The following is a 66951-nucleotide window of genomic DNA, read 5'->3' on the forward strand; positions in this document are numbered from 1 at the left end:
ATTTTTATGTCAGAAATTGTAAAAAAAATAGAATACACACATCATTCCAAGTTTCCCCCCCGCATCACTAGTAGCCAGGTGCGCTGTAATAACTCACTGGCACTGAAAAATAAAACAAAAATGATGAGTAACAAGGGAAAAGGAACATGGCAGCGGGCGACGGCTGCGGATGTAACGCACACGGATTGCGGCAGGAATCCTGCGCCGGCAGGCGTGTAACACACGCCAGGTCAGTCGCACTCGCACACAGCCTTGAGACGACGTGACGTGCTCGCGGTGACGTGGGTGACAAGGCAGCAGGGTGACAGGGCGACAGGGTGGTGTCAGGGTGACAGGGCGGCAGGGTGACAGGGTGACAGGGTGATGCGGGTGTCAGGGTGACAGGGCAACAGGGTGACGTGGGTGTCAGGGTGACAGGGCGACAGGGTGACAGGGCGGCAGGGTGACAGGGTGACAGGGTGACGCGGGTGTCAGGGTGACAGGGTGATGTGGGTGACAGGGCGGCAGGGTGACAGGGCAGCAGAGTGACGCGGGTGTCAGGGTGACAGGGTGACACGGGTCACAGGGCGGCAGGGTGACGCGGGTGTCAGGGTGACGCGGGTGTCAGGGTGACAGGGCGACAGGGTGACAGGGCGGCAGGGCGGCAGAGTGACAGGGCGACAGGGTGATGCGGGTTTCAGGGCAACAGGGTGGCAGGGCAACAGGGTGGCAGGGTGACAGGGCGACAGGGTGACAGGGCGACAGGGTGACAGGGCGGCAGGGTGACGCGGGTGTCAGGGTGACAGGGCGGCAGGGTGGCAGGGTGACAGGGTGACGCGGGTGTCAGGGTGACAGGGCGACAGGGCGGCAGGGTGACAGGGCGACAGGGTGACGCGGCTCCCCCGCCCCGCACGGCCCGCCCGCCGCCCCACGTGAGCGCGCGCGAGGGGCGGCCCCGCCGCCTCCGCCCCGCCCCGCTCCCGCTCCCGGCCCCGCTCCCGGCCCCGCGCGTCGCTCCGGCGACGAGGCAGAGCGGCCCGGCGGCGGTTGGCGGCGGTTGGCGGCGGGAGGCGGCGGGGCCGGCCCGGGATCGGCGGCGGCGGGTGAGGCGGGTGAGGCGGCCTCTCGGCTGGCAGCGTCCGTAGCGCCGCAGTGAGTGGGCGGCGGGGAAGGGGGCCGGGTCTCCAGCGAGGGCTGGTGCGGCGTCCTGGGTGGGTGTGCGTGGCCGCGTCCCGCCCGGCCGGGCCCGGCGGGAAGGGCCCAGCAGGAAGAAGGAGCGGCCGGGATAGGCGGCGGCGGCAGCGGCGGCGGGGGTGTCCGGCTGCCCCTGGCTGTCCCCCGGGGTGGTTTGGGGTGGGTGTTTCCTCGCGTGGGTGAGGAGCTGCCCGCTCTGTTGCGCGGGGCTGAGGAGCTCAGGCTCTGCGTGTGGAGACAGGGATTCCCGCCTGCTTCAGCTGCGGCAAGTCCAGGCCTGGGATAGCCTGGCGTCTTGGGAGTCAATGAGAGGAGGTGAGTTTTTATTTATGAGAACCAGGGTGAAACTTCCAGGCCAGGAGCGCTTCAGCTTCACAGCCTGAACAAGCCAGAGGAGACTTGTGCTCCCTCTTCCACCGTGAACGCCTGCGAAGGGAGGTACCTGCCCGCTGGCGGGAGATAACTGAATCGCATCCTGGGAAGCTGGACGTGGCGTGGAAACGGGCGTGTGTTGCAGCTTAGAGTGATGCAGGGACGTGGAAGTCTTTTGTTCCTTCTGGACACTGCTCAGGGCTGGAAGCTTGAAGGTCGGTCAGCAGCTCTCACTGAAACCAGCACCGTCCTGAAGCTGGCGGTGCTGCTCGTTTCACGGCGGGAAGGTGTTTCATGGGGGTGGGAAAAGGTGAACTTGCTGGCACAGGGCAGCAGTCTCCAGGCAGGTGACTGTTGGGAACGTCCTGGAACAGCTGTTGGTGTGGGTCGTTTTTAGTTTGAGGCCAAAGCTGCTTGGAAACAAAACGAGGGAAAATATTTCCAGCAAACTGGAGTTCCTGCTTTTTTATATGCTCTGTCCTGAATGGCTGATACAAATAAGTGAAGCAACATGCTAGATTTTTGAAGAGTCTTTAAAAAAAAAAATAATAAAAAAATAAGGCAGTATATTTGAAAGTACAAATATTTATTACCAATGTTATTAACTTCTGAGCAGTCACACTTCTAAGTACCTGCTGGTCTTCGATTAGAGTAATGGATTTGTGGCTAATCTCAAGCACTGGATCCATGTGTCATGGGACCTGATTACTGTCAGCTTAAGTAATAGGCAGTCTCTGCAAAGGTTTGTGCAACAGTTTGTTAGTTTGTGGCTGTTGCTTCTTTCTAATTTTAAAAATTTGTATCGGCATACATTCTGTACTGTGCCACATTAGCAGTTTTGATCATTGAGAGTAGATCTGTGAACAGTTTTGGTGATTTCAGCAGTTACTGTGAACAGGTTGGTGGAATTCGGTTGTGTATTGCTTATCTGAGAGGTCTCGGTCGGATCATATATCCTAGTTTGTATTTTAACTTGAGAGTAACCTGTTTGTCTTTAGCATACAAATGTAAAACTTTTGGTCATGCATAATACTTGTATGGTAGAAATGTAGATTATTTGCTGCTATTAATTACATTTTGAAATGTAATCCAGACATCTAAAATAATTTAAGGTTGTTGGGTATTTTGTCCTCTATTTGTCCCCTGCCTTAATCCTTCCTTAATCCTGCGTGAAGAGATTATAGGCAGTCTGTCATGAAGAGTATAAAACAAGCTGTTGTTTACAGTAGGATTTCTCTTTTCAGTTTGGTGGATGACTATTATGACAATTTTACATATTAGAGCTTTATATAATTGAGAAAATAATATTAAAAAAACCCTTTATGGTGGGAGGGGATTGTGTGAATCAGAAAAGCTAGGCTGAGCCCTTGCTTTTGCCCAGGTCAGTACTGAAGAGAAAACTGAACTGCAAATTAGAAAAAAATAGACACCACAGAGAAAAAATTGCACATCTGAGCTGGGTATGTGCAGTGCAAAGTACAAAGTGTGCAGAAGTCTGTTGTAGTGAAATGTGAATCTCTAGAGCACGTACATTCTAATTCACCATGCCCTGTAATTCCAGCAAGAGCAAAAGATGCCCCTGACCCTGGTGTCACACCAGGCTGATACGAGTACCTGGTAACCTCGTCTGTTGTAATGCTGGTGCTAGAGTCTGTTGGACTCTTGCAGGATCCAGTGCTGTACTCATTGGTCAGCAAACCTCTGTCACCCTCCAGCATTTCTTAATAACTTATGCTATAGAACTGCCATGAAATTGATTGTTTAGTTTTCCACAGAATGCTATAATTTTTTTAGATACTTCTGTCTCAAGGATGAATTATCTAAAAAGTTGAAGAAAAGCTTAGAGCCAAGTGTGATACCCACAGTCATTTTTTCACTGCATTTAGTTAGTTTTCAGTTGATAGTGTCTCATTATTAGAGTTCACTCATTTGCCTGCCAGTGATCAAGACAACCCTTTTGTGAGTTTCATCAGTGGAATGGCTTAGCATGCATCAGTGTGGTACTGAACTCATGCAGTATGTATGATGGTACATAAATATCGTTGGCAGGCAGTGTAGTTTTCACACCTGATTTTGTGCATTTCCATGAGCAATTTTGACACTTGCATTTGACTACCGAAGGAATGTGCTGACATTTCTGTATTTTGATCAAGTGTTTTCATACCCTAAAAATTACAGTATACAGCAGAAAAGGAATAAGACAATGAAATATATTACAGGACAGACAAAATGCACAATTACGTCTTAGATGTGTTACATTACATAGGATTTCTGAAAGGAAGAAACTATTTATGTGATATTGTTTCAAGTGCAGATGCCTAAATAGTAGAATTGCACAAAAACAATTTTTCAAGTAAGTGATTAATTTATACCCTGAAGACTACTTGGAAAACTGATAGGATTTAAAGATCAAAACTTGATCTGGGTCTCTTTATTGCAAAGACAGAGGTTTTTGTCTTCGTATTTTGGTTTACTTCATTAGAGAGCAAAAGGTTGAGCTTAAAGTGCAGGTCTTCCAGATTTCTAATGTATGTAACTCCAGTTTAGGCTAGGGCTGTCTTTGACAGATATTGCTGAATCCCCTCAGAAAACCAGGCCGGATATTTGTTGAAACAAAGAAACACAGGCACCCAAATCCTATTACGTTGCGCTTGGTTTCATGTTGTATGTGTATGTATACGTATACACAAAATGGGTATGTTTATCATTGCTGATGCTTTAGATGCTGATGCTTCTTTCTAAAATGTGTATTAGAATACTTTCAGAAAATTTTTGTTGTGAGTTTTTTTAATATATATATAAAACTAAAAAAATTATAACTTGCAAGATATGTATGTAGTATGTATCTTCATTTGGCGTAAAAGCTTGATCATCTGCTTATTACTGTCAACAGTCTTGTTGAAGAGATGGCATTATTCACGGTATTAAAGACATGCAGGCACTTTGGGGAATGAAGATAAACCTGAATTCTAAGAGAAACAATAGTCTTAAATAAATGAAAGTTCAATTTTAAACCCACTCGTTGTTTGAATTGTCTATGACTATTACTTTTATTAAATCTGGTTTTTATTTGTGTTATAAAATGCACTATTAATTGGCCACTTTATTTTACAGTAGTGATGGCTTTTTTGGGGAATGGATACAAATTCTTTATATTTTTCACTGCCAAACTGATGGTTGTCAGGTGCAAAGCTTATAAATTGAGATGTCCCCTAGGTCACTTGTTACTGGCATCTTGACAGGTGATAGAGAATTTCTTCCTGGTAACAGAAGCAACAGAGAGTAACAAGGTATACTTAAGGCTTCTCCAAGGAAGCAGATTACAAGTAATAACAGCTTAGAAACATGAGTGTATTGTCCAGGCAGGTGTTTCCTTTACACAGCAGGCTAGTCCACTCAAGAATGCTGTGTTCACACTCTCAAGAGGACAATTTGATTGTTGAATTTTGCCAGGCCTGTAAATCTCAAGCTGAAGCTTGTTACTGGCTGAATTTGGGCTCCTTAGTCTGTTTGGACAGCCTTACCAGCCTATAGCTAATTCTGGCTTAAGGAAAATGACTACAGAATTGCATGCTGAATTCTGCATCTTCTGTAGAGTTAGGCTGACTGTGGATGCCAGTTGATGTGAGCTTTATTTTGTATTTTTAAACAGCAGAGGCAAAAGCTAGAGGTGATGCTGGAGGTCAGTTAGCAGTCAATGTTTGTGTTTAAGCATTTGGGTTACAGTGAATAAGTGCTGCAGTGATTGGTTATTTTTTGTAGGCCTACATAAGTAAGTGGATGACTACTATGAGTTTGCATAAGTGCCTTGACATCAGTGATTAGGATTGTGTGTCGTGGGCAGCTGCTGCTAAGGTTAAAATCAGGATTTGTGCATGGGAGGTATAGGAACAGGCCTTCACGTGGAGTGTTGGTGACAGATAGTATTACATGTTAAAATGCTAGGGTTCAGATTTAAGTTTGAATTAGGATTCAAATTAAGGTTTACATAAATTCAAAGATGAAGAATCAATATTGTTTAATGTAAATTCTTTTCCAAATAACACTGCAGATCTAGTCTCCTATACCAATGCATGCCAGCTCTAGGCTTCTCTCTGCGGGCCTTCTAAAACTGAACAATAAACTTAACTTTTTAGCCCTTGCTGGGCATAATCCTACTGGTGGCTATAGAGAAAGAATTCTGTGAACTTCAGACTAAAATATCCAGGTATATTTGTAACAGCTCAGTTTATCTTGGGGAAGAATGCAGCACTTCTCTTGCTTCTTCACCTCCCTTCACCACTAACTTTAAGCATAGCAAGCCTGCTTGTTCTACCAATCCAAACCAGCATTTAGACTCTAGCTTTACCATAGCACCCTGTGCCAAATTTGGGTTCTTCTGTCTGTTTTCCCTGCCTTCAGTACAGATGAGGAAGCCGCTGCTGCCTGTAGATGAGGAATAAAGAGTTTCATCAGAGGACACCAGCCTTAAACTTCTCTGGTTCTAGGGAATTATGACAATAATCTCAACTCTCCAGTCCTGGTTTACTTGGAACTCTAATCCTAGACTAGACACCTTCTGTGGCTTGAAGGATTTAAGGGAACTAGCTATATTGAAGTGTTCTATTTAAAAAGCGCATGCAGATCAGAGGTAGTAGAGTCTCTTTCATAAATTACTGTAAAATTACGTATTTCCCTATTAATTTTCTTTCTTTTTTTTTTTTTAAGGATCTATGCAAGAATGGTCATGTACTTCTGTCTCTTAAACTTTATATCTGGATCTCAAAGCAGCTGTAATTTGGAGGAGACTAGTGAATATCCTGCTCCATTATGAGAAGACATAAACCAACATAAAACAGTCTGGAAGAAGATTTATCTAAGAAAAATCAAACAATCCTTTAATAAAACAGAAGACATTTAGCTTTTAATAAGGTTTTAGCTATCCAGGTCTTAAAAAAAAAAATAAAAATGAACCGTTACACAATCATGAAACAACTGGGTGATGGCACCTATGGCAGTGTGTTGATGGGGAAGAGCAATGAGTCAGGAGAACTTGTGGCTATCAAAAGGTATGTAACATCTAAATTCCGTAAAGGTATTTGCAAAAGCTTAAAAGATTTTAACATCTAACTTTATTATCATTTGCCATCTGTGTAGAATAGAAAAAAAAGGTCTCTTTTTAAGGAAATTAGCATAACAAATTTTAATTTTTTTTAATTAAGATTCTTAACAAGATGATTGTGGGTCAGACTTCAGTAACAGATCAACAGAGAGACACATTAGTTTGTATAAGTAACTGATTTATCTTAGCTTGTAAAACTGCATGCTGCATTTGTTCATTTCAAACATACTTCCTTCTAAAAAACATTTCAGGTTAATGCCAAAGGAAAAGCAAAACTGCATGTGCAGTTGATTATTAGCAAGTTAGTTATTTATATGAATTTTAAGAATACTCATCTTCATGTGTATTGATCAATGATTTGAAACACCTTGCTCTCCACCCCTCCCGCCCCCATTGAATTAATTAATTGAATTAATCTGAATTAATTTTCAGATGTTGCTGCAATTATAAATATTGGGCAATACCTCCCAAATCTTTTTAGATACTGTGTTAAGTTTCAGATATTGCTACAATGATAAATACCAGGTAACAATCTGGTCCGGTAAATAAAGGCTCTCTCCTTGGATCTAATAAAGTTGTGTTGTGTGTAATCATCAGCCTTGTTATACTTGTCTGAAAAGTTTATTACAAAACAACAGAAATTGTACTAGAGGAGTGGGGACGTTTCCCTTGTATTCCGACAGAATTGCAAGCAGGATGTAAAGCATAAGGGGAAATACCAGAAATTGTATGTTTTGGGTGTTGCTTTTTTCCCCTTCCATTTATAGATTTACTACAGAAAAATAATTATAATATAATTGACTAGCCTTTGTTTTAAGAATTTCTGAGAATTTCAGGTTTCTCCATATACTGCTATTACAGTACTAAAGTTAATAATATTAATTGAAGCTAAAAAAATCTGTAATTGATTGTTTTCATTATTTTTAGGGAAAAGGAACAATGTTTTGTGGGAAGTGTTTTTCATTCTCATTATTTCAGTATTTGGAATTCTTCTGTGTGATTTTTATGTTTGGGTTTTGAGAGGGGGCAGTTTTGCTTGAAGATATTTTAACTTAAAATCTTGGGTTTAAATCACTTCACTCTAGGTTCTACAACTTCACAGAAACACAGCAAATAACGACACTTACAACTATGTCCGAAGGTCTAAGCAACACCAAATATCCATGTTCTTATCAATGCAAGACTTACAATTAAATGTATCAAACTGTTATATATAACAATTCATTTAGAGATTATTGTATATGTGTATAAGTATTGCTTGAAAAAATGAAATCATTTTTCTTCGGTATTTAATACCTTGGAACAGGTTAATAAAAGTGACTGATCAAGTCAGATGGTTAATTAAAATGTCAAATAGTCAAAATACTTTGCAGATTTCAAAAATATAGTTTTCTTGTTTCCTAGAATGTGCAACTTAGGCACAAAAAGGTGCCTTTTCTGGTTTGAAATATCCATGTTTTTATGTGCAGTGACACTTGCTTTCCTTGTTCTTAAGAGCACAATTCAAACGATAAAAAGGGATTTTTTGTTCCTGATGTTTTTATAAATACCGTGGAGTATCACGGTCTCTCTGCCTAATTAGTCCTCTAAAAATATGCTTGCAGTGATTAATCAGCAAACACTTAAATTTCTAGCAATTCTATGACTTGAGTTTGTTTTTAATTATCTTGCTGATGGGTAATCTAGAATGTTAGAAATTGAGTTCAAAATACAGCTATTGCTACACTTAGAAAATAACATGTTTAGATTTTTGTTGTTTGAAAGGCATTCTGCAAAGTTCACTGAAAATATCTTGCACTTGTATTTCAGAATGAAAAGAAAGTTCTATTCATGGGATGAATGTATGAATTTGAGAGAAGTCAAGGTAAAGTGCTGGACATACCACCTTTAAAAATAAGAGTCTGGTTAGGTTTGCATGGAGGAGAAGGGCATCTACAATGTTGAAGGAAAAAGCCAAATTCAGTGAACTCTTTTAAATGGGGGTGATAGATTCTACAAGACCAAGAGTTGCTGGTACTCCCCTAGAGCTCCTGCTGCTGTGTGGAATATCACACTATTCTCAAGCAGTGGTCGTGTTTTATAGCTAAGCCTCTTTGTTTTTGAGAGAAGATAACAAAATTGATTTTGTGTCTGAGTGTGTTTCTGTGTTTTAAGATCCTGCTCTTTCATTTTACTGGCAGATTTCTAGATTTATATCCAGTCCCCAGATCTTGTATTGGGGGCATTTGTAGAAAGCACTAGGAGTTTTGGCAAGCCAAAGGATAGAGTAACACTTGAAAATCTGAGCATAAATTTCAAGTCATCCCATGGTTGATTTTCTGTATATACAAAACTTCTTAACACAGGAGTTGGGTATCTATAATTTAGATTTAACTTATTGGAGGTTGCACATAATCAGTATCTCCAAAAATAACACCTGCAAGAGAAGCCTTGTTCATGCGCATTTCATAACAAAAAAATTGCTGGGTTTTCTTACTCAGTTCTGTGAGCAAGAGCTGTACAGCTTCAGAACTGTCTTTTATTGTAAGGAATTAGGTTTTTGTGTTAATCCGCACCTCAGCTGTGATGTAATCCCTAGAAATAGAAGTTTTAAACTACTATTAATATCTTTGCTGCTTTTATTTTCAAATTAATTTTAAGTGCTATTTTGTTGTTCTTTGAAACAGAGATTCCAGGGTAAACAATAGACTATCAGATGGACACGTTTTGTAAATTCTGTGCTAGAAACTTTCACATGTTAAAAATTTATCTCTTGTAAGGAATCCAAGTCAAATTATCTGAAGCCATATTTTACTCTGTTGCAGTCTCTGAAGAAGCTAAATCATGCCAATGTAATAAAACTGAAAGAAGTCATACGAGAAAATGACCACCTCTATTTTGTATTTGAATACATGAAGGAAAATCTTTATCAATTAATGAAGGACAGGTACGTCTGTTTTACAGAACAAATGGTGTTCTATCATGCTTTATGGTTCTTTTTTTATTTTTTTTTATTTTATGCTATCTTCAAGAACACATTGGAATTTCTGTTTTAGGCTCTTCTTGCAGCCCCACTGATGTGAACAGGACTTGCTGCACCTCCTTGTCCGAGGGTAGAATTCTGCATTGCTCTGCATTACAATACACAATATTGTAATGCTTTTGGAAATAACAGTTTGTTCACCTGTTAACACCATAGTTTGCATGTCTTTGGTGTGTAGAGCCATGAGAGAAATTCCAAATACTTTTTTTTTTTTCTTTAGTAGCCTTCACTTAAATGTATGGATAAATATTTTATTGTGCTTTTGCTCATCGATTTGGCTTAAGGTGGGATGGTCATCTGCATGTACAAGACTTATATATGGACAAGCTGTGTAATGTTGCAGTCTTGGACAAACAGTACACAGCAAGGCTTGCAAGGTGGATTTCGGAGTAGGACCTGCCTTTTCAATAACGTTTTTCCTTCCTGAATTGTTTTGCCTCTGATGTGTGGTTCCTTCAGACATTGTCATGCACCTTTATCCCCTAACGTGCAAAGCTCTTAGGTTTGCATCCTGAGGTTGCCACTTGTGTTACTGGCACAGTGTTACCCTATAGCTGAGAAGTGTTGCTCTCAATCAGGGTTCCTCTAAGGGTACCACTGGGTAGCACACCTAACACAGTGCTACACTGTGCAGTCTCTTCCTTACAACATTACTGTGCATTCCATCACCAGATGGTCAAGTACACTATTGGCCAACCACCTTCTACAGAGAAGACAGGATCATGAACCTCTCTGCAGAGAAGTCCCTCTGCAGCACTTTGAGTGAAATTAAGGCCTGACAGCAAACAAGTTTTGAGATCAAAACTAGTTACCTCTGTCTTTGTACTCAAGACTTGACAGGTCTGTTTTCATCTGTTCATGATGTGTTGTGCAAAATTAAGAAATAAGTATGTTCTGAAAATACATTATTTTTTTTTAATTATAAGAAATTGTTAATCTGTTTCTTCACAGAAACAAGTTGTTCCCAGAGTCAGTCATCAGAAACATGATGTATCAGATATTACAAGGGCTAGCTTTTATCCATAAACACGGTAGGTTTCAGAGTTTAACTGCGTAGCACTTTTTTAGAAAATAAGATAATGCACAGTAATAATACACATAAAAATATCTAGCAAATGCTACTAATTGTTTCTAATAAAAATTATTCCTACTTGCTTCAAGTATGGGGTATTTTAAAATCTTGTTTTTTTATAAACAGATATTAATCTTTTTGTACTGTACTGTTCAGTACTTTTTTTATTTCAAGCTTGAGCACCAGCTGAATAACCAAACTAAAGAAGCCTGGATGCTGTGCTGTTCTGTGCATCTCTTCTTTCCTCAGAAAGATCTATTGAAAGAGAATGGATACAGATGGTAGTTTCTCCTGTCTTGAGATAATATAATTAATATGGTGCCCTATGTCCATAAAAAATTAAAATAACTTGTTCACTAAGAATTTCAGTTTCTTTGTCAAATACAATCTGGATTTAAATATTTAAAGACATGTGACTTTTCTAGCAATTATAAGCACAATCAAAAGAAGAGGTGCAGTGTGCTCACAAGAAGAAAGTTTCCCAACATTTACAGAACTTTTAACTCTCATGTTAAATATCTGTCTGCAAACTGCATTCTGAAATACTGGTATTAAGCTCCTTTGCATTTAAAAACTAATAATTTACTATCTTATTTTGTATTTTCATTCACATTAGTATTCTTAAAACTTTTCAAAGAGAATAAAAGAGCCTACAGGAAAGCAGGAGAGTGGGCACTTTTCACCAGGGTGTGTAGTGATAGAATGAGGGGTATTGGTTTCACACTGGAAGAGGGGAGATTTAGGTTAGACATTAGGAAGAAATTCTGTAACATGAGGGTGGTGAGACACTGGCACAGGTTGCCCAGGGAAGCTGTGGCTGCCCCATCCCGGGAAGTGTTCTATGCCAGGTTGGATGGGGTTTTGAGCAACCTGATCTAATGGGAGGTGTCCCTGCCCATGCAGGGGGGTTGAATCTAGGGGATCTTTAAGGTCTCTTCCAACCCAAACCATTCTATGATTCTATGGAAACATTAGCTGAAAGTTAAATAAGAAACTATGTTCCTAGTATTACCTGATTGGCTTTTATATACCCTGGCAAGGCCTGTTCATGAGTTCAAATAAATAATCAGTTCTGTTCAGTACTGTCAAATACCCAGAAATGTTTGGTTTATGTCTTTCTGATCAGGATCATATATGCTTTCTCATTATTAGCATCCTCTTTTCATTTCTCATTTCTACTTGAAAGACATGAGGATATGAGATATTCTTAAAAACTGCCATTTCTAAGTTATGGTATTAATTTTATTTATTTTTTTACCATAAGCATTTGGGGATGTCAGGTATGATTAAATTGAATATTTGCATTTCCCTTTAATTTCATCCAGTTTCTTACAGTGGTTGTCAGTTTCTGCATGCAGAAATCAAATGCTTTATTGTAGTAAGTGAATTTCAAAATGATTTATAACAAATTGTCTATACCAACTAAACAGCAGATTTTATTTTCTCAGCCACTTAACTGCTCTTCAGATATACAAGTGCTCAAGCCAACACTAAGCATCACAGAAACTATGTGGCTGCATTACTGTTATCATTCCTGGGCAAAGTGTTGGTATCTTTTAAATGTCAATGATAAACAAACTAGCTAAAAAACAGTCAAGGAATTTTACAAATGAAGTAAGGTTGTCAGATGCTCAGTTTTCCATTATATAAAGATGACAATACAGTTGAAGTTTTTGAAGAAGGTTTCATTCTGAAATTGGTTTGGTTTTTTGATACTGGTGCCAATTCATATTCCTTAGGGTGTTAATGACAGTTTACATTTGTTAATTTAAAAACACTTGCTGTAATAATTACTGGAGAGAAAATTTCTGTGTTTGTTGTGAGTGAGGGTTACTATTAATTTATTTTTAATTTAGAAAAAACAATGAAACAAGAAGTTATGTTCTTCTAACATAGCCCAAAGTCAATTTTGGATGACTTTATTAAGATGGCTGCTTAAGAAGTCATGACACAATTATTTGCCATTCTTTTCTGTCTGGTCTTCTATAGGATTTTTTCATAGAGATATGAAGCCTGAGAACCTTCTCTGTATTGGACCAGAACTTGTCAAAATAGCAGATTTTGGTTTGGCTAGAGAACTAAGATCTCAGCCACCATATACAGATTATGTTTCTACTAGGTGGTAAGTACATTAAGTTGATCCATGATCTTAAAGAGTTACCTTTCTCTGCTTAGCATTTTAATATATCTATGATTTCTTTCCATCCTCACAGGTACCGCGCTCCTGAAGTTTTGCTAAGATCGTCTGTTTATAGCTCACCTATTGATATGTGGGCAGTTGGCAGCATAATGGCTGAGCTGTACACACTAAGACCTCTTTTCCCAGGCACAAGTGAAGTAGATGAAATCTTCAAAATTTGCCAAGTGTTAGGGACTCCAAAGAAGGTAAGACTTTTTAAAAAATTCCTGCAACCATATTTTTTTTTAAAGTTAAATAAAATTATTATAAAGGTTATATCTCTGTGAGAACATACATATAAATTATTGTTTTGTATTTAAGTTTCCTGCAGGTTTGCGGTTTTCTCAACTGTGTTTCTTTTAAGCTTCCATTAAGGCATCTAATGCTAGTTTTTAGTTGTATTTTAGCATCTGTTGTGTATCATACCTCTATGAGTAGCCTTGCTGTCCTCTGATGAAAGCCAGACAAAATGGTTTAATTTAGTTTTTTAAAGCTATGCATATTGGAAAGAAAATCAGAAGTCTAGGATTTTACTTTGCCACAGCCAGTTTGCTTTCTTTCCTGAAAGTATTCTTCGAGGCTAGCACCCAGATTTTGAAGTTTATAGAAGATACCATAAATGAGAAAAACTATGCTTTTCGTATTTTCAAAGCATAAAGGAAACACCTCAAACACAGATCTCTCATAAAGTATTATTAGCAATAAATAAAATAAAATTGTGCAGTATTTTAGAGAGGAAGCAATTTTCAATTATTTTCTGGAAGGGCTAAATACTATTTAAAATTAAAAGGAATTAAAAGTTGTTTTAGCAAATGGATTCATGAACATGCAAGAAAAGAATAAGTTTATGTATTTTTTGGAGAATAAGAGATGGTCAATATCAGTACTTTATGGGTGAAATAACTGATTGAACACAGGGTAGGAGAGAAATGTATCTATTTTATTGGTATTCTGCTGATATAAAATAGAGCATAATTCCTGTCCAGTAAAAGAGTTGTTATCAATAGAGAAGTGAGGAACAGAAAGCTTAAAACAGAAATAAGTTAAGCAGGGAACATGAAAAGCTTTAAGTGGTAGGAAAACATCCAAGAGAACATACAGAGAAACAGGTGCAAATCCATGACAGAGCAGAGTAAAAGGTCAGAGGTGGAGAGTTACAGATGGTATGTTGTGGAAGTGAAAATTGAGTCTAGAGGACAAAGTGCAAATTCCTGTGATGTGTAAAACAGTGCTTGCTGTGGTAATTGTGTGTCAGAAATTATGTGTAATATGAGCAGTATTTTAAGACTCAAGTTTTCAAACACAGATGCTGAAGTTTCTTAAACAGCCTACAAGTCTAGGATAGTAAGAACATTTTGATATATATTAAGAATATCTGTGAAAGAAAGCAACATACTAACTTCTGGAACATTTTCAATCTATAGCATAAACAAGTTCTGGAAATGCAGGGAGATCAGAGAGATTTTCACTGCATGTAGTAGCAGAGCAGCCCTGAGCTGACTGCTCTGTTTTTTCCCTAACCTTACAAGTAATTGAACAGAAGCAAATAATGCCTGTTTACACACTGTCCTTCCCTGATGAGCAAGCTGATTGCTTTGGAAAGCAGGGAGCATCACCAGCTGAGTATTTCAGAGAAAACCGTAGCCTCTTCTAAGGACCCTAATGGTCCTTAAGACATTAAGGAGACACTCTTAAGTCAGCCCTCTAGGATCAGGAAGTTGTAATTAGTTCCTTTGTGTCCCTACCATCTGCTGGGCAGACTTGGGAATTTTATCTCCTTACAACAATGCTAAGGTATTCTTCAGGGAGATCACTGGGTAAGAAGATTGATCATAGAATCATAGAATCATAGAATCTTAGGGGTTGGAAGGGACCTCGAAAGATCATCTAGTCCAACCCCCCTGCCAGAGCAGGGTCACCTAGAGTACATCACACAGGAAGGCATCCAGGCGGGTTTTGAATGTCTCCAGCGAAGGAGACTCCACAACCTCTCTGGGCAGCCTGTTCCAGTGCTCTGTCAGTCTTACAGTAAAAAAATTTTTCCTGATATTCATCTTAAACCTCCTATGCTCCAACTTGTATCCATTACCCCTTGTCCTATCACTGGTCTTCACTGAAAAAAGCTTAACTCCATCGTCTTGACACTCACCCTTTACATATTTGTAAACATTGATGAGGTCCCCCCTCAGTCTCCTTTTCTCCAAACTAAAGAGACCCAGCTCCCTCAGCCTTTCCTCATAAGGGAGATGTTCCACTCCCTTAATCATCCTTGTGGCTCTGCGCTGGACTCTTTCAAGCACTTCCCTGTCCTTCTTGAACTGAGGGGCCCAGAACTGATGTATCACAGCAAATGATGCATTTGTTATTAGGGAAGTACTGTTCTGCATTCTGAAAAATATAAGCAGTTATTTTAATGGTCTAATAGTTTTGCAGATAGTTTTACAAATAGTGGGGTTTTCTCAGACATGTATTTTTCTTTATTCTGTTATCCTGCAATAAAGAATTACAGGAATTATGCCCAGAAGCTATCTTCATCCCTATTTGCCTTCCTTTGTTTAAGTCCATAATACCATACTGATGACGTCCATCAGTTTGGATTTTTTAAATAATGGCAGGGAGCTTTTTTATAAGTGGAGTTGCTTTATTTATTAAATCTTGCTTTCTTTATTTTATAAATAAAACCAGTAATAAACATAAAATTGCACCATTCATGTACTGGCAGTGATGGTGCACCTGTGGTATGCCAATGTAATGAAAAAGCTGATTTGAAAAGGAGAGATTAATGAGATACATTTTTCATTAGTTAAAGGTCAGCAATGGCAGTTTAATTCCATTTTTATTTTTTTTAATACATTGAAATGTTTTTGGGTTTTTTTTCACTTTTACTATTTTCACTCTATTCCTATACTTCACCAGTGCAACATGCAGCCCTTGCTATTTTGTTCTAAACTATTCCTTTATCACTACCTCTGGCAGACAGGATGTCATCAATTCAATAAAGGAGAGAGATGCAGCTGAAGAGGAAAGGGTCTATCTCCATTAATTTAAATGAACAAATTATTCTCTGAGGTGGAACAGGAAGTCGCTTGGAGTCTTGAGACATATTTTAACCAGCCTTAGTTTATAATTATATTTGAGTTCTTTGATTACCATAGACTGTGTTAACAGAGCCAAATCTTAAGACCAAATTCTATCAAACCAATCTGATTTACTCTTGTAGCACTGTAACAAGCTTTGTGGATAGAAGAAAAGCACTAATATCATACATTGTGTTCAGTAAGGTTTCTGATGCGGTCCCCATTCAAAATAAAGGTAGATTGAATACGACTCTTGAGTGATTCTGCATCTAATGAAATTTTAAAATTGTATTAAAGGGCTTTTGGTGGAATAGATTTTACTTCTTAAGTTGGTAGATAGCAGGCTGGGAAGAACTGAATATCTTACAAGATTAGAATTCAGAGTTTCTTATAAATAATAGCTTTAAATAAATCTTAAATAGTGTGTAGAGTGCTGTACTTAGGCAGGAATAATCAGCCACGTAAATTTCTGGGGATAACTATCCAGCTGACACATCCATGTAAGAGGATGGAGGAGCATATAGTGCATTATATGTCAACAGTATTTTGTTGCAACAAAGGCAAACACCATACCAGTGTGTAGAGAAGGAGAGTTGTTCACTGATGTGCGAACTAATCTTTCTGTTTCACTTGCTATATCATATCCAGTTTAAAGTTTTGCCTTTCAAGAGAAAAAAATCAGGAGTCCAGGGAAGAACAAGAAAAACTTACAAAGCCTAGGCCCAAAAATTCAATTGTTCAAGTTTCCTTAGCCTATACAAAGGAGGACTGGAAGAAAAGAGAAGAATTACCCCTTCCAGAAAAGGTGTATATAAAAGGCTATTCTAAAGAGAAGGAAATTGTCCTTCTTGGTATCCATGGATGATAGCACACTCAGCAATGGTCTTTTACTGTTGTAATAGAAACTTATATTTTTATAATACTGAGGAGAATTAAGATTTGGAATGGACTAACTAGAGCAGTTGTGTAGTGACAGAAACAGGAAACTTTTTGCAACTAATACCTGTCAGAAAGGAACAAGAGCATGGACTGGATGGTCTCTTGAGGTCCTTGATCCTATGGCTCTGTATTCAAACAATGTCAAGAAACGCAGGACTTCAGGCTTTACTTTTGGGAAGTTACACACTCAAAAAACCCTGCCTTTCCTCTGGCAGTCATACCTTTTTTCTGTTGCAATAGTGTCTAGTTACAATATAATAATTGAATATCTTAATGGTGGCATAGTGTATAGGCTGCATCATGGTCACACAACCATGGTGTGCTGGGTGGAAGGGCCTCATCTCTACTATTCTCATAATGAAGGTATGTTGAAGTCAGCTGTTTGAGCTCATTTCTGCCATAGCTGGGATATTCAATACTGATTCTGGTACTGTTGCACTCTCTTCTTCAGATAGAATATGTCCAAGTGTGGTATCCACAGTGATGTTTCCACCTTTACCCACAGGAGAGCTTGAGAAGGACTGTCATCAGAGACTGATGCTGTGTTCACTGGTGTTGTAATAATGGTAATGGAAAATAAAGCGGCTTGTTTTCCACTATATAGGAAGGAGCTACTCAGACCAAGCATGACTCAAGCTGCATAACATTAAATTTAATCTAATACTCAAAGACGTATTTTTTTCTTTTTTTGGTGCTCATTTTTCTTTCCTTTGAAACAGAGTGACTGGCCAGAAGGATACCACCTTGCTTCTGCTATGAATTTCCGTTTCCCACAGTGTGTCCCTATAAGCCTAAAAACTCTCATCCCAAATGCAAGCAATGAAGCAATACAGCTTATGAGTGATATGCTGAACTGGAATCCAAAGAAGAGACCTACAGCAAGTCAGGTCTGAGAAGCTGAATGATTAAGAATTAATTTTCTTTCACTGTTAAGAAATTGTAGATACAGAAACCAATTGCTTGTCTTAATACTGATGGCCAGAGAAACATCTCTTCATTTTGAACTCTTTGGTGGGAATGGGACTAAGTAGTGAGGAGAGAAAGTTCTAAACATGGCTCAGCAAACATCATAAACTCTTTAGTTACTTCTGCAGTTTTGTCTTCTGTATTGGCACATTCTGGAACTTTTTCTTTACAGGGTAGAGAAAAATCTGAGTTGCAAGTTTTCTGAATTGTAACTGTAAGTCACTTCTGCTGCCTTCTTTTCTCTCCCCCATCTGTACAAAGGGGGATATTGAAAATTAAGCTTTGCTTTTTGTGAAACTGCAGATGGAATGCAGAATGGAAGAGCTAAGGTTAATTTATAATCAGGTTAATTAAAAATTAATTTTAGAAAACATATTTCAGGTATCAAATATGGTTACATTCTACTGATTTTTCTTTTTTTAGTATTCATACCTAATGCAATCCTATTTAGAAAATATAAAAGGGGAATACAATTGGGAAAGAAAAAGGATGTATTGCAAGTTATCCTAGGTGATGTAATGTGATTCAGAAGTGGTTAAGCAGATGGTATGAAGTAGAACAACCATTTCTCTCCACTTTATAAAGCATACCTATTGTTAGTCACTGAGATCTAACTGTAGTCCAGTGCTATCTATCTCTACACTGAATACTGTGTGGTGCTTTAGGAAAGCAAATAAACAGCTTTTGCCCAAGTGAGTTGTCAAGGAAGTAGCTGCAGCAATTGTGTAATTCACAGCCAAAAGGGAGAGTTTAATGCAGGTACTTGGCAGTGAGTACAAAGGCAGCGATTTTCAAGTGCAGCTGAGGCAAGACATTGCTTTGAGAACCAAGTATGAGTAGGATCCAACCCAGAAGGAGTAGCAGAGTGTGTTGTTTTGACATAGGAGGAGCTGCGTTAGTAAGTGTGATGGTCATGTTGTCCATCTAGCAGTGGACATGAAAAGGTCAGAGAGAAAGAATGAAACTCACATCTGCCTGAAGATAGACATTGTAGTTTCCTAATAAACACCATGAAGGCACAGCAAGTCTGTACTTCAAATCAAAACAAAACCAGGGAAGGCTGGGGATAAGATAATGAAGGAGAAACTTTTCTCATTAACATCCTCCAATTGTAAGCCCCATACATTAATAATAAATGGCTATCATCACACTTTTGTTTTGGGTTTTTTTTTAAATAATAATTTTTAAAAAGCTGTCCATTGACTTGCCAAAACATAGCAGTGGAAACAAGTAATAAAGCATGTGGTAAAGGTAGTGGAGACTACTTGTTTTAAGATGGAAATGTTACTGCATGAGTATAGAATGGTTTTGAATGTAAAATGCACCTCAAAACACAGACTGCAAAACCTAGGAGGGAAAGAAAGAACATGAGTGCTGTAACATGAACAAGTGTATCCATCTTACTAAATTATATGGTGGAAAGAGTTTAAAATACAGAACTCACAGTGAACAGTACACACTGTTTACATATGTATCCATCTTGCATCTGTGCTGTAGAGCTTGCTCAAATGCTTTAGAAACTTGCTTAGATCCTTGATGAGGCTACCAAAGTCAACTTCAAGTAAAAATACTGTTTTATCTTCTTCTCCAGGCTTTGAAGCACCCTTACTTTCAAGTTGGCCAGATTTTAGGACCTCCTCCACAGTATCTGGAGAAGCAGACTCCTGTGAAACCAGTTCAGCCAACAGAGCCAAAGACAGCTTTACCTAAACTGGAAGCTGTATCTCAGCCAGAACCTCTGTCTTCACCTGACATACCTGACAAAACAGAGCCACAGCCCCTGTCAAAGGTTAACCACCAGCCTCTCCAGCAAATTCAGTTGCCACAGAATACAGCTAACCAGCAAGTACCAAAACAGCAGCAGCCACAGGCACCCTTTTTTCCAACAATCAATAAAAACTCATTGCCAGTAAGTTGTCTTCAATAAATACTTAGGTGGTTTTATTATAAGTTCTTACTACATTCAACCAAGTGATCCCTTGAAAGTGGTGATACTTTTTAATAGAGAAAATACAGATAGATTATTAGGAACTAATAAGGATATAATTGGTCTCTTACTGAAATTTTACAGCAAATCAGAATAATATATTGCTTGTAACAACAATGAATGTTCATTTATAATAGCCTTTACTGACATACTTATGCACTAATCTGGCTATGACAGCTATTTTTTATTGACCTTTGAGAAACAGTTCACAAAAATATTGTTTGTATACAACAGAAAAGTATAAAGGGATACCTTTGCTTGCCTGAACCAGGAAAATACCTGAGAAAATTCATTAAATTCCTAAGCATGTAAGAATTTAACCAATAAGACTTTTAGCAAGATTAATATTCAACTTTGATTTGCAATCTTCATTTTGCTGTCCGCTTGTACTCACTAAACTGCAATATAAAGTATATTAAAAATAACAGGCATTCAGAAAATACTGGAAAGCAAACTGGAGACAGATGAAAGGACAGTTTTAATCTTTCCTCTGGAAGAGAATGTTAAGGAAAGGCCTGACTAACTTATTTGATTTGCTGTATTTACTTTGGGCCTATAGATATTGGCACTCCTAAACCCTAAGCATGATTGCCATGAATGGTCTGCACCACTGTGCCCTATTTCTTGATGGTTCATCTTACCACTTTTGAGAGCATGAGTTCAGCGAGATACCCGTAGTAGAGGCTAAGCACTGAAGTGGGTCTGCAAACAGAAATTTAACTTCACTACTTCAGATAGATTTGAGCAATTCAAGGATGACAGTCCAAAAGAGCTACACTCAAAATACCTGCTGAGATTATTGGTATGTTTTGCGCTTAAAATCACTCTGAGACTAAGACCAAAATATGCACAACACACTGGGAAAAATTGTCTCAAAGTTCTTAAGCAGTTGTCAGGAAGGCAACTAGGTATAAAATACAAAATGTTAGTATTTACTTCAAGGTTTTTTTTTTTCCTATTTAAAATAGAATCAAGCAGCTAGTGGCCCTCAGAATGGTGCAGTAGGTCCTAAAAGCTGCAGAAGACGATGGGGACAGACTTTGGTAAAGGCTATGGATAGCTGGGATGACTTGGATGACACTGAATTTGGAATGTCATGTTCAAAGAAGCCAAGCATTGCACTGTTAAAAGAAAAGAAAACCAAAGAGTATCTTTTCAGGTAAGTCCTATAATTATAATTTTTTTATTATTTTATTTTTTTTAGTAAACATTGTCCAGTAGATTTATAGATTAATTAAGACAAATGTGCTAGTATTTAAGTCACCAAAATTCTGCAAGAATGCAGAGCTGTATGTGCAGACCAGCTTTGGGTGTGGTGTTGATATAGCTCCAGTAATATCCTAACTGAATCAAATTTGGTTTAAGGCACTGTATGGTTTAGGTGTTGGTCATGTTATTAAGAAACCAAGTGTTTTACTAAAATCACATATACGAACTTATTTTCCTTTGTTTGGTTAATTTGTTGTTGGTTAAGTTTGTTACTAAGTTCTGCCACAGTTTTCCACATTTGCTGTTACTCCATAGTGTTGGATACACTTTTTTCTTCAAAATGCCAGGTCAGACTCTCATGACATATTGAGATTTGGCTGTTACATTGTGGGAATAAATTCTAGTGATGAAAGCAGGGGAAGAGCTGAACACTGTACTCTTCAGGCTAGAGTCTGCTTGTAGTATTCTGACCTGGAATTGTTGGTCACATTATTTGAACATTTTGGTTTTTCAGTGTGCCAGAACCAAAAGCTTCATGCTGTATCCAGCCAGGAGGGGAAAATAAGGTTCTGATGAGAAATGATTCTGGAAGATCAAATACATCAGCAAAGCAGTACTATTTAAGACAATCAAGATATCTACCTGGTAAGGGTAAAAGTCCATACATACAGAAAATAAAAGCTGTGAACAATCTACGTTCAGTACAGTGAAACTTTACATTTTAAATGGATCATCTCGCTTTTCATAACCAGGCTACATTTTCAAGTTTTGGACTAAATGCCTTTCTTAAACATATCTTGTCACAATTGATGCAGAAGTTCCTGCCTATGTAAGTGTGGAAGGGAGCTCAGCACTGCTTGTATTCCATAAAAGTTCACAGGCCTTCTTCTGACCAGTAACATATAAAAAGTGTTTACAAGTGTTCAGCTGCTCACATTGGTAGGAATTCACACACTCACTTCCCTTCCCAAGACGGTCATCCTCTTTAAAAAATAAATAGATAGCTCAGTCTAAATCCGGGTGATTTTGTCAGGAAAATAACATGAAATTTTGTAATTGTTAGGGTTAAGAATGGGAAGAAGGAGAAAGAAAAGGGAATGTTTCCTCCAGTTAGTATTCTGAATGTATTCTGTTATCAAATTATTTCCTTGGTGTCTCACTTAGTATCTTTTCTTTATTACTATGATAGTTTGCACAATCACAGTAAGTGTATCATGACTTCTACTGAATCCACATAGCAGAATTTAGGTGGTTCACAGAGGAATTCTTGATTGGCAGGCAAGTTTCTTTGTTACAATGTATCACTAATTTCTCAGTAATTCATTAGGACAGTGATGTCTTTGAATATGAAATCACCTTTTAATCTGTTGAGTCTCTGGACATCCCATTAAACATTCAAGTCCAAAAGAAAAACATTACAAAACAAAACTTTTTAAAAGGGGGGAGAGGAAGCTTCCCTATCTAAAGGGTAACACAAATGAAAAGTTCATCTGTATTTCTTTTTTTAAGCATGCTTCTAATGTCTGTCTGATTTTAGCAGTTTTCAATGAGTAAGGCACAGATGTAAAAATAATTAATTCCAGCACTTTAAGAGAGTAATAGCTCCAAGGAGTGTATTTGTTATTTATCCATATTTCTTTAGTTCTGTTACAACTAGATTGGGGAGCTCCTTTCATGCTGTGTAATCCCATTAACTCCTGTAATGCTTGTAACATGTTGAAATAACAAGAACTGCTTTGTCCTACTTTTTAACTTATCCCTTGAAGAAACAATTTCCAACCTTGAGAACCCTAGTTTTTGATAGGTCTGTTTAATCTGTGTTAATTGTCTAAGAGTCAAAAATATCAATAATGAGATTATGATTTTATAGAAACCAAGTAACTGTACTAAAAAGGATTTTTAAAGTTCTCTTGAAATCATGAAGAGAATTATTCTCAAATCAGTGTATCAATTTTCATGATTTGGCTGAAAAATCTCATCTGATCAATGGACATTGTTCCCTTACATTAATGGTGTTTACAGTATACCATAAATAAGTCAGTATTGTATTACTGTTCCAGAAATCTCCATATTTGATTGGTTGAATTATTTTTGAAAATTGATAAACTTTTCCATAATTTTTTTTCTAAGGTGTAAACCCCAAGAGTGTCTCTCTAGTAGCAGTCAATAAAGAAGGATCCCATGGAACCTGGAACAACCAGTTGTTTTCTAAGCCGCTGGCACATGCTGGAGGAGGACTATCTTTCAGCAGAAATACTACAGGTAAAAGTGTAATTTAAAGTGGTCACAATATATCTCAGCATACTTTAAATAATTATAGTTAAGGCCATCTGGTTTAACTTCTGTTGTCAGGCTTAGCTTCTAGGCTAATATTTTTTTTCTTGTATTAACATCACACTCTTCATACGTAACTATGGTTTGTTTTCAGAGCATAAAGGAAGCATAGACCAGCCCCTTTTATAAAGCTTAGTCAAGATAAATGTTGTCCATAATCCTCTTAGACCACTATTTTACTGTGTTAATTTAAGCAAATAGTCTGACCTCATTGCTGCCTGGTCAGTGTGGAACACTATAAAACAGCAGTCTCACGTATGAAGACAAGGTGATAGGTAGTATGCTAAGGTGCTGAAAGTACTGCCTAATATTCTAAAGGTATCTACTAGCCTTGTCCTAAATACTTTGCTTTATGAAAAGTCCCCTTATTTTCAGCAAGAAACTAGCAATAAGGTGCCTTTTAGTACTACATTTTTTATTATCAGCATTTTGTAGAGTGAAGACTAAGAATAGTTAAATGGCTTTTCTGATATTTCACTGAGGAAAGCATCAGAGTTAAGACTAAAATCTTATCTCCTGACCACTAAGCCCTTTAAGTACACAGTCCCCTCGTCCTGTTATGGGAAGTTACCTTGTTAACAACTTTGCAGCCATTGTTCAACTAGTACGAGTCACTCCCAAATACTTTCATGCTATTAAAGCACCTAGCCTTCCATGCTTGTACAGAAGAACTTTAGAAGGTTTGTTTACATGCAGATGCTGTGCTCCTTTTTAACAGAACTTTAGTAGCTGTTCTGTAGTATCACCAAACCTGACTTTCCCTCTAGAAGTCAGGTGAGCTGTAAGTTGTTTATCTGAAGTCATGTGAAAGATTTTAGGAAATAGAAAAAAAACAGCACTTACCAGTATTCTTATGGAATAAAATAGACTTCTTTTAGCAATCATCTGAAATAGAGTATCTGGGTGCATCAGAATGAATATATTAATTAAACAGTCTTGCAAGGGAATTAAGCACAAAAAGGCAAAGAGCTTTTTGCAAAAGTATGTATAAATAAACTAGACATTCACCTACTGAATTGCACTGAAAATAAAATTAAGATGAATACTAATGCTAAAATCCTGCTTTTGTCTTACTGGCTTATTTTTGGCATCTACCAAAAGTTTAAATAAAAACAAACAATCAAAAAACCCCACAAACAAACAAAAAAACAAACATAAAACTGATTCTTTTGTATGATTCAAAATACTTGGTATTATTTCCATCAGTATCTTAAATTGCATGTTTCTTATGCTGGGGGGGCAATCAACATTTAAGACAGACAGACATCAAACCAGAATAGCTGGAGTTGATCATGGAAATACAACACATGTAAATTATGCATGTTTTCTTTTTTCATATTGACAGAGTTGAAAGTTGACACTCTGCTGATACTGTTTAAATAACTACGTTCAGTTTATTCAAGTGCTTTGTTTTTTTCCCTCATCCACAATGTTGCCCCAAGGTGAAATAAGAACAGATAGTTACAGAAGCTGTATTTATGAAGAATTGTAAGGTTACAATCAGTCAACTTTGCAGATACACCCGAGTGCCTAAGCTTATGTTTTATATATTTGTCTGACTGGGATGTGATTGCATTGTTATTACATCACATTTTCATTCCACTATTAGGAAGGACCTTATAAAGTAACTAGTTGGGAGTAACATTTCCTGCCTGAGAAAATGTAAGAATGACAGTTACAAAACTGTCAGAACTTTATTCTTCCTTGTTTTGTTTTCCCTCTTTTCTTTTACATCACCTAGCCAGGTTCTTCATGCACTTCTTCTAAAGTTCTGTCTTTCCATCTTTTTCTTCCTTTCATTTTCCTTGTCTACAGATGAGAACTTAATTATACCTATCGAAAAGCTATCATGCAAAGAAAGGTTGAATGAAAAATTAGAGGATCCAAAAGGTAACTTATAGCAATTATAGTCTGGGTCTCTGCACATTTCGTATTTATGTTTTAAAAATTCTTATTAAAATTGCACATATAAAGCAGATTTCAGATCTTGATATATTTAATTTTCAGTTGTAATCTCTTCTGTCAAACCTTTCTCTCTTCATTGTGACTTCTTCTGGGCTCTTGGCACTTATGGTGCTTTAAAAGACAGATTATTTTCTTTCTCTAATTATAATCCATAGCGTATCACTGCCCTGTTGCTGGATAATGGTGAGGAAGTGATCCTGAAGAAGCAGCATACACATCTCTCATGAAGAACTGCTTCTTCAGTAAAAGGAAAATTGGCTTCATCCTGGCTCAAACCAGGACAGTGGCACTTGGGACTTACACCATTGACTGCATTCTGATTCTCTATCCACAGAGCACTAGGAGGGTTTGTGTGAAAAGGAACATTTTCAGATAGCACTGTTGCCAGAGATTCAGGAGACAGAAAAACTGTCAAAGGAGATATTGCATGTTTTACTGCAACTACCATTGAAACAATGCTGAATATAAAATTGCTCATACTTGATAAAGTTCAAATTAAAATTACTGTGTATGGTGATGTAGTTCACAAAGTCAGTACTGAATATAGAACCACACCACTAGAGAAAAGCATTTCTCTCTGGACATTGTGCCAGCACAGCCTTAACAGTCGCAAGTGATGACACACAGTGGAGAAGGTAAGAAATTTTCTTGGGGCAGGGAGTCTAAGTATTGTAACAGATCCCTCTGTAACTGGACAATAATTTCAGTGCTAATTTTGTGTGTTCTCATGGTGCACTTGCACCATGTTTCTCAGCTTCCAGATGAGGATGGTTACATCAGCCTTCCTGAGGCAGCACTGCTTGAAAGAAAGATCTGGACCAAAACTAAGCACAGTAAAATTATAATTGGGGTTAAAAGAAAAGAAGGTAGTTGGATCTGACTTCTATAGCAGGCCTTTAACTGTAGAACCAGCAAAGTCAAATTCAAAGGGTTCACCACTTGCTACAAGAGAAGTTTGGTTCCATTATTTTAGATAGGCCAAAGAAGTTGAGCTCAAGAGACCCACTGAGCACTAGTTTTCAAATACTGAAGTTCTTAAACCAGCTTCCAGTAAAGCAAGTAGCTGTAAGTAAAAGGTAAGAGTGTACCTAACTCTGAAACTTAGTGTAAACCTTTATATGTGGTCTAGGGTTAAAGTACTAATGAAATGTTCATCCTGCCCTGTTGTCTTTTATTCCTGCTGAACTGCCTGTCAGATTTACTGGATATGCAACTTAGCAGGTCTGTTAGGTGCTGTACGTGGTCCAACAACTGTACAATGCCAAGAATTAATATATACTTTTTTTCAACAGACAAGCACAAGGGAGTTTTTAAAGAACAGTCATGCTTAGTACTCCTCTGATACTGCTAATGCATTTTAAAGTGACTATAAAAAGTAGGCAAAGCATCCTAAAACTCTCTAATGTCAACAGGAAATCCTGGCTTTGTAAGTGGTGCTGCTTACAACTCATCAGGAGTATATATCCCTTCCTTTCATAAAAAAGAAGCTGGATCAGCTGGACAACGGATACAGCTAGCTCCTCTTGGTGTACCTGTATCAGGTAAGAAGCATCCTTTTGCCATACATATCTGAGACAAAGATAAATGTTCATTTCCCATGCTTCCTGAAAGATTTATTAGCCCTTACTAAGGTTTTCTTCAGGTTTTGTAAATAAAACTCTTAGGCATATATTGCTGTTAACATAAATTAATTGAATTGAATGTTGGTGGCTAGAGGCAGTCCTGATAGCTACAGACACTATTATTATTTGTTAGGTAAAAGAGAAAACAAAGGTGTAAACCCTGTGTAACTGTAGGTTTGCACCATTTGCTAAACTACTGTTCATCAGTGGTAAAGGGCTAAGCAGAATTGTAAAAATATGTAGCTCCACAAGTCTACAGTAAATGGTCATGTAGACTGGACACAAATATAAACCCATGATTTATGCAGCTACTAGGAATTGGTACAGTCACCAACTAGTAAGCATGCAAAACAGAGAAATACAGTTTTTTTAAAAAGCCTTACCTTTGAGTGGATTTGGAGGAATTTTCTTAACAGTGAGGCTCATGTAGCTTGGGGCTGTCTTGTGTGGGCCTTTAATCAGTTTCATGTCACTTAATGCAATTGAATTATGTTGATCCATGCTTAACAGTGGCTTTAACAATTTCAAAAAAGGCAAAGACATTAATCAGGTGACTTAGTAAATTCACAGTAAATCATGTCACAGATGTGGTACAAGCAGTAAAGTATTTGCTGTCTTATGTACTGGCCCTATCTAGTTGGCCTGTGATTTCTGCAGTGGTCATGTAAGGAAGATTTTCACTGTGTCGTCTTCATCTCACTATATTGACTATGTAAGTCTGTGGACACAGAGATGACGCTGCTCTTGCACCCATGCAGTATCACCAGAGTGCTTTGTGTAGTGAACCTTTGAATGTTGGTATGTTACAGGAGGTAAAAGCCAAACAAGACAATGCAAATAACCAGTTCTTAAAGTCATGATACACTAAATCATGTAGGTGTACATTACATGAACAAGCACATTATAATATGCTCCCTTTGTCAGATAAAAACAACGTGAAATCTGTTCTGAATGTAAATGTCAACTTGGATCCTCTACAGTAGGGATGACATTCTGAGGACCTTCTTTGTTGGTAAATTTCTGAGAAGATAAACAGAAGTGCTGAGGATGCAGGAGAAACTGGTTTGTAAGTGAAGATTTAGAGCCATTATCCAAACCCAACAGCACACTTCTCTAGTTACTAAAGAGGAAATAGCAAGGCCCTAAACTAATCATGAATTTTTTAACTAAAGGGCCTATGGCAGACCAATCTGATATGGTCCTGTCTTCCTCTCTGGGTCTTTTGAGTTAGCTGTTCCTGTTAGGAACTTGCACGTGACTTCTGAGAAGGAGAGAGGGAGGGAAGGAAGGAAGGAGATGGCATGCATATATAAAACACACTTAGATGTATGCACATTCTGAGTCTGAGCTGTTCAGAAGCCCATCAGGGAAGGCTGGAGCTGTGCTTCATTATATTATCAACTCACCACTGCAACACAACAGCTAGAGTTTTGATTTGTCACAGTGTGTGGATCAAGAAGTGCACAGGAGGACAAAATGGACAATCTCTAGACTGCTGTGAATAGTGAAAACGAAAAGGAATTAGTTATGGTGATCCAGAGGGAACTAAATTCACTATTAATCTGTAATTAGAAATGGAAAATGTGTAGTGAAAGGCAGAAAGAGGTCAGTTGAGACTTCCGTGTCCTGGAGAAGAGCAAGAATCCTATTGCTTAAACCCCCCATATTTAGCCTAAACTCTGCAGACTTGAATGGAAAGAGAGATCAAGATGAAGAAAATGGCAGGTTTTATCTCCTATCTATCTGTCAGTATTTGAACATTAACATTTTTTGTGAGCCTTTGCTTTGTATTATCCAAACTGAAATAAGTTATGCTCTCAATTATATTTGCTCTCTTCATTTGTTAAGTTTTTTAATGCCATAATTTAAATAATTTAACGAAGTATAAAATACCAGTTCCTCTAAGGAAAATGTAATGCCAAGACCTGAGAAAAGTGACCTTCATTGCCAAGAGAGGGTAGGTTGTAATTGTACTTGCTGATGAAAGACAGGGAATGCCAGCCTACAATAAAAAGGAACAGTATTAGTTTTCAAAGAGGTGGAGACCTGATCCCCAGTTTTAGTTCTGTGACATAATTCCTCCTTTTTAAATGTCTTGATCCTCACCTGTTCCTTAATGGGTTCAATCCACTCTTTAAAAATAGCACCAAAACTAGGTGATTTTCCATAAGAAAAGGAATTATATGTAGATAGCCACCCCAAAAAATGAGGGTATTTTATTTAAAACGAAACAAAACCAAACAAAAACCCAACAAAACACCAAACAAAAAAAAAATCAGCATCAGTAATACCTAGTAAGACTAAACTACAAATGTAGGAACGGAAGGGGCATGACATACTTTAGGAATGCTAAGAAAACAATGGCAAGGCATAGCAGGAGTATAAATATTTCTTTTTATAGAAATCCTGATAGGATTTCTTCTTATATATGAGAGGTCCCAAATGACGGAGATTAAAGGCACAGGAAGATGGCAGAACTGGTGATGAACCAGGGCAGATCACACAGGAACGGGTCCAGACAGGTCTTGAAAGTCTCCAGAGGAGACTCCACAACCTCTCTGGGCAGCCTGGTCCAGTGCTCTGTCACCCTCACAGTAAGGAAGTTTTTCCTCATGTTGAGGTGGAACTTCCTGTGTTGTAGCTCGGTGCCATTTCCCCTTGTCCTATCTCAGGGCACCACTGAAAAGAGATTGGCCCCTTCTTCCTGACACCCACCCTTCAGATATTTATAGACACTAATAAGGTCCCCTCTCAGTCCTCTCTTCTCCAGACTAAACAGCCCCAGGTCTCTCAGCCTTTCCTCATAAGGCAGGTGCTCCAGTCCCTTAATCATCCTTGTAGCCTCTGTTGGACTCTCTGAAGTAAATCCCTGTCCCTCTTGAACTGGGGAGCCCAGAACTGGACACAATACTCCAGATGTGGCCTCTCTAGGGCAGAGTAGAGGGGGAGGAGAATCTCCCTCGACCTGCTGGCCACACTTTTCTTAATGCATGAAAAAAACCATGAGCAGTCAGCCCCTGCAGTGGGGCAATTACTTTGATTGCATGATGCCTGAGGAAAAGTGACTATCTGAAATGGCAGAAAGGGGAAATCTGAGTAGGAAGGCTGGCAATACAGTAGCCCACTACTCCCACTGCCTGAGGCCAGATGGAGGCTAATATAAAGGATAAATAAAACCCAAAGATCCTACAAAATTAGTAGAGAAATGAGAAACAGAGATAAAGAGGACTCACCACTAGGTACACCAGGAATTCTCAGCTAAGAGGGGAATAAAAGGCATAAAATCTCAAAAGGAACAAGAGGGTTGCCAGAAGCTGTCCTTCCATCTAGGCAGTCTGGGTTTTAAGTTTAGCAATGTTGTATGTTTTTTCAAATATTTGGCATAGAGGAAAGAACACTTTCAGTCTGTAGCAGTTTTGTAATAGGAGATTGTGAGTTGTAGACATACACATCAGCTTTTCCACTGAATTTCAGTTTTCTCAAGGGATTGTTGAAGAACAAGTATCCAGTAGATGAGAATTACTAGTAAGATACACAAACTATAGGAAACATTAACCTTATCTGAAAACAAGCATAACCAGCATATGAGAGACCAAAGCATCCTGCTGTGTTAGCATCCTTGAGTACCACAAGTCATCTTTAAGCTCTCAGTCTTTGATCTGTAAAAAAGTTAAATACCTTTTGAGTCATAATTAATTCTGAGTTCTTGTTCATTTCAGATTATTCCTGGAAAACCAAAGCTGCTCGTGCTCAGTTACCAGGTCCAACTTTCAATCCAGCAGCAAAAAACATGACTATTTTAACTCGCTCACCAACAAGTCAGCCAGTACATGGAAGAACAGACTGGGTGGCCAAATATGGAGGAAACAGATAGAAAATGCCATCCTGTATAGATATTATGTGAGCTGTGTTCAGTTCTCCTGCACTGGAAACCTGATATGCCTGTTTGCTCCAACTTTTCATAAGACTATGCAATAGTAAAGAAGAAAAAAAAGACCTTGTGTTCCATTACCCATGGAAGAAAAATATAATACAATGTAAACCACTGTAAGTAGGCTATAAAGTAGGATTTATTGAAGTATTGTATAACACATATTGCCAAAACTACTGAGAATTAGATTTCACTTGCTGTTTTTCTAGAGATGGATCTCCTGTCCTCATACTCTTGAAACAACTGTTACTCGCCCAATGCAACGTCCACTAGTGGCATAGACTTGCTTTGATGTACAAAAGCAGCTAGAAGCAGGGCTGAAGCAAAGCAAGCAGCACCAGGCTTTCAGGTATTAGCCTGGTTTCTTATCAGAAAGATGAGAGTGAAAGCACAGATCAGGCTTGGTGAAGAACACCAGGTTCATATCCAAGGCCTGCCAAACTCACTTGTACCTAAGAGTTACTTCGGGTCTGTAATGTGCAAATATTTGTAATAGCAGTGAAAACTTAACTCCCTGTAGTATGACTTAAGCAGTCCACTGATAAATACCACACAAGAAAACTTGGTCCATATATGGCCACAGAATGATACAGCAACATTGGAAAATAGCTAAACAAGTACTGAAAGCTAGACTTACCTCACCAAGCTGTGGTAAAGCCTAAAAATTAGATTCTATTCTTATAATTAACTTATGACCATTTTTGGTCAAAGATCTGTGGGTATCTGTCTTGTTAAGGGTGTGTCACAGTGATATTTTAAGGAGCCTGAATCACTGCAGTCTGTCAGTCATTTTAAGGGTGAACTGGCCAAAAAGGTGTAAGTTATCAGTAAACTCCTGTTTCTACATGTCTTTATTGGATGACCAGACTAAACTACAGAAGCTTAATGAGGTACATGAGAGAGGATATTGGGCTGTTCTTCAGAGATGCTGCTTTCTGGTTTAGATCTTTAAGGCCAACTTAGTTACCTGAAAACACATACAGACTTTAATAACGGAATACCTCAATGTTTATATGTTCATTCAGTACCTTCCCTGACATATATCTTAAGTTTGATAGTAATATCCCACAAAGGACCTTGCAGTGTACAATAAATTGTTTTTAGGATGTTGAGCTCAGCTAATTCTGTTAACAACTGCATTTAGAATAGATGCTTTAGACTTAGTAGTTACATTAAACATGCCTTTTTAAATTACAAAACTTGTATGTTCTTTAAAGATGTAAAGCTGTTAATGATTACTTTCAGTGTTGTAAAAAAAAATGTCTTTGTATAGCTTTTATAACTGCATATAAAAATGTAAATTCCTGTTGTCGACCTAGTGTGCCACAATGTATCGGTTACATTAACTTACTGGAAATCAATTTAATTTAAAATAGTTGTACCAAAAAGTCAAGTATTTTGTTATGAAAATTGCACCTAAAGCAAATACTACTTAAACACTTGAGGAGCTATGTAGGGTTAGGCATATCTAGTTAGTAATGCACTAGAGATTTTATTCAATTACCATTGGTCTAGGCTTAAGTATTTGTCATTTCCTTAGTACTAAAAGATGTCCCTACGCTATTTAAACAATCTTAATTTATCTGTATAATGTATCTGTAACTGGCTATGGCAATGAAGGACAACCTCAGACTTTTTGTAACAGGCATAAATGCACTAGTTTTATAATTAAAAAACAAGATAAATCAATCGCTCATCTCTAGTACAAGATGCCAGTGACTTAGTTAAAATCAGAGTCTGGTCAAGGAGTTAACTAATAATGTGTCCATAGCTCATATGTCCATAAGACACCAAGACCATAAAAGCAAGTAGGTGCTATTTATGGCTCTAAATACATCTGGAAGAAACATGCTTTCCTTACCATATGCCAATGAATACTGAAACCGATTTGATTTAACAGCCTTTACTTGTCCACAATCAAAGCATGCCAGGTGTTAAAAAATTATTCTTGTAAACAGCAGGAAAAAAAGAGTAGTAAGAGGCTGACAGGCTTCATACAGTCATTTTAGCTCTGATTCATTGATACACGTGGAACTGTTAGTGCAGAAATGTCATCTAATGCTTAAGAAAGTCAATATATGCTGGTCAAGTTCCAAGGCGGTAAAAAGTACATAAGGCTCCTGGTTTTTGCTCCTCCCTTTGTCTGGATTCCTCCTGAACATGAAAAGTGGTAACAAGAGTTCTACTAGCAGCTCTCAATTTCCATTCAAACTACTGCTTTCCAAAGCTCATGAAACTGCAGCAAGGCTTAACACTTTGGTCTGAGAGTTTAAAAGCTTATCAGCCCAATTCCCTGCTTTCTATTGTCTTTGCTCTATTAAAGGACAATTGCAGCCCAAATTTGAGAGCAGCATTATACAATTGGCAATTACAATTGTGGCTGTTCTCAGTTTATTGCAGGAGATGCATTTGTTTGCACCTTACATCCACAGAATATAACTGCTTCAAAGGCAATACAAAGAGGCAAATAATCCACACAGTAGCTTAAAGACACGTCTTCAACGCTAATGTCTGGCTTATTGACCTTTTCAAGCTAGAGCAAAGACATTCAGACACTTGCACACCAACAGTGGGTCCACAACCTCAGATTAGGCACTTAAACCAGTGATTAATAAACAAGCCATCTGTTGTCTTGCACACCCCTTGTTTCCCTGCAGGGAGATAAGAGGAAAAAGTAAATGCAGGTGAGCACCTGAAGTTGAACTCTGCAGGCTGATGAATAAGAGCTCTAGCAAGGTGCCCTGAGTACAGGTCCCCACCCTAAGTGCTCTCACTGCCTGTGCACAAGCCAGCTCTAACCCAAGTTGTGTGGCCTAGGACCAGGCTGCTGGCAACAGGGCTGAGAAGCAGGGGCTCATCACCCTTTCCTCTGCAGCTGCAGTGATAGAATCACTGATTCGTTTTGGTTGGAAGGGAGAGTGCAATATGTTACCTTCCTGCTAAGGTACTAATCTGACAAAGAACTCAGAGCAACTCCAGTCTTGGTAATCTAACAGATCAATCCCACTGCTTCCATCTCTCCTGGTATCAGCGACTCAAGGAAGGCTGAGGAAATCAAAGCTCAGGACCTGTGCAGAAAGGGACGTTAAGTTAGATCAGAAAAGGGATACATTAGCATCCATGTGTAGCTCCCAGGATTACTTCTGCATGGCGGGTTTATATTTAAAACTGTTTCAGGCATTAAGGGAATCACCTGAGGACAAAGATCAGCAGAGCCATTCAGTCTTCAAATAAAGTTTCATGGAGCACTTTTCAAACCTGAACTAGATTATTCCTCTCAGGAAAAGGAAAAAACCAGTATTTTCACGTAACACTTGTCTGTATATATGTTCTGTGTGCTTCTGTTCTCTACACTTCCTCCTAGTTAAAGGAATTTTTCTATTTACAAGTCACTAGATTCAGGGAAGGAAATAGAGATCGTTTTTGCAGTTCACATTCACAAATACATGCAGACACCCTGCAGGAAAGGCACCAAACAGTATCCATCCAGGTGAATGACTGAAGAAAAAAAACAAAACAGTTGCATAGCGTGCAAAAGTTCGTAGTAATAATTTGTTGGTTTATTTAGAATAACATTTTAACTCTCATGAAATGCAAGACAATGCTGCATTGTAGGCATAGCTAACAAAGCACATTTTTTATTTATGAATAATAATCTGTAAAAGTGAAACAAATGACATTCAGCTGGTCACCTTTGCTTAGAAGTAATTGCAAGCAACAGGTTTGCATTGTTTGCATTACAGCAGTACCGTGACAGCCTGCTCCATGATTGTGCTTTGTGGGATCAGGTTCTAATGCACACTGCTGGGAGAGCAAAGTCCCTGACTGACAAACCTCATGACTGGATAAACTGGCAGGGAAGTGGAAGGGGACTGGTAACATAATAAGCTTGTTAATTATGTTATTAGTTACCAGTGACAAATTGGCAACTCCTCTCCTATTATTTTAGAGATATAGATTATTTTAGAATGACAAGTCCAGGTGTACATTTAAGCTTCAATCATCCAATCGTCTGTATGCAAGTGCCAAGAGGTCTTTGCCTAAAGGAAGTTGCAGGACTAGAAGCTATACTAATTCTATGTTCCTATTTTATTGCTTCGCAGTGCAGAAAATGTTAAGACAAATATCACTTTGGAAGACGTTAACAAAGGCTCTCAACGTCGGTCCTCTAAAAGCACAATCCATATGCATTAGGGTATGAAAAATAGAATGCACAGATAGCAGTGCCTTTTCCACTTCTGTGTAGCACACTTATGCAGTTGCATTTTCAGGCTTCTCAATCACGTATCTTCAAGTGACTTATGGCTTAAGAGGCTTTTCCATCATCTGCAATCCAAGCCGTCCAACCATCAGTAAACTGTTGAACAGAGTACTTGTTATAAAAAAGAAAAGAGCAGAGGCAAAAATCTCATATAGAACAGGAGGGAAGAAAAAACATTGCCATGATTTCATTTAGCAGAACTCCAACAGAAGATTTAATTTTTCACAGAACTTAACACATAACATTTTAAAACAATATAATCCACAGATAAATTAAATAAAATGCTTATTCAAAAATACAAATAAGATCAAAAGTCAAGTAACTACCTGGCACCAGCAATTATCCCAGGCATTGCTTTTCTGGAGTTGTAAAATCTCATTCCCATAACAGCAGACAAGGTTCCAGATGCCACTGTCGAAAAGAAGCCCTGTCAGAACCATTGGAAATAGAAATACCAGCACAGCACTGCAAAGCTTCAACATTTAGCACTGCCAACCAAACAGGCCTATGTCTACAGACAGGAATGCCTGCCTCTCCACAAGGAAGCATATCCCATATCCAAACATTATACTTATTTTTGTTAAACATTAGAGTTGCTGCAAGCTTCTCAGCTTTGTCTAACCTCCTACATCCTCCATTCCTCTCAAAAGATCACTGACTCTCCTTCAGTTTCTCCTAATTTGCAGAACAATGATTATTTATTTGAATACAGATAGACTCAGAACTGCCAGAAAGCTGGGATGGTGATGTAGTTCACTATGTGGGAGGCAAATATTACAGTTCTCATTTCTCCGTGATGTTCTGAACTGGAAGGTGACACTGAATACTACATCTAGAAATAAAAGCACCCCCTTTGAAAATCTGAATTAGCAAACAACAGGCAATCTCAGAGATGACAACTGAAAGAGTCTCAAACATTTTAAGCATTACTTCAAATTATTTAATCTCTAAATCTGGGGAAAAATCTCATCTATATTCACACAGCAGTTACAGGGCCGTTGTTTCTTTGAAGAAGAAATGCAGTAGAGGTGTCGTATACCTTTCTCCAAAGCTTGAAGTTTGTTTGCATTAGACAGGGCAAAAGATATTCTGAAGAAACTGTGTCAAGGTTCTTTTTCTGGATTTCTACCCGTGATGTACTGTCACCAGCCTAATACTCAGCAGGAGCCAGAACTGCACATGGCAGCAGGGCTGAGGGGGAATGGATGAATGAAGAGTTGTACTAGACTGGGACACAACACTGCTTTCAGCAGGTCCACTTGAAAGCACCACATCAGAGGATATACAGAAGCTGCTCATCTTTCTGTCATGACACTGCCAAAAACCTCACGCTGAAGATGCACAGTCATTCCCACAGCATGCTGGAGTGGAAGACACAGTTCACAAGTGGAAACCTTGCTTCACATTGAGCTGTTTTACATTCGATTCCTTACTGACAAGGCAGTTTGGCCCTCTGCAGTATCTACCAGGGGCTTCATAAAGCCTTTCAGCACATTATATTATCAAGTCCTATTGGTTTTAAATAGTCCTGCATCACTACAATGCTAGAGTATCATAACAATAATAATACTACGACAGTTACAGAACTAGAAGAAACCTCAAAAGGTCATCTAGGCCGACCTAGTGACCAAAGGCAAGATCAACTCCTGACAGGTACTGGTCTAACCAGATAATAAAGTCCTGAAGTGATAGAAGTGCCTGAGGTTCACCTGATCTCATCCAGTGCTTCATAATACTTTTCACTGTCATTTTATCCTTCTCCTTCACCTGAAGGGTTTAAGCTAAGCCCTATTCCGGTCCCATCTACAACAAGCAGGGAGAACAGACTGTTCCCTCCTTTATTTTATAAACTTCAGACTTTCTTCCACAGTATGTGATGCATTAAAACACACACTGCTCTTTTTCTGAGACGCCCGTGCAAACCAATCAAGCCACATACTGCTTTTCACACTAGTGTCACTATTACTAAAATGCTGATTCCATGACCATCAGCTGAAAACGCTGCATCACAACCAAACATTTTTCACATGTCCTCCCACATGCCTCCATTACTTTAGCAGGGTATTCAATCTGGCAGAGGAGATGGCTATTTCTCACCCACTCTGGCTTTCAGAAGGACAACACAGGTCTTAGAACCAGGCACCCTGCTCCTACACAAACACCTCCTGGCTATGGGCAGGAGGCCCTGCCACCACTTACAACATTTTCCTTAAAAAAAGGGACAACAGATCAGCTGAAACATGCTAGAAAAAAAGGTTACTATACCCACTGCTACCAGGAATGCTTAGTAGGTGGGTGCCAAACAAACTTACCGAGGGAAAGCCACACATTCTTGGGATCTTTGGACTGCTGGTAAGCACCTAGTCCTGCTAAGCCACCAAAGAGAAGACCAGCAGCTAGAGAAGGGACGCTGCCTTCAATAAATCAAAAACAAAGCATTCAGTGAAAGAAGACGTATAAAGACGTGTGAGATGTACAAAACCTGCACAGCAAGTTCCCATTCACTACTAAAACCCAAAAATCACAGAAACCATCTAAAGCAAACAAAAGACACAGGAGTGGGAGATTTTTTTTATTTTTTTTTTTTCATTAGAAAGACAGAGAGCAGACCTCGGCCGAGCCCTCTTTCCACACAAGAAAAGTTTAGCCCACTTTGCCGGGGTCACAGAATCACAGAATCTTAGGGGTTGGAAGGGACCTCGAAAGATCACCCAGTCCAACCCCCCTGCCAGAGCAGGGTCACCCAGAGTACATCACACAGGAAGGCGTCCAGGGGGGTTTTGAACGTCTCCAGCGAAGGAAAACTCCACAACCTCTCTGGGCAGCCTGTCCCAGGGCTCTGTCACTCCGGCAGCGACCAGGACCCCTCAGCCGAGCAGCTCCCGGCGCCGGCAGCCGCAACACCCCCCCACACACACACACACCCTGCCTCCCAGGGCGGGATTCAACTGGAGGGTCGGCCCGGCCGACACAGCCCTCCTTCCTTCTCCCCCTCTCCCTCCCTCTCAAGAAGCTCGGACACCCGTCGCCGGGCCGGGCGGAGCGGAGCGGAAGGCTGCCTGCGGGCAGGACGGCTGTGTCACCCCCCCGGGGTGTCACCCCCACGGGGTGTCACCCCCCACGGTGTGTCACCCTCCCCCCGGGGTGTCACCCCCCGGACCAGCCGCCACCGCCACCCACCTGCCCTGGCGTAGCCCACCACGCCGCCCGCCGCCACCAGCGCCGCGTAGCCGAAGCCCAGCCAGTCGTACTCCATCTGCGGGCAGCGCAAGCCCCAGGCACCGCCGGGCACCGCCGGGCACCGCTTGGCCCCGCCGCGCCGACCTTGGGCCGCCCTCTCTGCCCCGGCACCGCCTTCTCCGGACGTCCCGCCCGCTCGTTCGCCGTGACGGGCAGCCGCGGGGAGAGGCGGGTCGGGCCGGCTGCTGCCCGGCCGGGGCTGGGAGCGGGGCCGGCTGCGGGGCTGGCGGGGGGCGTGGGCTGCGGGGCGCGGGCTGCGGGGCTGGCGGGGGGCGTGGGCTGCGGGGCGTGGGCAGCGAGGCGTGGGCTGCGGGGCGTGGGCTGCGGGGCGGCCCCGTCTTGCGGTTCTGTGCAGCAGAGACCACTCGCCGGCTGCCGACACGGGCAAAACAGGCTCGGCTGAGGGAGATGAATTCATGATTAGCTAATAACAGCGTAGGAAGGTGGTAAGTCAAACAACCAACCGACCCATCTCCTGCCCTTCTTTCCAAACATCACTCCCGACTTCCAGAGTGTTAGAAATGAATTGTAGTGTTGATTTTGCGTTCTAGTGTGAGAAATGGAGTGTTTGGTTTGGTTCACAGATATATATTCTAGTGTTAGGAATATATCGTTTGTTTGACCACATATATTTTAGTGTTAAGCATATAATAGTTTCTTTAAGTGAGATATCTACACATTCCAATGACACCTGGAGTGGTTTATGGGCCAAGAAACTGAGGGACTTGATTTGGCTCCATCTGGGGGATCTGAACATGGAGAAGGATTTATGGCCCAAGATAAGGCCGAACAAAGCTACTTCTATGTTGCTCCTCAGGGCAGGATGACACCAGTAGATTGTTAATTGGGAAGACAGCCAAGGGGGCAAGAAAGGTCAAAATTTTACCTTAAAAGGTAAAAAGTAAACTGCGAGAATGGAATGTGTAAACAGGGGCGGGAAATTTATAGGATAATTTGAAGCATCGGATAGGCTGTAAACCCTGGAGTACCCAGCCAGTGGGGAGACAGGGGAGGGAACTTTGCGTGGGGAATAGGGAATATAAACCGTTATTCACCCTGCTATAGGTGTGCCTGCTTGCTTAGGTCACCCAGTCTTGCAACAATGTAAATAAACTGTGCTTCCCTGAAGGATCTGCGTGGGCCTGTTCATTGGCGCGGCAGACGTTTCTCACAAGAGGATGGGCGGGGGGAGTTGCGATCTGTCTATCATGCCTCATCTCTTCTGCTCCTTCCCCCTCATGCTCTTCCCTTGCTCCAACCTGGGGTTGCTCTCTCAGGAGACAGTCCTTCACAAACTGCTGCAGCATGGGTCTTTCCCCGAAGCTGCCATTCTTCAGCAGCTGCTCCCCCGTGGGCCCCTTTCCACAGGTCCTGCCAGCAAACCTGCTCCAGTGTGGGCTCCTCTCCACGGGCTGCAGCCTCCTTCAGGCATCCACCCGCCACGGCATGGGGTCCTCCACGGGCTGTAGGTGGGTATCTGCTCCCCTGTGGACCTCCATGGGCTTCGTGGGGACAACCTGCTTTGCCGTGGTCTTTCTCCAGGGACTGCAGGGGAATCTGCTCCAGTGCCTGGAGAATTCCTCCCTGCCTTCTGCCCTGACCTGGATGCCTGCAGGGCTTTTCTCTCACATTTTCTCATACTTTTCTCACAGCTGCTGCTGCACAGTGTCTTTACCCTTTTTAAAACATGTTATCACGGAGGCACCACCAGGGTCACAGATGGGCTCAGCTTTGGCCAGTGGTGTGGCCATCTTAGAGACAGATGGAGCTGTCTCTGTCAGACATGGCCACAGCTCCTGCTGTCTTCTCACAGAGGCCACCACTGCAGCCCTAGCTACCACAACCTTGCCATGTAAGCCAAATACTGATGCCCAAAGAAAGCACCTGGATTCCCCTGAAGCTGCTGAGCACAATGTGCATGTGCTGGGCGACAGTGATGATGTGCTACAGGACACAATTCCTGGCAACACATGGAGAAGCCACCCTGACACTGCACTGAACGCAGTCACAGCTCGTAAGGGAGGGTGCAGCTCTCCTGGTCTAGGGCTGCAGAGGTGCCTGGGACCGACTGGCTGGAGAGCAGATTTGTGGGAGAGGCCTTGGGCATATCAGGGTGTGACAAGAAGTTGCCCATGAGGCAGCAACATGCCCGTGCTGCAAAAGAGATGGCACCCTGGGCTGCATTAGGCAGGGTGAAGGAGGTGATCCTTCCCCTCTGCTCTATGATGACACAGCTGGAGTCCTGGACCCAGTTCTAGGCCCACTGGTGAAAGGCAGATAAGACACACTGAAGCAGGTCCAGCAAAGGGCTGTGAAGATCATCAACAGCTTGGAGCATCTTTCATATAAGAAGTGGTTGAGAGAGCTGGGACTGGTTAGCCTGGAGGAGAGAAGGTTCAGAAGCATTTTATCAATGTGTATAAATGTGATGGAGGAGAACAAAAGACAGAATCCAGGTCTTCTCAGTGGTATCGACTGACAGGACAAGGGGTAGTGGACATAAGTGGAAATAGAGGAAATTCCATTTAAACTTAAGTAAAATAATTTTCACCGTGAAAATGGCCAAACACTGAAAGAGGCACTCAGGGAAGTTATGGAGCCTCCATGTGTGGAGATATTCAAAACCGAACTGGACACAACTGAGTAAATTGACCCTGCTTTGAGAAAGGCAGGTTGGACTCAGTGCCCTCCAGAGGTCCCTTCCAACCTCAGCTGGCCTGTGATTCCATGTGACTCAAGCTTCCTTATGTTGTTGCAAACTTCTCAGCTGATCTCTGCCTCCTTCCTTCCCAGCCACACTTCAAGAACTGAGCACTGAGGTTTGTGCTTGTGACAAGATCTTTCCTGTATTTTACAAAAAGGAAAGTATCATGAGGTTCACCTGATTCAAGAAGCAAATTACCTTCTGCCTGGCAGAGCTTGTTCATTAATGTGTACGCAAAAGTTGACTGATCTTGACAAGTTTCAGGGCCTGCCTGTAGAACAATACAAATGACCTATTGATCAGGCTTTCTGCTTTGTGGGGATTTTTTTCCCCAGCAGCACTGCTGATGGTAGCTGTCCTTGAGCCCAGATATATTTGCAAGGAGAAAAAAAAAAAAATAGAAGATCTGAAGCTTGCATGCTGCAAACTTCCAGATCAATTCCTTTACAAGGCAATGAGCTTACCTCTACGCTTGCTTCCATAACAAATTCTGAAGAAGAAGTGTGCAGGCTAGGCCTTTGTTCTGTTGTGTATGAATTGTTAAGAGACCGGCACAAACATATTTTGACCAAAAGAATGTTAATATGGTTGTCTGGCTTTCACTAAGCAAATAAAACAAACCAAAAAAGGGCCACCTATTGCGGTTTTATGAGCTGTATGGCAAACCAGCAGTTTGCCCCAGGTTATCTGGAACAGAAGGCTTACATTGAAGGAGTGATACCTACGAAAACAGTATCTATATCCTGGGGACCTTATCAGCTACCTGATTCACATTCTCAATTCTCTCATGTGCTGTGTTGTCCTTTTCCCGTCTTTGTTTTCCTTCTCCTACCTTCTCCCCACTTTTCTCCTGAGGTTTTCTGTGTCTTTTCAATTAACCTCTTGTTCCCAATGTTCCCTGGTCTGCCTTGCTCTGAGCTCCATATATCCTCTTAAGACATCCTCTATCTTAATAGTGGGTGCATGGCAAAGACTGAGACTATAGATTACATTTGCTGAAGCTTGCTGTCTTTTGTGGAGACAATGTGATTTGCATTTTTGTGCCAGTAGATGCACTGGAAATATTTGTGGTTTAGGTATGAAGGGTTTGCAGTGGAGCCTGAAGCATCCAGCCAATATAGTGCTAATGACTATCTGCAATGACTTGCTGATCAAAACCAGGCTGGCTCCTTTGTTTAAAGCAGGACCTTTGCTTTTGGTTTGACATACCCAATCACGTCTGGTAGTAAGGTTTAGCTTACTGGATGCCATTGTTTTGCCTTGAGTGCCTATTTCTGGACCTATTTCTAGTTCCTATTTCCAGCCTCTTCAGGTGCCCCTCCCAAAAATTACATTCACACAGCAGCCAGTTGTTTATCATTCCCACAAGTGAGCCTTCATGCTCACATAGCAAACCACCACCATGCCACATTGAAACTTCTGCTGGCAGCCACCAGCCATGAGCTGTCAAGATTTACTAGGCAGGTGTTGCACTCAAAAAAACAGCCACACAATGAAAACATATTCATTCACTTGCAGAAAATCATGACCTAGAGTAGCATTCATGAAAAAAAAAAAACCAAACATCCCTCTAAATCACAGCTGGACAGCAATCTGTGATTTATTTTATTTTATCTTATTTTATTTTTTACTTAAACAGGTAATATAACCTAGTCTTAAAATACCTATATTTGTTCAGGCTCAGAGTACAACATGCTTTAATATCCATTGTTTCAAACTGCCAAGCTTATTGCTTCTGCTGTTGGGTGATATTTTGCCATTTGCCCGTGGAGTCTGTACTATGATATATAATCCTGTTTGTTGTCTGTGCTACTTTAAATATTCACATAAAATGGTGATCGTGCCTTTATTTTCTTTGGGAAATTTCAACCTGGGGAATATTCAGCTTAATAAAGCAAAGGGGCAGCTGGTTCCAGACCTCTCAAGTTGGGCACCCTATAACTCCCTTGTTAAAAGAAGGACTCTCTGACATACTTCTCTCTTCAGCTGCCACCACAGCAGAAAATGAGCAAGGGTCCTACTCTTCTCACCTCCCCAAAAACCTGAACAGGATTTCCACCAAAGTTCTGCCCTGGAAATAAACTCTCGGTGCCTTTCTGCAGGGATCTGCATTATTATGTGTTGGCAGCTATAAATGCAAAATAAGCTGACTTAAGCAGATCCTGCCTGTTCAGACCCTTCCCTGGGGGTTACAAGTTGTGCTTCAGGATGTCTGAATATGATGTCTTGTCGTTTCTGAACTGCTGCAGGTTGCACTCAAGTTTTCTAAAAGATCCTGAAATTAGCACTGGTTTAATAAAGTTGATGAAAAAATCGGTGTTATTCAAGGGGTACTCTTTGACCCACCTTTGCTTGTTCAGAAGAGAGACAGGAGAGCTGCACCCACTCCCCTTAGACTCAGTCATCCCAATTTACACTGCCTCCGTGTTGCTAACCAGGCCACTCATCACTGCTGCTAAAATGCCATGTAAATACAACATCATAGCTAGAGGAAGAAGCATTCCTAATTTTGTTTCCTTGCTTTGTTTTTTAGGACATAATGACTGCAACCTGTCACTTTTACCTTCTGTTTGCCGTACAACTCTGTGGCACACCTAGTCTGCTGAGTTCTTGTGTGCTCTAAAGGGTTATGTAGACTGGGAAGGGAAAATCTGCTCAGGTATTTGGTGGCCTCCCTCTAGTGGCTGCTGTTGGGGAGTAAAACAGGGCTATGATGAAGTGAACCCCAAAGTTAAGTATGTGCATTAACCGTTATATTAAGATGAAAGGAAGGAGGTAAACTTGGGAAGAAGGTTCATGCCATATTAAAATAGAATTACTGAGTTATTGCCAAAGCTCAGTTCCTGCTCTTTCAGTGCTGAAAATATTTATCTTGCAGCCTCCTTCCCCTCTTATCCATCTCTCCCTCCATGTGCTTACATGTGATGATCAAACGACACTAGTGACTCAAAATCTGCATGTGGAGAGGTTTGTTGTTTTGGGTTTTTTCCCAGTTAGCTGGCCAAGTTAAGACAAATAAGTAAGCCCCCATTTTTCAGACATGGAGAAGGGCTCCTGTGGCTGAAAGCCTATCTGATTTTTCAAACCACACTCATTGATCTAGTAAAAGATGCTGTTGTCTCTTACAAACCCTGTCCCAACAGATGTTTAAAGAACAGGTAAGACCTGAGAAGTGCAGCATCTTTATTCAATTTTCAGTACTTTCCTATCTGTTCTCTGAAGCAAATATCAGCATCTTTGACAAAATGGTATTGGTATGTATAGCCAGCAGTTGTGTTCTGGCTTTCAAGATCTTGCTGACTGTGACTCGTCAGCTTTTTACTTAACAAATGTGCACACTTCTAATTTAGACATGAGAAGTGCCAGGGATGCATGACTGTTTATTTTCTGATATAAAAAGATAGTAATGATAATGTAGCAAGATAAAAGTTAGGGCTGGAAAACATCCCATTAAAAATGGAAAAAAAGCAAAGCTCCTCCAGCTGCAAGAGGAGCTTTGCCTTGGTGTCTCTTTGAATCTCTTGTGCTTTGGCCTGAGGATGTGAAGTGGAAGGTGAGATCTGCAGGCAGTGTGAGACAAGCTGAGCCAAGCTACATCTACAGAACATCCTAAAGAAACCTGTCTCATGAGTTTATGCTTCCAGCACAGCACAAATTAAAATTGCTGCTGCTATTCTCTTTAGTGCTTTTATTGATGTTGTAGCCTGGGGTTTTGCTAGCTAAAAATACCAGTTGGGTTCCACCTGAACCTCACTCTGGGACAAGGTTCTCTGCCGATGTCTCAGTTCCAGGCACTCCACAGTCAGGGGGTACGTTTTAAGCTCAAACTTATTTGCAAACATGCAGGTGGAGTTAAAAAGCCACTTGAGGTCACCTGTTCCATATACACAAATGCCTCTGACGTAATGGCCTGCCAAAAGAAAAATGAAAAAAGCAATGTCAGAATCAAGGATCTAAATAATTATTTTGGAGAATTTTTATCTGCAAGGCCACTATAAATAATGTCCTACACAACAAATATGCCAGAAGGCCTAACTCGGTGAGGATAACTATGAACAACAGGATGGAATGAAGAAAGTTACCTCAAAATAAATAACGAGCAAAATTGGGAGATAGCTCAGAAAATGTGTCATATTACTTGAGACTCTTTCTCAGACAAGGCTGAAACACAGCAAAGGGGAATTTCCTTCTGCCAGTGAAGAGAACCCTACACTTTGAGCCATACTAGATTTTCTCCTAACTAATTCTGGGTGGTATTGGTGCGATTGCACTTATTTCAACATAGCTACACTGATTTGAAACTGCTGTGATTGAAGCTGACTGAAGTTCTCAAAAATTTTCTCCTCACTGTGAACAACTATATTATGGATATGGCTACTATCATTCACATAGGGACTATGAAGATGACTCCTTTTTAATGTCTTCTCTCCAAAGAAGTGCGGTCTAAATTCTATCTCACGTTCTGGTTAGATCATGTATGGTTAGAGATTGTAGTAGTACAGGAGCAAGTTGCGTGTTTTTCACGTTATGAGCAAGAAGAAGAATTGGAGAAACATGTACACATTACCATGACAACCTCCGTGCCTCTCTTCCATATCAATCCACTTCACTGCTTTCAGGTCACCTTCCCATGATGCTTTGGGCATGGAGCCCGGAACACCTGCAATTAGGTAACAGAAAATTATAATGAATTCTTTCAATAGCTATGTGGTCAGGTTTATGCCCACTTTCTGGGACCTTTCTCCACAGAAACGGGATGAAATACTTAGAGATATGGATCAACAGTTGCTTGTCTGTGATACTTGTTGTCAAGTTTCATAATTGAAAGCAGCTGTCATGACATAAACAAGATGTCCGCCCAAGATAACGAAACATTTCACTTGAGAAAATCTCTCTTTTGCAATAGCCTCAGCATGATACTGCCTGCAGGTACAATCACTCATGTCACCTTCACAATCAGCACTGCCCTCCAAGGGATATTTGAGCACTGAGCCACTGACACCTAGTGTATGCCACCTTCACATCAATTTAGTAGTAAATATTTTCTGGTATTTGTCTTTTTTTAAAAAAAAACAGAACAAATTCAAGCATGCTGTAAGTGGATGGGGTTGTTGACACTCAGTTATAGCCTAAAACGTTATATAAAATAGATGTAACTCTAGGAAGATTTCAGGACCTATCTAGGAAATAAACTGGTAAGATGACCTGTCTTCATCAGTAAATTATCAAGTCTTGTTATAACCTGGCAAACATTAATTTTAAGTAGTTAAGGGGGAAAATGCTGAACACACAGTGTTTGGTATTTGCTGAAGAGTAAACAGGCAACATGTATGCAATGTGTAGGCAACTGCTGTGAGTCCAGGAAATATCATTATCTTCAGTGTAAGGCAGTAGCTATATCAGCCCATTGCCACGGGATGAAGTCTCTGCCTTTGAAAGCAAGAGCTGATCAGGTACAGCTGGGAAACCTCCTTGCCTGATTTGTACTGCAGTATCATATTCGATGCAGTGACAGAAGTTTATTAGTTATTTATCATAAAACTGTCTTCAGAATACAAAATAAGAAAAATAAACTTAAAAATACACCACCTAAACCCCAAATATATAAAATAATGAACACTTTTTATGAACTCATCACTTTCAGCAACTTTTATCTTTCTTATTGGATCAATGAGCTGCTGGAGAACAAAACAATGAGACTGACTGTGTAACTTGGAAAAGCCCCAGGTTCTGACCATCTTTTATCCTTTGCTGCCCAGCAAGCAGTGACTGCCGTGCTGTACCTGAGCTATCGAAAGGCAGAACAGGAAACACGGGGAGCCAACCTGCAACAAAATGCAGACATCATTTCTGCCTCCTCCTAAAGAAGCTGAAAGCAAAGGAAAAGACTTACTTGCTGAAAAGCAAAGAATAAATGCTTTTTAACAAATGCAGCAGAAGCGCCAGCACTGACTGGTGACAGTGGCCGGGGAGGAGAGGATTTGTATCAACCTGGCCTGTCATTTGTACTGACTCTGTATGAGATGAGAACAAAGCTTTTTAGAGCTTGTACAAGATGCATAATAGCTTAGAGTTATGGGACCTGTGCAAAGACAAGGAACATAAACCCTTCAGATATGATTTCAACTACAATAAAATAGACATTTTGATCTCCAGTTCTGGCCCCTCTCTTTCTGTAAGGTCAGTTAGCCCTCTTCCTGGTTTTCATAACTTCAAGTGTATATCAATATAAACTGTTTATTTTGCAGGTTAACTACAATCCTAAACACGGTGATTTGCCAGCAGTTCTGTAAAGCACAATTTCAGCTGGTGCCTGCAGCACCTGCAAGAAACCCTTGGTGTCAAAGCAGTAGCTGAGAGAGTGTCATTGTTCCAGCCTTGGCATTTTCTAAAAGTTAAAGACAAAAGTAAAGTGAGATTTTGTTACTTTCCACCCCCTTGCTGAGTGGCAACAAGTACAGTACCTCTACAGTTACTGTTATGCAACAGCTATTTTGCTTGTGAAGGACAAACCAGAACCTAAACACGCTATATAATGTCCTGGGGGTTTCATTTTCGGGTTCATTTCTATAATTTTATTTTTTTTGAGAAATTGGATGGGAAAAGAGTTAAACATCAGAGTTGTTTTTTTCTGTTTGCTTTCTGTGTTTTTAAGGACAGCTGTTCCTGGTAGGTAAGGATGGTTGTTTGCAAATACCAAGTCATGATTTTCATCCTGGGTGCAAAAAGACAGTGTGATCCAACAGCAGAACCACCATAGTCCCTTGCCATAAACAAAGATGCATGGCTGCTAAAGCCAGAACTTTATGACCTTATTTCCCCCCCTTGGTATATTGGCCCATTATCAAATAAAATAACAAGACAAGAAAGTGTGGTTTTGTCCTGGGGAAAATTCAGAAAATATTACTCTTCTGCAGAAAGCATTAAGCTAAGTATAACACTTTATAAAAGACAAAAAGAGCCAGTGATGGCAGGGGATAAGCACTGTCAATGGCCTGGGATGTGAATTACCATCCCAAATTCAAAATCTGTTCATAACAGATGGCAGTTAATGTAGTGTGTGGAAAGACTTGGAAAACGCTGACACAGTGGGAAAGCAGAAAGATGCCTGACAAAACAGGAACTACCCCAGGACATCCACAAAAGCACTGAAAGGCATTGCCTTCCAGGAATGCAAAACTACTGGCTTCTCATTACTCAGCATCTCCCAGATTGAGTAAAGTAGGCATTTTTGTAAGTTAATTAAAGACTGGAGGAAAGTGTAGCTCAGCATGGGGCGGGAAAATGAATTTACCATGTTTTCCTTTAAAAATCTGTTTGACCAACTGATTCAGATTTGGAAGCTGTTTTGGGTTCCTTTTTTATAAATACAGTTTCTCTGACAAGTGGTGCTGATGGTGAAAGTTAATATAAACTTTGGCATTAGTTCCTCACTCTACTTTTGTCCAGCTCTCATCACCCACTTCATCGAGGTTAGCAGTCTTTTGCCCCTGGAAACAAGGAGGGTGGAGGAACCATTTCATGGACAGCAGCACTGAGCACTGCTCTAGAAAGAAATTTGCTGCCACCAGGTCTTAGAAGCAGCCACAAACACAACAGCACTGCTCAGGTGCGAAGACAGCCACAAGCGTCTGGAAAGACAGGCCAGCCCCTCCAAGGCCTTCATTTCATGCCTTGCTTTGGCGGCAGAGTTTTGGAGGCAGGAAAAAGCAGCTCTGCTTCAGAGTCTGTACCTCATCAACAGGACAAAGGCAGCTCAACCTGCTTTTCTGCTAAACTCATCCTGTGTTTTTTTTGCCATTGCAATCCCAGAGAGAGCTGATCTGCATGTGTTGCCTCTAAGAAGCCACCCACTCCCTTTCCTCCTTGCGTGGCTATGAGCCACTGTGTTGACATTTTGTAACATAAACATAAACCAACATAGGGCTGGAACTCTTGCAGCACAAAAGACTGCCTGATTTGCCTTGACCTTCTAATTCCCATACCTGTAATCTCAGGATCAAACCAACACATCAGTTAAAACCTAGCTGCCAACAGGCAAGTCTTCACCAGTCCCCTGAAACACCCTGCGCTTCCTCATTAGCATCACCCTCTAGAGAAGAGGACAACTTCTTTACATCTGTGTGCCATCAACTGATCTAAGCTGGTGAACAGGAGAACGTACTTCAGTAATCTGTCCATAATGGTGTATACGTCACCCTTGGGAATATTATTCTGCAAGACCTGGTTGAAATCAGCCATAATTTTTACTGGACTGTGGGACCATGTGTTTATGTTTGGGAAACATGCAGGGCTTGAGGTATAACATGTACAGAATGATAGAATTAAAGAATCATTGAATGGTTTGGGTAGGAAGGGGCCTTTAAAGGTCATCTAGGCCAATCCCCTTGCAATGACCAGGAACACCTTTAACTAGATCAAGTTGCTCAGAGCCCTGTCCAACCTTACCTTGAATGTGCCCAGGGATGGGTCTTCTACCACCTTTCTGGGCAACCTGGGCCAGTGTTTCACCAGCCTCACTGTAATTTTTTTTCTTTATATCTATACAAAATCTGCTTTCTTTTAGTTTAAAATCATTACCCCTTGTCCTATTGCAACAGGCCATATAGGTGAGCAAGTGCATACTCTCTCTCCTATGAGTGAAGGCATGCAACCTGCTAGTGTGTGAGAGGGACCTGGATATTTACAAACCCCTTTGGTGGCTTGTGGAGAAGCAAGACAGTAGAAGGAAATACACATGGGACTAATTTAGACAGTATGGCCAAAGAGAGTGGAAGCCAGTTGGATGCCAAGCTGCATCCCTAAGTCTTCATGGGGTGGAGCAGCTGCTGCTAAGCAGGAAGGCATGCAGTTTTCCTGAACTCACCACACTGCAAAGCCCACCAGTCCTAGGGGCCTCCCTTACCAGTCACAGGTGCCGTTCCCACCAGAAGACAGTGGATAAATCTCTGGGACGTCAGCCTCTAGGTCAAGGAGGCTCAGTACACCTTCCTTGCTTGCCACTAGTGCTGCCAACATGGGCTGTCATCTGCCTGGGTGTTTCTCCATGTGAAACAACAGGACTGGTGGCAACACACTGGTGGGCACCGCAGAGAGCTGCAGTTGGCAACACCTCCAGAGAGAAGTGAGCCATGGTGGCTGCCACAAAGAGCTGGCACCACACAACAGCCTAGCAGTGCCAGCTACTGAGACCTCCTACTGATGCAGCAGGTGCCAAGGTGGTGTCCCTTATGTCCTCCCCAGACTCAGTGTCCAGCCTGGGATCCTGTTAAGCATCACCCAGAAGTACTCATCAGGACTGTAGATGTCCTCAGACCAATGGCATGCAGGTCCTTGAGCATGAATTCCACAAAGGGCCAAGTGACAGCCACATAGGCAGAGCCAAAGTGGTCAAGTTGTGGGGCTGGGGCATCTTGCCCTGAAGAGCCACTCAAAGGTTTTGAACTCCTTGTAGAGGGTCATTCCTACTGCAATAGGGAAAAATCAAGGAGTTAAGCTGTCAGTGTTGGGAGGATGAAGAGAAGCTGATCAGCAAATATGGGCAGAATGGAAATGGCTACCTCTTAACCCTGTACAGCAACAAAAATTTGGCTGAGAGCAGACAAGAATGATTTGTTCTGAAGTCCTGGTTTTATCTGTTTTCTTGTCTTGTGAGATAAGTTCTCCAACCTGTCTGTGGAAGGGAGGTGGCTGGTGAAGATATGAGGGAGTCCTCGGAACAAGACATTTTCTTTCAAGATGAGGTTGAAACAATGGAGAAAAAAAAAGCCCGCCAATCCTCTTTAAAAATGTACAAAGGCTCAATTTTGTATTTTTCCACCGTAAATTTTAATCTGGGGGGGCACGTGAATGTAAAAACATGGAAAAAGGGTGTGTGAAAGGGTGAGAGGTTGACTGAAATAAGCTCAATATTATCAAGTTTTAAGGAGATAAGGACAGCCGATGGGAGAGTCACTGCAGGAACTGCCAGTGCCCAACCCAGCACCCATTCAGGCATGGTTCTGCCAAGTTCCACCCCAGCTGCCCAGGTGGGTGCTGGTGTCAGGATTTCATGCATGACACAGCTTTAGGTGTGGTCAGGTGAATTTGCTTGTAGTGAAAGGAAGAGACAGGTTCAGGTGGCCTGACTGGAATTCCCCCTCTAACAAAAACTAGGGTAGTTGGCAGCTCAGCATCTGGGAATGCCAATGAAAAGTCTCTGTTCCCACAGCTGGACTGAAGTTGAGTTGGTTACATGCATGAGTTCTGACAGACATTACCTGATGCTAGAATTTAGAAAGAAAAAAATTATTCCTTAGATCACTCTAATCAGATTATGTTTTTCTAGGAGTTGTACTGTTTGAAGCCCATTACACCAATATCTGATAGTTGTGAAGATAAAGGAGAATCAAGCAAAGGAACACAAGTCCATTTATTAGCTATGGCCATTTCAAAAGACTTCTTGAAGACGTACTCTTCCTTATCCATCATCTCTAAGTAGTGTTGTAGTGAGAAGCAAACAACTGGTTGTGAAGCAAACTATTGCTCCTATTGAAAGCAGTACTTAAATTCCAGTGACTGTGGATAGCAGAGACCAAACCCCATTTTAAGTTATATCTTCTCTGATGAACTGCAATATCTGAATGATGGATAGAAGACAAGAGTAATTTTTCAGGAAAATCTGCCATAAAGAAAGTCTCTTTGTGATTGCTGCGACTGTGTTGCATCACTGTTCCTTCAGCAGGTTTTTTGACAGAAGATTTTGATGATGAGATTACGACAGCTTTGCAGGCATAAGACTCAGTAACAGTCACAGGAAAATCACTATTTTTAGTACCTTATTCTTACAGGAAGTTCTTGCTCAATCAGGAAGTCTCATTAAAATAACGAAGGACACGATCAAGAGATCAAGGATTAGTTATGTGAGTAATGCTGCAGACATAGGTACAAAGTACTTTTTTTTCTAGAACATGGCTTTTTCAACTAGTGTCACTGTCTGGAATCATATTAAAGAACTTCTGCCTTTCTCTCTGTCTTTTGAAGCATGTGCACTAAGTTAAGGAAAAGGAATAATTTTATCAGGCAGAACAGAACTGCAATGGAACAAATTAGTATGATGCTTTACAAGAGAAGGTCATTCCAAGAGCCTATCTACAAGTAACAGTGGGATGGAGAGGTACCAAAGTCGTTTTGCATTATTAAGTTGCTGTAGTAAGGAGTTCAGTGTAAACTACATTGTAAAAAAAAAAAAACAAACCACAGATCTGTTTGTTCAAGCAAGTAGCAGTGTAAAAACTAGGGGATTGGCTATCATGACAGATTCATGTGCTAGCAGTGCTACTCAAAATTTTCTGGTATTACTCTTGTATCTCACTCCCACATCCATGTGATGTGAATGAGATGTTCCTTGAGAGCCACCAGCTCTCATTTAGATATGAAACTACTGCTTCAGAAAAACTGCAGTGAAATTTTAACAGGGACAACTCCCATCTCTCTTGAGAGCATACTGGTTTGACTCACAGCATTACGCACCACGTGCCTGCCATTACCTGAGCCATATTGTGTGCCAACTGTCTTCCTTATTTTTTTATCTATAGTTTAGCTTCCAACTGAGGAGCTACCATCAGGATGATGCAGATATACTTCCAAAGTTTGGAGGTGATTTAAAATTCCATTTCCAAACACAGCTATCCATCATTTTCATTCCTTCCCAATCATTGACAAAATGAATACTTTAGTGACCTTTATCCTGCTTGGAGAGAGCTGAGGTGTGTCTGATTCTTTTACTTAGAAAGACACAATATGCAACTGTATAAAAAAATTTAAATTGTGGTTGGCACACAGCTGGGTGAATCCTTGGAAAAGCAAGCACAACCTGAATGTAGTGACATCTTCCATGGCTTCCCAATTTCCATGTTGGATTAGAAGCAACAGGAGATAAGAACTTTGCTCAAAGATAGCAGGTTGAGGTTGCTGATTTCTCCAGGTGCCTGTGGTCAATGGAAAGCTGCTGGAGGCCCTGTGGTTCTGTCATCTGCCCATTCAGACCAGAGTGGTATGGGTTTGCAGTATTGTACAGGACACTACGGGCTACCCCCTCTAGTTATCAACTCTCCCACGTTCACACTGATGCAAAAGTTTTTCAGCAGGCAGTGATAGCATGCTGTGTACCCCATGTCCCTTTTGGGCTGGCACAAGAGCAAAAGTTACACACTGCTCCTTTTATGGGACACAGGACCCCTGGGTGGTCCCTGTTCTTCTAGCTTCTTGCAGAAACCAGGAATAAAAGTGATTCTGCCCTGTTGATTTTCCTGCAAAACCCCAGTTTCCCTTACACCAACTGCCTGTCAAGCCCCATGCATGATGATCTCTGTGGAGGGATATGCATGACCAGAGTGCACCCCAGAGGTGGAAACATACTGTCCGTGGGTGATGAGGTGAATTTTGTGCAGGCCAAAATGAGAGCAGGAAAGAGAGGTGCTAATGTGGCTAATGACTGACATGGTTGTTAACCACCTTGTGCTCCATGTAAGGGCAAACTACCCCAAACTTGTTGCTGTTGCTCTCTGCAGCGACAGGCATCCAGTAATTGCTGAGCATGGCACCATGGCACCATCAGCGTTTGGGAGGGAGAAAAGAACCACAAGTTAGGGTCTTGTCATGAAAGCTTAGAAAGGCTGCTCTAGCACAGCAAGATGCATCTACAGCCTTGCACAGTTGCCAGGACATAACTGGACACTCAAACAGGTCAGGGAAGATTTCTGTAACACCCAGTTGTTGAATGCAAACTTTCTCTTTCAGCTGATAGCCTGAGGGGGTTGCTAAGGCTTTACAGCTCTTCTCGTGGGACTGGCAATACTCATTGCATCTCTGGAAAACTGAGACTGGTACCCCAGACAAATGGTCCTCAAGTGGCCTAGTGTGTCCCCACACTTCCTTGCCATATGCACATCTGAGTTGGAGAAGCAGGTACTGGGATGAGGTTATTGTTGCTGGGCTTAAGGTGAGGTGAAAAAAGCTGTGTCTGGATGTGAATTCTCTCACGCAGGGCTTTGTTGTATCCAGGAACAAGGATCTTGGATGAGTGCTACAATCTGCAATCTCCTACGCTTACCATCAGGGAAGGAAAGCACTAGGAAAGGGGTTGTTGAAAAACAGGTGAAGTTCAGCATGAGGAAAATGGCCAGAGATGGAGAGCAAGGAAAGTCTTATTGAGGAATAAGAAACATACAGCTAAGGAAAGACCAACCAAAACAGAATCCTGGTAGGAGACAGCAACTATGGAAGAGCAGATGTCACATTGCTATTTATGCAACATAAGCCCTTGACATTTCAGAGTCTTCTGTTGGTGCATACTTGCTGGTACGAGCTTTAGGACCACCACTGTGCTTGGCAGTGATGCAGACTTTCCCCTGATTATCCTCTTTAGCACTAGATGTGCTGCTAATGCACAGCTTCTGATTTGGCTCCACTGGAGAAGGAATCCAGCCCTCATGGACTAAGATCATTATCTAAATAAAACCAGCATGCAGCAGGGAGGCAACCAGTGGAGGGAAAGCATTTCAGAAGCACACTTCTGCTTCCAAATAAAATATTAATTGCGTAACCACAATCAGCAAAGAAAATGTGCTTGCACTAAGCCTGTGTTCAGAGTGCTGTGCTCTGAGTGTGCAACAATGCAGTGCCTTTTGGAGACACAATGGCTAGCTGCAGTTCCACGACCATTTCCCTCAGTGACAGTGCCACATGAAGCATACTCCTGAAGTTCTTACTCCTCTTGTTCATGGCTGTGCACAGTCCTCTCAGTTATGCTGATGCAGTTTCCATGGAGTTACACAGTGAATTCCAGGGGCACAGCATCCTGCTAGGATTAATCCTTCCTGAAAAACATCAGAACCCAAGTTCTCCTGCTGATAGCTGAGTTTCTTGTTGTGCCTAGACTGCTTGTAGTATTTGGCCAGCTTGGATATCGCAGTGCAGCACCCCACAGTGCCTTTCCAGTGTGCTCCAAGAAGAGTCACTCCAAAACTTCTCTGCTTCTTCATACAATTTCTTGAGTCCTGATTGCAGTTCACTTCTAAATCCAGCTGTAGCCATGGCCCCAGATGTAACAACCCCTGCCCCTAGCAATAGAGAGGTCCTTCACATCTGCTAGTGAACAGAGTGAAGGGAACCTCTAGGGCTGGCTTTTTTCAGAGGCCCTGTGGAGGGGGGGATGCTCTGCTGGCATCTGTTCATTAATGAATAGGTAAAGACCTAATTTGCTTTTCAGTGGTACAGCATCTCCATGCATATTGGTTCAATTCTGACATTAAAGACAGTGGCTATTGAAACACTGCTGTCCCTGCTGCAAGGCAGAAGCTGTTGCATGTACCCCGGTGAAGCCAGTCACCCTGATTACAGCTGCCACCCTAAGTAGCTGGACAAGGGAAGGATAAAAAGAGTAGAGAGGCAACACCTCAGGTGGATTTCCCAGGCTGCAGTAACGTTTCTACTGCCTTGTAACCGGGCAGAGATAACAGATGCCAACTTGCCAAAAGGCTGTCAAGGAGGACTTTGGGAAAGGCCTCACATAGTAACAGCAACATGATGAGCACTCTCATCTGGATGAAACAGGACCTTCTGGGCAGGCTTGAATTTGGGAGGAGTTCCCCAAAATGAAACCTGAACAAGAAACTTGGAAAACAGGTGCAGGAAAGTAAGAAAGAGACTTGCTTCGCAGTTGCACAAATGCATTCAATCACAGTTTTGAAAGAAGCAATGAGGTTTGTAATTAAAGTGATCTGGGAGCCTTTTTACATACCATTTGTCACTGGAGATTCATTCCCTGTTCCTGAAACACCCTGGCTGTTGATTTCCATAACCACCAAGCCCCTTCAGTCCTGCCAGCACAGCCATTTATAGGACTATGAAGTGACCCAGGGCCAGGACTGATTACAAATAAACTTTTTTACATTTTCCAGGCTGATGTTAACCCAGATAATTTAAGACAGAAGGATCATCCATGTAGATGAACCCAGTGCCAGCAGCAAAAATTTTAAAGTAGAAAATCAATGCTATTTTTACATGATATTGCAGTAAACTACCCATGGTACACAGATGACATTTGTTCTTCAGACTGTGGGCTAGCCCTTTTAACATATTTATTTTGGCTTTGAGGATGCACTCTTGAATGTTTCTGTGTACTTGCTTTTTGGTTGGAGGGTGTGCATGGTATAATCTTGAAGATTAAAGCAGACAAAGCTATGGCTTGTTTCGCTGTGATCACTGTGAGAGAACTTCCTATGGGTAACAGCTTTAGCACAAAGACCTGAGCTGTTTTAAACAGGCAAAGTCTGTAATAGTGATTTATCCCTTGGGACTTAGAAGTTTGTATTTCCATATCCTCATTTCCTAGAAATATGTCTTAAATGCAATAACAAAAATATGTTGAACTAGCAGTATTGCATTCCCTAAATATATTTCTTGTCTGTATTGGGATGAAAATTGTACAGAAGCTTGATACTGATAAAACACATGCAATACCTTTAAATATTTCTGCTCTTCCCTTCCAATCACAGAAGGTAAAAAAATGCCTGCATGCAAGTGGTGTTGTAGAAGGTGGTGTGAGCCAGCCACATGGCTCAACATCACTGAAAGGGGAAGGTCTGGCTACTGTTCCTCCTCTCCTTCCCATTTTTCTCTCCTTTTTGCTCATATCTTCATCTTCGCCCCTAGCTTTTCTTTGTGCTGACTTCAGTGCTGGCCAGATTCTTCATCAAGTCAATCCAGTTCACAGACTCAGAAAAAAAGTAGATTGTTTTTCATCAGAGATAGTGAATTGAACTTGCAAAACTCCTGGACAGGGCTGGTAGGCAGAAGGGAGTTGGAAGGGAAGAGCAGAAGGCAGGAGAAAGTGTCCTATTTTTGCAACAATGAGCTTTTAGAGCTCAGTCATCTTGTGCATCCTCACCCTTAGTAAAGAAGCAGGGCTGATGCAGAAGCAACAGCAGAAGCAACAGTGCAACTACACTCTGTTATTCTGCAGGTGAGCCAATTCTGGAAAAGCAGCTTGATCCAGTGCATTAGTCTGGGAGTCAGATGTTGGTGCTTCAGTCTGGCTTTGCCCACGGTCTGGTTTAAGACACTGGGAATATAATTTTGCCCTTTTCTGCCTGCATCTGTGAATGGCAAATAACAGTACTGATCTCCCTTGCAAAGCATGTTGGTGTCTCTGAATAAAAAGTGCTGCTATTACTTCTCCTGAGCTTTATATTCCCACTTGAGCCATATGCAAGTTACTAATGGAGCAGCATATGCATATGTCAATGTACACATCAGTGCGTACCCTGGGGGATTATTACCTGAGACTGCCTGTATCCGAAGTCAAGCATATGTTGTGACCCCATCTCATGAAAGTGGGGATAGGATTTTAGGTTGGGAGAGGATTCAGTAAGATTGACCTGAAGTACTTGGTAGGACGGACTATGGATGCACACCTCTCCCACAGTGACCAGAATCTGCTTTCTGCTCTACATGAGCAGAGAGGGGAAAGGTGGCCCAGTGGTTGCACTGCTGGCCTAGGATGTGGCCACAAACCTGCACTGTGGTGGTGCATCCTTCTTGTGTGACCTGAGGGAAGTGGTTTAAGGCCGGTCACTTCAAGCCTACATACTTTGCAAATGCTTTTCCTTAACCTCACCATGCTTTTCTTCCTTATCTGAAAAGTGACTTTCAATAATTTTCTGTCACACAGGAGTCATATGGCCTGTGATAAATACCAAGGATAAGTTAAGACTGTTATGTGAAAACAACTGAATGGAAATTGAAATTCTGTAGCCTTTAGGGGGCTAAAAAAAAAAAAAAAATCTTGATCTTCATTGCATGGCTCTGGGAAATCAGCTGGTTTAAGATTTGGGGACCAAACAATTTTTTTTAATATTTTATCTGAACTAAGATTACAATGGCTGGCTGAAACTACAAATATCTGTTTATTCAGTTATTTCCTTATATGTTGTACATCCAAACTGGTCCTTTAATGATCTCTACACTTGCCTGGCAGCCTCCAACTATTTCTGTTAGCAGCTGGACCACTGCTTGACATGATTATCTCCCTTCTATCCATAAAAAGCTTAAAGGAAGGGGCGTGGTCATACTAGGACAAGAGGTTTTTGTTAGAGCCAGGAATCAAGTCCCATGCATTGAGAGGGAATTCTCACCTCAGAGTTGCTCAGAGCTCTGAATCTGGCTCAGATATGACCAAGTGAGACTCTCCATGCTATGCTTACAAGTTTGGATTCAAAATCCTGGACAAGAGCAGCCCTGAGTACATCTGTGAGAGCTGTGTAGCTATTGTTGTTCACCCTAAAGTCAGGGCAAAGAAAACAAGGAAGCAGAAGGCAGCATATCTGGTGTGGAAATGTTTCATAATTTTTTTATTCCTCTTTCTGAAGCAAAGAGAACAAGCACCAAGAATATTAAGGCAGTGTGCAACACTGGAAAATGTACAGTGATGATCATGGAAATAAATTCAATATGCAGCCTATGTAAGCTACACAGTGCAGTACAACAAATGACAACCATCTAAAGCTTTCTGATTGTGGGGTACATATTTAGTCCCAGGTTTAATTCTTTTGAGGCAATGGACTGTAAGATGACAGCAACCAGCTTCCTGGGAAAGTCAGCTAACTACAAATAATATATGCTGATGATTATAGCATAAATATCTCAACCAGTAATCATTTGTGTATTTTGTGCGTGCCAGTTGTAACATACAGTTATCAGAAGAGCAAGACCTATTCTCAGAGAGAGTTACGTGATCATTTGAAAACAGACTTGTCTTGTGAAATGGGCCCTCAGTCTGCTGCTTAGGTTAAAGCAGACATGCTCTGCCTCTCTGTTACTGCTCCCTGCTTTTGTTTCCCACAAGTTACAGCAGGAAGAGTGTGGAAAGAAAAAGACAGGAGAAGAAATTCATCCTTGCTTCCTTTCCTAATATCCCTGCTTTGGGCTGCTGTGCAGCTCTAAGGAGTTGGGTGCAGTAAAGTCCTACCAGGTGCTTTTATAAGCAATATGCATGGGGGAGAAATCCCATGCATCTTCTGACCCTTTCCCAGTTGTAAGAACAAGGTAAAACTAATTGTAAATACAGAAGGTGAAGATTAAAATTATGTCTCTGATTCTTTTTCTCTGATCAAATCCATGACCCTGTACAATGGAGTTTAGGCAGTAGTTACAAGTACATGGGGTTTTGCTGGTATTATGGGTGAGCTGGTGTGTGTGCATATGTGTGCACCCACAGGAAGGCATGTGAAGGCTATAAGCAGATTCCAGCCTGAACTTTTTTGGCCTTGGAATAGTAGATAGAGGGGGAGGAACTGACTTCTATGCATGGAAAAATCGAATTCCCCCCAGCAAAATGCACATCTTATTAAAAAAAAACACCTTCACTACAATGCTTACATAGCTTACGTGTTTTTATCTTCATTCCTTCCCTTTTCTTCATCTCAATTTTCACAGGTAAAAGGCTTAAATCAGCTGAAATGTCCAAGGATTTAAATTCTAAGTTAGATCCACTGGTCTTCTTCCTGCTCAGCTGCAAAGTGGTAATCCTGCATGGCATGGCCATCTCTCCCTCAGTGGTTGAAAAGGGCAAATAAGCTTATTTGACAGATCAGCCTTTAATATCAGTTATGAGCTGATTAAATTTTTCATCTAGGCTTTGTCAAAATCAGCCTCAGATACGTGTTCCTGGGTGCGTGTGTGTGTGGATGTATCTATAGAAACCAAAAGCGAAGCTGCACTCACCCGGGATCCTGTTGAGTGTCACCCAGAAGTGCTCATCGGGGCTGTAGGTGTCCTCAGACCAGGCCAGCAGGTCGATGGCACGTGGGTCCTGCAGCACAAACTCCACGAAGGGCCGGGTAACAGCCACGTAGGCAGAGCCAAAATAGATGGTCAGGTTGTGGGGGGGGGGAGCCTTGCGCACCAGCGTCCACAGCATGAAAGAAAAGAAGGAGTATAATTGCTCCCTGTGCACGTATTTGGTGCGGGCGGTGATGTGTGGGGGCGGCAGCACCCCAGGGGTGATGTTCTTCCCCCCGAAGCCCTTCAGCAGCCGGACGATCTCCCGATTGGTCTTCAAGGGGAAGTCCTGGCCGCAGGTGTTGAGCAGGTAGCGCCAGGGCACGGCGGAGGCCAGCAGGTCTCTCATGCAGTGGAGGTCAGCCCGCAGGCGTGAGGCACCGCCATAGACCACCCGCTCCGCCCGGGAGGCGAGGAAGGCGTTGGGGAAGCAGCCCACCAGGCGCCCCACTGCCTGCTGGAAGGGGGCAGGTGCCTTGGCATCCACATGGACGCAGTAGATATTTTGGGGCATGTAGACTGCCCTGAAGAGCCGCTCAAAGGTCTCGAACTCCTTGTGCAGGGTCATGACGTAGGCGATGGGGAAGGCGGCCTCCTCAGCTGAGAGTGCGCGAGTGATGTAGCGGTTCTGCGTGATGTACTCTCTGCAACTGGATTCTCTGAACGACGTTTTTAAAGCGTTCTCCTTCAGAAAGGGCTCCTTATCTTCAGTAAGTGCTTTACAGGCTTCCTCTAAGGTTGAACTCGCTGAGAAATTCAACCTCCTAAGAGATTTTTGCGCGTGCAAATTAACTGCATAGAAGACAAATGAAAGCGAAACACTGAGAATCAGGACAGCAAAGAAGCAAGATCTGAGTGTATTCATTGCTGGTCAGAGAAAAAGATTCACTTGAAATGCTGCTAAAAGGTTAAATCAGGCACCACAAACAGCTGGCTTCGCTGGGTGTGCTTGCTTCCTGCCGGAGAACGCATGCGTCTGTCTGATGGATGCATTAACATGCAGTTGCTGTCCTTTCAGTATTAATGGTTTTGTAGTCATCATTGATGTGGAAGCAGCAAAAGTAGCAAATAGCTTGCCAATGGAAGCTTCTCCACAGGACCCTGAAGATTAAACAGACACATGGCATAGTTACTGGCTTGGCAATGAACAGCCAGTCCCCAAATTAAGTTTACGGTCATGTTCTTAACTGCTCCCTCTGCATGTATCAAACAGCTGTAAAACTTCCTGTGAATTCATGCTGTGACAGGAAAAGCTCATCTATCTCTCTTGTATCATTCTATGTTTTACTTACAGGAATGTGTTTGGGTTCTTTTAAGCACACAAGTATATCAGTCATTGCTGCTTCAGAATTATGAATGGCTTTTTCAGCACACTGTGCTTACATGTAAGGCCACCAACACTCACATACGAGCAGCAGGAGAATCTTTTTTGCCTCCTTGTAGATTTACATGAGAGCCAGCAGGTTTTTGCAGCAATGTTTTCTTCATTTGCTAATTTGAAACCTGCCAAATAGTTTTTTGCTAATTGTCGTGGATGAGTTGAGATGAGCTCTGGGCTTACATAACAAGGAACTGGGTTTGCAAAACCTGCAATTTAAATTACTTAAGCTAACCTTAGTCTTTCTGATGAGACATTCTTGTCCTAAGAGCCACACAAACGTTTGCTATAACAACATGCTTCAGTAATGGGAGCTTGTGGCATGACTGACTGAAGTGAAATACTTGTTAACTCTCTCCTTTCCAGCTGTGAGTTTGCTTACATTGATCTCCTGCCATGAGACAGTCCATTTGCAGCACAAACTTCTTCTAACATCATGTCCTGTTGCTCCAAAATGATGTAATGCTAAGACAATATCAGATGATCTGAGATTATGCCAGTAATGTTTTGACTGGGCAGTCCAGCGTGCTACAGAGGCAGAAATACCATCACCTACCTTACAACACATGCAGACAAGCTACCTCAGGCACTGGCATGTCCCTCCTAGGAGCTGCACTTTCCTCCCATCCTGTCTCCAAACAGTCTCCAGGAGTGTCTGCTCAAACAGATTGAAGGTTGCAGGGGGCAGTTTCAGCCCATCAGGTATGTCACAAGCTGTAATGAGGAGGAGAGCACTTGGAGAAACTTCCTAAGGACTTGTAGCCAGATTATCCCCAAAGTGGAGCACTGGTGCAGGACGTGGGACAGACCTGGCAAGTCAGGCTTACCCAGTGACAGCAAAAAGCAGAGCAGCTCCTCAGCAGGGAGTCAGCAGGGGCAGGTAAGGACACTGAAGATCCAGTGCAGCCTTCTTCATGGACACCGGCACTTCTGGAAGGAGGACGGCTCTAATGGAGCCAAGGGGCTGGAACAGAGGCATGCAAAATCCCAGGGAATAACGGAGACTTGTCTGATGCTGCTGAGAAGTCATCTGGAAAATACTGCCACAGCCCAACAGTACAGCTTTGTTAAAAGGAGGATTCAGAGAGATGAGCAGACGCTGAGCTCAGACCACTGTTCAAGTCCCATTAAAGAAGCACACCATGAAGGGAAAACATGTCCCAGCTCAGTGACTGGTGAATCCTATGGTGCACAAACCTGCCCAGAACGCTTCAAACCACTGCTCCTTCCTAATTTGATTGTTACAGCAAATTATATCCAGGAGTGAACAACCACTCACCTGCCTGACAGCTCAGTCATGACCAGAGGTGAGTAGAAGCCCAGCAGCTTCTTGCTGTCCTCCGTGTACTCCACAGACCCTTCAGTTTAACACCTTCACATTTGCTCACGGGGCCAGCTGGCTGCAAGACCATTTCTTTCCCTGTGTCATAGTCTTAGCATGAGACGTCCATCCAGCTGGAGATAAGAAAATGTCGAAGGAGGAAAACTGGAGGCAGGTGCCAGCATTCTTGCAAGAGTCAGGATTCCCTTGGGGGAGTATCAGCTGGGAGCAGAGAGCACAGGTAGCTTTTCCAAAGTATCAAAGGCTGAGATCTTCCAAGGTATTTTAGATGCCTTTTAAAAAGTCTGCCCAGATGCTTTTTAAAACTGTTTTAGGCACTGTGTAACCTACTATACAGCTAGGAGGTCTTTTAAGAAGTTTAAATATATATATTTATGCATGTCTGTGTATACAGAGACTGTTTTCTCTCAGGTGTTGAAATTTGCATTACTGTTACAGTCTAGCAAATAGTTAAGCTACACGCAGAAAATAAGAGAAAATCCTGCTCGTAACAGGAGTGAAATGCAAGATTTAACATTTCTTTGGTACTGTTTCTTTCTTGCACAGACATTGCAGCCAACACCCTTGCAGCAATCCAGACTAACCACGATCCTTTGGTACTGCTAGCCTTCAGGGAAGGGAGGCTGCACACTTGTGTTAATTCTTAGTCATAGTGCCTCCATTCTCCAGCACGATTAGTATTTAAAAACCAGAAAATATACATGCAAAGGATTTCTGTGGAAAACAAAGCTCTCAATAGTATTTTTATTTTTATTTTTTATTTTTCTTTTTTTACTACTTCTCCTGTGTGCTGATCTTTATGACGTAAGATCCATGCTTGGGATTATAGGCAGAAATCACACACACAAACATAAAAAGAGCAGGGCAATGGAGTGTACAAGTCAGATGAGCCATGTCAATTAAAAAACCTCTTTCCCAGGTATTAGTGAACTGCCAATTTTACAGGCTCATCTCAAGTTCAGATGCAGGGAGAAACCAAATCTAGATGGAAAGTTGAAACATATTATGGCAAATGTCAGTGAAAGAGCAGCAAAGTGGCAGCAGATTTCATGATGCCCATGATGTCTGCTGTGGATTGCATTGGACCTCAGCATGTTTTGAGCGCAAAAACAGAGTCGCTGGACAAAAAGATACTAGAAGATCAAATTTACCATGATATTTGACAAAGGCTGCGTAGGCAGGGTCTGTGTTAATAGAACTAAAACTGCTGTTGACTGAGACTCACAGAGCAGCTTCTTTGTATTGTTGCTCCCTGGACCTGCATTGTAGCGATTCTCATTTTAGCTTGAGAAGTTTGGTGGAAACACACTTCCCAGGAGAATTAAGGATGGAAATAACTTCCCTGGGGATGCATGGGAACAGACCTTGCCAGAAAGAGAGGATATTATTTGAGGAATATAGTTAGGACTCAGTAAACTGCTCCTGGCCTTAATCAATATAAGTAATTGGTTTCAGCTAATTTGTTAGCTAATTAAAAAGCAAGATGCAAAAGCTTTGCACATCAGTTTTGAGTTCCTGTTTGGCCTCAGTCAGTTGTGACAAACATTATACATTCCATGCCCTTTTGGAGTCACTTGGCATTTTCTATTCCATTGTTAGAACAAAACCACATATGACATTCCTTTCCATGACCCTCACATGCAAAGCTGTTAATTGATACCGTTGTGAAAATCACAGCAAGGCAATTGTGAGCAAACAATTTCTCCTCAGTGTTGTTTTTCTAGTTAGGAAATGCAAGGAGCCACAGTCCACTGTTTTGTGCCCAAATAAAGGATCTCCTCCTCTCTCACACCTTCTTGCATAAAGGCGACTCTGCCTTGGTTTTGTGCTGCTCTGGGATACCCTGCAGTGTGCACGGTCCCCCCAGAACTCTCCTCTTGGAGCAACCCTGCCTGGAAGCAATCTTCTCTAACAGGTGCCTTACTCACATGCCCTGCCTGAGCTAGAAGGTATATACAAACTGTGTAACACTGGGAAAGAGAAAGCAGTCTTGGCACACGAGCAGTTAAAGATTATTCCTGTCTCTTCTCCTCTGCCCTCCCTATTTTCCTGTTCAGAGCAGCCCCTGGCATTCCTGCACTTCCCAGCCAACCATAATCTGCCTATTCAAAGAGAAGAAAATACAAGCCTACCTGAAACAGGAGCTCCCAGGCAGATGTACTGACACTGGACAGTCACATCGCAGCAGCACTCCCAGCAAATGGGAGGAGCGATGAAATGACACATCAAGGCAAATGCTGGCTCAGCTCACATGTTCTAGTAAAATCATTGAGTGATCTAATCGTACGCAGCCAGTGAGCACATCTGTCTGCACAAACAGCAGGGACCAGACAGTACACCATCCCATCCACTTTTTTCTTGCCATTCTTTCAAGCTCCAGACACAGAACATCTTACACTGCAGGAGCTTCACTGCTTGTCTGCATTTACAATAGACTTTTAGATAGAAAGGATTCAGAAATAGGTAAGCTGCCTTGTTTCAAGCAGAGCACTCTTACTGCTCCCTTCTCCAATTAACTTCCACGCACTCACCTCTGTGCAAACTACTCCTCATCAGCTGCTCAGGAGCAACAGCACAGCATCCTCTTCCCTGCTCATTTATCCTCCTGCGCAGAGAAAGCAAGACATAATTAAACATGTCCTAATAGAGGACAGGCAGGCTGTGGTGGTGAAGTTAGTTTTCTTCTGTTAAATATGACTGTCTTTTATAGTGACGCTGATGTAGGTGAGGCATGGGAGAGATCTGTCTTCTTACTGCAGATAAATGCACGCATTAGTGTAAAGTACCAATGTTCATATGCAGCTAATATTTGCACTAGAGGAGTGTCCACAGGTAGCTTACACTGGATTTTGCAAACATTTTGGTACTTACTAACTTCATGAACATTAACCCAAGGTATTTACGGCAGTGGTGGAAGCAGGACAGCTTGTGTCACACCCTTGAGGAGGTGCCAGGTCAGGACAGTGTCCCTGCAGCCCCATCTCTGCATGGCCAAGGGCCGGTTCCCAGCTGCAGGTGCCTTAGCAGCTCGAGGGGTAAAGCAACTCCATCTGACCTGCTCAGCCAAGCAAGGCTGACCAGCACCTTGCCCACTGGTATGGGTGTCTGGCTATGCCACAGAGAGAGCAGGTACATGGCTCTCTCCTTTTATTTCTAATGGCCCCACTAAATGTTTAGCTTTACCATGCTCTTTATTCTGGCACTATAATTTGTTGCCAGGTATAAAATGAGCAGCAATTCCGTAGGGATGTAGAAAACATCACCTGTCAGGAATGACTGAAAAATACATATGGTTATTTTGTCATTTAAAAAAAAAAGGAAATAGGCAGAAAGTCTTCAAATATGCAAAAAAGGAAAAACAGAAGCAAATCCTGATGCAAGCAGGAAGGGAGCAGCTGCTTCTCCATGTTCTCTGTGCATAGGACAAGAACTAATCATCTTAGATAGCATCAGGAGAGGTAAAGATCAGACATTAGGGAAGCTTTGTAGTGATAAGCAGTTAAATGTGGATTAGATTTCTGCAAAGGCTGGAATTTTCCCACTGATGATTTTCAGGAGCAGGTTAAGCATAGCTTTTTCAGCAGTTTTGCAGGCCATACTGGTCCAGACCTGGTAATTTTCTAGGTCTTTTCCAGCTCTCTTTCCTGTAATTGTCTATATTGCGGTACCCCGTAGCTTTGCTGTAGCTCAGCTGAGGATCCTATTACACCTAGGAACCATAATAAAAGGACTCCATCATCATTTAGAGATATATTCATCTTCTCTGCTAATCACCATTAGCTTTGCAATTTTGGTAAATTTGGAATAGTCCTGGACTATCCAGGAAGGAAAAAGCTTTTGTACAATGATTTTATGATTCACCCTAAGCATAAAGAAAAATAATTAATAGAGTATAAGCGTGTAGCTGTTTACATATTGACAGATATTTTGTCTCTCATGTCTCTTCTCATCATAACATAAGTTAGCTTGATGCTTGTTCCAGCTCTTTGCTTAGCTTTCTTGCAGTGAATTATCAGGATCCTCTTTCAAAGGGCTGTGGTAGGTATGTTGTCCTTAATGTCTTCCTGCCTGAGACAGGCTTCTTAATAGATTTGAGTAGAACCCAAACCAGGACCTGCCTTGAAAAAGGCCTTTTCCCACCTCACTGGTCTGTGAGCAGCAGTGAGGTGCCACCAGGTTTGTAGTGCTCTGGAGTCTCCCAAAGGGCTTTAGGGTTGAAAGCCTGCCAATCACTTTGCTCTTCAGATCAGTTCAG

The 66951-nt window shown here is 41.4% G+C and overlaps 3 protein-coding genes and 1 long non-coding RNA gene across 10 annotated transcripts; 1 reads left to right on the forward strand and 3 right to left on the reverse strand.

The window, feature by feature from the left end:
* Positions 1 to 958: 958 nt before the first annotated feature.
* On the forward strand, positions 959 to 32263 carry MAK (male germ cell associated kinase). 7 transcript variants are annotated; one of them, XM_051609540.1, is made up of 15 exons: positions 959 to 1131; positions 6253 to 6593; positions 8456 to 8510; positions 9451 to 9572; positions 10620 to 10699; positions 12730 to 12862; positions 12954 to 13125; positions 17655 to 17822; positions 19493 to 19810; positions 20857 to 21047; positions 21612 to 21742; positions 23228 to 23359; positions 25247 to 25321; positions 26809 to 26937; positions 30738 to 32263. In XM_051609540.1, exons 2-15 carry the CDS (start codon positions 6493 to 6495, stop codon positions 30890 to 30892), a joined length of 1962 nt encoding a protein of 653 aa, XP_051465500.1. In that variant the 5' UTR covers positions 959 to 1131; positions 6253 to 6492; the 3' UTR covers positions 30893 to 32263. The 7 variants fall into 7 exon arrangements, with proteins under 7 accessions (XP_051465500.1, XP_051465501.1, XP_051465502.1 ...); XM_051609541.1 differs by having other exon boundaries at positions 959 to 1091; XM_051609542.1 differs by having other exon boundaries at positions 959 to 1082.
* Positions 32264 to 34487: 2224 nt separating this feature from the next.
* On the reverse strand, positions 34488 to 38557 carry LOC127380510 (transmembrane protein 14C-like). The gene is made up of 4 exons (XM_051609548.1): positions 38391 to 38557; positions 37523 to 37624; positions 35537 to 35621; positions 34488 to 35306 (listed from the first exon to the last, which is right to left on the reverse strand). Exons 1-4 carry the CDS (start codon positions 38464 to 38466, stop codon positions 35249 to 35251), a joined length of 321 nt encoding a protein of 106 aa, XP_051465508.1. The 5' UTR covers positions 38467 to 38557; the 3' UTR covers positions 34488 to 35248.
* Positions 38558 to 44659: 6102 nt separating this feature from the next.
* Positions 44660 to 61054, reverse strand: GCNT2 (glucosaminyl (N-acetyl) transferase 2 (I blood group)). The gene is made up of 3 exons (XM_051610633.1): positions 59920 to 61054; positions 45722 to 45814; positions 44660 to 45064 (listed from the first exon to the last, which is right to left on the reverse strand). The coding sequence occupies exons 1-3, from the start codon at positions 60839 to 60841 to the stop codon at positions 44874 to 44876; spliced, it is 1206 nt and encodes a 401-aa protein (XP_051466593.1). The 5' UTR covers positions 60842 to 61054; the 3' UTR covers positions 44660 to 44873.
* On the reverse strand, positions 61049 to 62773 carry LOC127380957 (uncharacterized). The gene is made up of 3 exons (XR_007888617.1): positions 62182 to 62773; positions 61911 to 62068; positions 61049 to 61077 (listed from the first exon to the last, which is right to left on the reverse strand). It is a non-coding gene; the product is annotated as an uncharacterized LOC127380957 (long non-coding RNA).
* Between the last annotated feature and the right edge of the window lie 4178 nt (positions 62774 to 66951).

Source organism: Apus apus, chromosome 2 (assembly GCF_020740795.1).
Source record: "Apus apus isolate bApuApu2 chromosome 2, bApuApu2.pri.cur, whole genome shotgun sequence".
Taxonomy (NCBI): Eukaryota; Metazoa; Chordata; class Aves; order Apodiformes; family Apodidae; genus Apus; species Apus apus.

Excerpts from the sequence above, each read along its gene's own strand:
- LOC127380510 (XM_051609548.1), bottom strand. The coding sequence starts at position 38,466 with ATGGAGTACGACTGGCTGGGCTTCGGCTACGCGGCGCTGGTGGCGGCG. Across the intron at positions 37,625-38,390 it reads GGTGGGCTACGCCAGGGCAG|GCAGCGTCCCTTCTCTAGCT; the intron begins GTGGGTGGCGGT and ends GATTTATTGAAG. Across the intron at positions 35,622-37,522 it reads GAATGTGTGGCTTTCCCTCG|TGGCATCTGGAACCTTGTCT; the intron begins GTAAGTTTGTTT and ends TCTTTTCGACAG.
- GCNT2 (XM_051610633.1), bottom strand. The coding sequence starts at position 60,841 with ATGAATACACTCAGATCTTGCTTCTTTGCTGTCCTGATTCTCAGTGTT. Across the intron at positions 45,815-59,919 it reads GACACTCAACAGGATCCCGG|GTGTTCCGGGCTCCATGCCC; the intron begins GTGAGTGCAGCT and ends ACCTAATTGCAG. Across the intron at positions 45,065-45,721 it reads GAGGCACGGAGGTTGTCATG|GCCATTACGTCAGAGGCATT; the intron begins GTAATGTGTACA and ends TTCTTTTGGCAG.
- MAK (XM_051609540.1), top strand. The coding sequence starts at position 6,493 with ATGAACCGTTACACAATCATGAAACAACTGGGTGATGGCACCTATGGC. Across the intron at positions 9,573-10,619 it reads TATCAATTAATGAAGGACAG|AAACAAGTTGTTCCCAGAGT; the intron begins GTACGTCTGTTT and ends GTTTCTTCACAG. Across the intron at positions 23,360-25,246 it reads TTTCAGCAGAAATACTACAG|ATGAGAACTTAATTATACCT; the intron begins GTAAAAGTGTAA and ends CCTTGTCTACAG.